Source organism: Microtus pennsylvanicus, chromosome 1 (assembly GCF_037038515.1).
Source record: "Microtus pennsylvanicus isolate mMicPen1 chromosome 1, mMicPen1.hap1, whole genome shotgun sequence".
Taxonomy (NCBI): Eukaryota; Metazoa; Chordata; class Mammalia; order Rodentia; family Cricetidae; genus Microtus; species Microtus pennsylvanicus.
In genome coordinates this window covers 16533000-16605088 of record NC_134579.1, presented here as the reverse complement: position 1 = coordinate 16605088, position 72089 = coordinate 16533000, and positions in this window count along the sequence as shown.

The following is a 72089-nucleotide window of genomic DNA, read 5'->3' as shown; positions in this document are numbered from 1 at the left end:
AAGTAACCTTGGGAAGAAGGGCTTTACTTGGCTTAAACATTGCAGTCTAATCCTAAGAGAAGCAAGTAAAAACCTGGAGGCAGGAACAGAAGCAGAAACTATGGGAGAAGATGTTCACTGTGTTCTTCCTCTGGATAGATCAGCTATCTTTCTTAAACAGACCAGGGCAATCTGCATAGGTAATGTACCGACCACTCTGGATTGAACCCGCCTACATTAATTAGCCTTCATGAAAATGGTCCACGGTCATGACACAAGCCATTCTAATGGCAGCAGTTCTTCAGCTGAAATTCCTTCTATTCAGGTTTGTCTGTGTCAAATTGACAATCAGTAACTATGACAGCCGTCAGCTCCATTCGAGTCAACTAAGGCTGCATATTGGAGGTGCCCGAAATCTGGAGTGTATTAGTTAAAGTCTTTACAGGAATAGAACTGATAGAGTATATACTATATCTGTATATATAATATAAATAGCACATAATTAGTAGAGAGCTATTGTTGTAGATAGATATTGTTGTGCCACAGTGTGTGTGTGTGTGTAATATATGTGTGTATGTGTGCATGTTTGTATGCATTTATTAAAATGGCTTACATACTATGGTCCAACTAGTCCAACAATAGCTGTCTACCAATGGAAAGTATAAGAACCCAGTATTGAGACTGGATATATTAGCTAATCCTCAGTATACACCAGAATCCTGAAGAAATAGGCTCTAATGTCAATGAAGAAATGGACTCACCAAGAGGGAGGGCAAACAGGCAAAGAGCAAGAACTTCTTTCTTTCATGCCCTTAACAGAGGCTGTCACCAGAAAGTGTGGCAGATTTAAGGTGGAGCATCTTACCACAAACCATCTGGATTTAGAGTGAGTCTTCCCACTTCCAGTGATGTAATTAAGGAAAATGTCTCACAGGTGTACTCAGCATTTTGGATTTTAGATAGCTCCATATGTAGTCAAGTTGACAATCAATACTAGCCTTCACTTGGAGCTTCTATATATTTGCAGGTACTTTCCAGTGATTGCAAAAAAGTATACTAAGAATCTGTAAGTAAGAAAGTGCTCCACCATTTCCAGGTCAACTTTTCCCAAAGACATCTGTGGGCAGTGCCACCTCTGAGCAGGTGGTCCTGAGTTGTATGAGAAAGCTGGCTGAGCACCAGTAGGTGAAGCAAGCCAGTAAGCAGCATCAATCTCCTCTGCTCCTGCTTGGGTTCCTGACCTGAAAGTTATCAAAGATGAGCTGTGATCAGGAAGTATAAGCAAAATAAACCCTTCAATTCCCAAATTGGTTTTGGTCATGGTGTTTTGTTTCAGCAACAACACTTTAACATGTAAAAGAAGAGGACTTACTCTACACATGAATATTATTTGCAGAGAATAAAAACTGTGTTTGGAGCAAGAATATACTTTATAGCCCCAAGGAGGTGCCGCGCCATCTGTGCTCTATGCGCTAGAACCCAGTTCGCGAGCTTCGGGCAAGGGGCTGGAGGTTGAGAATACACACGAAGAGACAGACCGACACACGGACCTTCAAACACTGATATCAAAATCTCCTCTTTAATAGCATCTTGGAGGCTTAAATACCCTGCAGTCAATGGCCAACAGGTGAAAATCCCATCCTCTGATCCTCTAGGCAAAGCACAGCCTTTAGTCACTTCAATTAGAAGATTCTAGACAGGGAAGAGCAGCTGAAGGCCAGGACTTAATTGGTCCCAACAAGGAGCGACTAGGTAAGCTGGCTACACAGTTGCAGGGGAACATATACTGCTTATGTATCCAGTGCTCATGACCAAATGTATGTCTGCAGTGTCTTTGAACTGTCCTGGTCTGAAAGCTTTGTGATTCAGAGATGAACAGCTGTTTTTCCAGGCTGTGTGATAGTTAATCTTATGTCAATTTGACCAGAACACAAATGTCCAACTAGCTAGTAGCATGTATTATGCCACACATTATATAAAAGTGAGAGTATAATTAATCATTTTATTTACAGAAACTGAAACCCAAGTCTAAAACTTCCAACAAAATTCAGTATATTAGAGAGAAAGGAAAAATATAAGTAAAGCTACAAGAATTCTCTATTATTTGCCTTTACCCTAGGTTATTTGAATCAAAATGGAAAACTGAGTATTCTTTGTGTTTTTTTACTATGTAAGTCATCTCAGATTCTTAAATATTATTTTGACATATGCTACAATAATCTCTACTTTTTAAATGAGGAAAATGAAGTTCCAAAACCTGTAAATTGTGACTTAAATATGATTAAATTTATTTTAAATACATTTTAAGCACTATTTAATGTATACAGAATGATTAGAGGCACATAGCCAATAACAAAATGTCGTTACAATTAAAAATTACCATACCCATTAATGCAAATAGTTATACCTTAATTAAAAATATTGTAGAGATAGAGATTTGGCTCCACTTTCTAATCTTGTAAAGGACTCAGGTTCAGTTCCTAACATTCCACAACTATATGTAACTCTAACTCTGGGTTGTCTAACACTGTCTTCTGGACTCATCACCTGCATGGATATAGTGCACATATAGATAAATAGTCACAAGCTTACACCAACATAAATTTGAAAAAATGGAAACGGAACAGCTAAAAACCACTTACTTACTTAAAATGTCTCACAGAAGCTGCAGGTGAAATTACTTTTCCAGGAAGATGTGGCTACAGTAATAAGATTTACTGTACTAGTGAATGAGTTTCAGTCTTTATGTATCTACATTTTACATATCTGACCCATAATTTATATATTTCTAAGCTATCTCAATTTAGGTATATATTCCATATGGTATAGAATCAAGGACCCCTGAATCATGTAGTTTCTTCAACTGAAGTTGGTGTTGCCTGCTGCGTTTTCTGTCTTTGTGCTAAGTCCTATCCGGAATGAAACCCGCTGTGACTTGTGAGTTTCGGAGTCAGTCTGAGTATAAGACCAATAAATCTGAACTATTTCTCCAGTGATCTGCCAAATACCATTTGAGACTCACTTGTAACTAAAAGTAAAAAGAATCTACAGTTAATCCCATAAAAACAAACTCAAGGCAGAAATTGAATGCTCTTGTGCTAAGAAACTCTCCTCAAGTGGCCTTGAACTGAAAATTTTATTATTCCAAATAAATCAAACATCTGCAAGTAGTGTTGGCTCCTAGTGAAATCCCTTTTGGGTTCCTCCTAGGTCTCTAAATTCTCTTTGATGTGCTAACTGACTTTGTCATGGACAAAACCAGCAGAATATATCCTAGTATACTGTCTTCTCATAAAAAGACACCCAGACAGAAGTCACTATTTATGTTATACAAAAATCAAAGGTCATATTGTTCGTTCTAAAAATGAAATTTAGATCATGTCTCACCAACCACTCACATAACTATAAGTGTGCTACATTTTTGTGATTTAGGCTTCTACCACCAAACATTATTGCCTGCAAGATGTAATAATAGTCTCTGTTAATTTACTTCTAAGTTGGGGATTAGTATACACATAGTATATGTTCTGATTTGAATGGGAATGTGGTGTGGGAAGTCCTTCCATATATGTGTTGCTTTTATTGGTTGATGAATAAAGAAGCTGCTCTCAGCCAGCGGCTTTAATTTACATTTAAATGGCTTTGCTATAGAGATTTGTATTGGTATGGCTTGGTTTATTGATGCAAACTTAAGGCCAATTTTATTATATGTATATTTGTGCTCTTGATTAAGACATCATGTTTGTGCAGCTCTTTTAAAAATGTAATGTATAATTAAGAAATATAGGTTAATAGAGAGTCATCCATAATTGTCAAGCTTGTAGTCATGTTAGTTAGGTTTTCTAAATATATAGAGATATATTTCAGTTAGATAGGTATTCTTCAAATCTTTCAGAGATCTTCAGAATATGGCATTTAAAAGGTTTTTAATAACTTAGGACTTTCGTGACCTGAGATACATCTGCTCCTGGCAGCACCACTCTACTTCAAGGGGAAGATGGGTATCGAAGAGGCTCTTTATCAAACTTGTTAGCCATTTGGATAAGAAACTGTTCTTGCCTGAACTGTCAGACTAAACTTGCAAAAACCACAGAAAAATGACTGCTGAAGCTGCCTAAAGAAGAAAAGACACTTCTTACCTTATGGTTCCTGCTTAATGAAAGAGTCTGCCAGACATTCTGCAGGACACTGAAGAAAATAACTGACAATATGCCAATATAGATGGAACTGTCTTTGAAATTCCCTGTTTCATGGAAAATTCTGCTAGATAATGTGGGCCTGTAGCCTAAAGATGGATGCTCCAACGATACAGAAGAACTTCAGGTGACTGTGCAGGCAAAAAGATGTCTCTATCAATTCTAGAGTTTTGGAAGTTGCTTACAGTGTACTTCCTGTTAACTTCTGTAATATTATACCTTCTGGAGTCTTTGATGGATATGAAGAATAGATAGTTATAATTATAGTTTTTCTTAGTTGTGATAAAAGATAAAGTAGATATAAATGTTGTAACTGTAATTCTTGCTTGATACCTGTCTTGTTATATGCAATTTTACTATGATAAGGTTAAAACCTTCCTTTTTATTTAACCAGAAAAAGAAAAATGGTGTGGGAAGTCTTTCTGTATATGTGTTGTTTTATTGGTTAATGAATAAAGAAGCTGCTCTCATCCAATAGCTTAACAGTACATAGCCAGGCTGGGATATATATATATATATATATATATATATATATATATATATATATATAGAGAGAGAGAGAGAGAGAGAGAGAGAGAGAGAATAGGTAAAGGCATGGACGCCATGTAGCCACCAGAGGGGAAAGAAGTGAACTGTCAGCTGGAACCTTGTCGGTAGGTCACAAGCCTCATAGTAAAATATAAAATAATGTAAATGGGTTAATTCTAGATGTAAGAGCTATCTAGCAATATGCTTAAGCCACTGGCTAATCATTGTTTTAATTAATATAGTTTGTGAGTGATTATTTCGGGAGTCTGGATAACTGGGAAAATGAACAAGTGGCCTCTTACAACAGAAATGATACACATAGGCTCATATATTTGAATACTTGGTCCCAACTGATTAAATATTTTTAGGAGGTTTAGGAGTTGTGGCCTTGTTGGAGGTGGTGTGTTAATGGGGGTGGTCACTTAGGTTTCAAAAAACTCTCATAATTTTCAATGTCTGTCTGTCTACCTCTACTTACAAATCAAGTTGTAAGCTCTCAGCTGTCCCTTGCCTTTACTCCCCTATAATTGATTCTAATCATCTGAAATTCTAACCCCCAAATTAATTGCCTTTTATGATGTTTTATCATAATAATAGAAAACTAAATGAAACCATATATAGAAGCAATTTATTTTACTATCAAATTAAGAAAAATTAACACAGTGCAGAGTTAGAAAGAAAACTGATAGACCTTTTTCTCAGTGGCTGAAAAGAGAAAATAAATTAGATTAACATCAAAAAAGTTTTCTCTCATTTTAGACATGGACTTTTAGAAACCACCTTTGAGGCAAAGGCTAATCCACCGAGAAGCTTCTAAATTAGGGAGAAAAGAGTAGAAAATACTTTGTTTCTTTTTACAAGTGAAAATCAAATGTCACTAATTACATAAGGAGGACTGAGTGAGGAGAGGTAAGCATTACATCATATGAAATTTCCTTTTTGGTAAAATAAATCAAAGGACTAAAAAGATTCTTCACCACTCCTCACGAATGTGCCAATCAGCATCCATTTCTGTAAGACAGGCATAGTGTTAACAGTATGGATATAGAGAAAGAAGCCAGGGTCACTATGCTCTGCCCACTCCCTACAGAATGAGAATGTACCATGATAGAAGCTCCCTGGAAGTGCACATCCCCTGCTATTTCCTCCCCCAAAACAGACTTACACGATTTAAAATAAAGCTCTAACTTTCAAGTACAAAGAAAATGATAAAAGGACTAAAAGCATTGTAATGAGGGTTATAAAACCTTGTAGGCCAGTATATAATTGGAATAACCAGAAGAGAAAGAATGATAAGAGTCTTCTTGGAGAGAAGCCATAGTAGGAAAACCAATTCAAGTCATAAAACTTCAGGAAAGCCCAACAGTCAAAAGCAATAACTATGTTCAGACACAGAGAGTAGGGCATTTGGCCATCAGACACAAGATGGAAAGGCTAGTAGAAAAGTTGAAACAAGTATTAGGATAGTAGATGCCCTTGCTGAAGTTATATACTATTGTGTTATAAGCTACAGGATTTCTAGAGAAACTGAGTCACACAGAGAGAAACATCTGAAAGCAAAGATATGAAGCTCAACTGTACAGAAAGAATTTTTAAGTTACATATGGGCATAGATTATATGCTAGAATTTTAATTTAAAAAATTATAATCCCTATAATTAAATAAAGTAGATTATAGAATAAACGGAAATAAGGTAAGTCTACATGATAAATCAGAACAATACCTCTAAACTTCAATACTCATACAACTACCTCAGAAAGGAGATAATTGGGAGATGTACAAAATCATAAAATTGTGATGGTCCTCTGTTGAAGAGATGCCTAAGGAGATAAAAGCCATTCCTGCTCTTTCTACATGGTTCTATTCTGAACATGCACATGGCAGCTCACAATCGTTTTTATCTCTGGTTCCAGGGTTTGTAAAGCCTTCTGGACTCCATGGGCACTGCATGCATAGTGCACATGCGTATGTTCAGGCAAAACGCATTAAATAAAATAAATAAATGATATTTAATGAAATGGTGACCTTACCTTCCTACCCTGCCCTTACTGCAAGAAGTCAATGCACCTTGACAAGGAAGCTTCCATAAGCTACCTGGCAAACTTGGAGTTGTTGAGGAGGTTGCTTAAGGACTGATAAATATCTTAGCAACTGCCTACATTTATTAATGTTATTTCCACTTCTATTCGTTTTTACATAAAAGAACTGAATGGAATGATATAAAAATCAAACATGATTTAGAACAAATACTGTTTTGACATGGTTTTAGAATGTGTCTCCAGCTGGCCTGAAGCTTACTATGTAAACCAGGCTGGCTTCCAACTCATAGAGATCATTCTTTCTCTTCCCATGACTGCTGTTGTTTAAGGTATGCACTGCTATACCTGGTGACTAATCTAAAAATTTTAGTTTGTAAATTCATGATTATTATACATTTAATATGCCACAGTGCATAATTTTTAATGTAGGAAAATATAATAATCCAAGTGAATATTTTATAATACATTTGCATAAATCTGATGTTTATTCATGAATTTAAAAATTCAAGAAAATTGTTATAATATTCCATGTTAAAGACTGTTTACCCTAAAATAGGTTGAATGGAAATTCCCACAAAGGATCATATATTTTGAATACTTGGTCCCCAGTTGTTTAAGAAGGTGAAGAGATGTGTTCTTGTTTGATTTTTGCCACTCAGTAGTGAACTTTGAGGTTTCAAAGCCCACATAATTCCCAGTTAACTTTTGGCCTCTTGGTTGTAGGTCAGGATTTAAGTTCTCAGCTACTAATCCAGAACCTTCCTATTGACTGCTAGGCTCCTGTCATGATGGTCACGAACTCAGTCTCTAAAACTGTCAGCCAGAATAAAGTCATTCCTTCTATTTTGCATTGTTCATGGTATCTATTCACAGCAATAAAAAAGGAACTAAATAACAACTGCTAAGGTATCTGTAGGCTATTATGTATCCACCAAAATATGATATATCATAAAATTTAAATACTTGTATAAGATTAAGTTCATAAATAAGTCAAGATTAAAATATACATGTATAATTGTTGAAAAATTAAGAGGCCAAAATAAAAATAATCCATTACAATAGCAAATAAATCTATAATCACAATTCAAAAATCTCAATGGGGGATATTTATATATACAGAGAGAAAGAAAAGAAAGAGAGAGAGAGAGAGCATAAAGTTGCACAGGTGAGATAGTGGGAAACATGATCAAAATATATTATTTGAAGTCAGAGTTGTGGTACACACCTTTAACCCCAGCACACAGGAAGCAGAGTCAATCAAATATCTGAGTTCTAGGCCATTCTGGTCTACAGAGCAAGTTACAGGACTACATAGAGAAACCTTGTGTCAAATAACAAAACAAAACAAGCAAAAACAAAAACAAAATGTATGGAGACTTATTCTTATTTATGAATGCCCAACATTAGCTTGGCTTTTTTCTAGCCAACTTTTCTAACTTAAATTATCCCATTTCTCCTCTAACTACATGTTGCCTCTGGGCTTTTTAACTTTCTTTATTCTATATATTTTCCTTACTTCTTACTCTGTGGCTGGCTGTGTAGATGGATGGCCCCTGGCACCCTCTTCTCCTTTCTTTCTTTGATCCTCTTTGCTTTGCAGCCCAGCCTATCCATTTCCTGCCTAGCTATTGACCATTCATCTCTTTTTTTTAGACCAATCAAGTGTTTTAGGCAGGCAAAGTAACACAATCTCACAGAGTTAAGTAAATAAAATATAAAAGAATGCAACATATCCTTGCATCATTAAATAAATATTTTACAACATAAACACATGTCACCCATCTTAAACTAATATTCCACAACATGACGCCTCCCTCCCCAAAATTTTGCTACCATGTTTTCTCCAAAATAGTGGGGTATCTGCTTAAACTGTGAGTCAAAATGGGCTCCTTATCTTTATAGCTCTTTTTTTAAAAATCATAGCAACAAGAATAGTAACAAATTCCTGACCCATGCACTGTATGCAGAGGCCTGCTCATTTTTTTCCCCTGGCTTCCCAACCTGAAATAGTCACACAGAAACTATATTAATTACAACACTCCTTGGTCAATCACTTAGGATTGTTGCTAGGTAGCTCTTATATCTTAAATTAATTCATTTCCATTATATTATATTTTGCCAGCAAGTTTCCCAGGCATCTGTCTCCTTTGGCAGCTACATGGCATCACTCTGCCTTCTTTCCTCTCCTATCTGCTTGGATAGAGCAGGAATTTATACCTTACTCTATTGTGTACTGCCATAGGCCAAAGCAGTTTTATTCATTAACCAATAAAAGCAACACATATACAGAAGGACTTCCCACACCATTTCTCCTTTTCTGCCCAAATAAAAAGTAAGATGTTAACTTTAACATAGCAAGATTACACACAAGAAAACAGTTATCAAGCAAGAATTATAGTTATAATATTTAATCTATTTACATTTGGAAATTAAGGAAAATACTTTATCATCTATCCTATATTTATGAGTATAAAGTTTTACATATAATTTATCTTTTATCATAATTAAAAAACTAAAACTATAATTAAGGCACCAGAAAGATATAATATTACCTAAGTTAACAGTAAGTGCACTGTAAGCAACTTCCAAAACTCTAGAATTGACAGAGACATCTCGCTGGCCAGAAAGAAACCCAAAGGTCTTCTATAATATTGGGGTATCCATCTTTAGGCTACAGACCCATAGTATTCAGCAGACTTTTCTACAAAACAGGAAATTTGTGGTGGTGATTTTGAGGGGATTTTGGCCATGAGGTGGCTTGGCAATCTGCCCAACAGACATGGAATATAATTCTACATGGTCACCAAGTGATGGTAAAGATATTGGACACTTAAAAGAAATATCACACTGGCTCAGAACTGAGAGACAGACAGCTATTTATTTAGTTGGAAAATGTACAAAGCCAGGATTCTCTGCATGAACGTTGGATGGAGATAAGATCCAAAACAGTCTGAACTAACCAAGCAGGAACCAGGGGGACCACAGAAGGGGCTGGACATGCTTCTGCATCTGGGTAAATAGTCTATGAGGCCACACCCCAGTAGGCAGGTAGTTACTAGCTGTAAACCTTTGCCACACTCCAGTAGATGAGTATTTACTATCTGTAAACCTTCCTGCAGCAAGAGAGTTCCACCTATATTGACGATTTGTCAGTCACTTTCTTTAGTGTCTTACAGAATGACTGGCAGGCTCTTCCATGAAGCAGGAACCATGAAGGACTGTCTCCCCTTTAGGAAAGTTCAGCAGTCACTTTTCTGCAGGTCCTGTATGTCCAGCTTATGCAGCATACCATCACATAGCCTAGGCAAGAGCAGTTTCTTGCCCTAATGGCTAGCAAACTCCATAAGGAACCTCTTTGATGCCTAGCATCCTCTTGAAATAGATTGATGCTTCGAGGAGCAGATGTGTCTCATTATCATGAAAAGTCCTAAGTTCTTAAAACATTGTAAATGCCATATTCTGTAAGTCTTTGAAAGATTTGAAGAAAACCTATCCATCTGAAATATGTCTGTATATCTAGAAAATAAAACTAACATGACTATAAGCTTGGATATTATAGATGATTATCTATTAACCTGTATTTCTTAATTATATATTACATTTTAAAATGAGCTAAACAAACACAATACTTTAATCAAAACCTGTTGTGTGGGCCACTTTTCGCCACCCGGCTCCCGGCCATTGGCTAGCTTTACCCAAAATAATTAACCAGAAACTATATTTTTTAAAATACGGTCTGGCTCATTTGTTGTAATATGGAGCAGCGGCGGGTCTACGTCCCCAAAACCCCAGCCGCCTGCCCGGCTAGCTTATACCCCAAAATAATTACATACAAACTGTATTCATTTAAACACTGCTTTGGCTTTTAGCTCTAGCCCTTACTGGCTAATTCTGATATCCCAATCAACCCATCTCTAAAAATCTGTGAGCACCGGTCTTACCGGGAAGATTCTAGCCTAAGTCCATCCTGGGTCGGAGCTTCATTGCGTGTGTCTGCCTGGGAGCGGGGCTTGGCGTCTCTCTTGCGTCTGCTCCGGAGAGGAGAGCTGTCGAGTCTGACCTCACTTTCTCTTCCTCCCGGCATTCTGTTCTGTTTACTCCACCCACCTAAGGGTGGGCCTATCCAATGGGCCTAGCAGTTTCTTTATTGCTTAGCCAATGAAATCAACAGATTGATATATGACACTCCCACATCACTCATTATCTGTAGCCTCTTATTGGCTACCTCTAACATCTTGATTAACCCATTTTTTAAATGTGTGTAGCACCATGAGGTGGTGGCTTACTGGGAAGGATCTTAACCTCTGTCCATTTTTTTCTTTTTTTTTTTTTTTGATTTTTCAAGACAGGGTTTCTCTATGGCTTTGGAGCCTGTCCTGAAACTAGCTCTGTAGACCAGGCTGGTCTCAAACTCATAGAGATCCGCCTGCCTCTGCCTCCCAAGTGCTGGGATTAAAGGTGTGCGCCACCATCGCCCAGCTAACCTCTGTCCATTTTGGAGAGGAGAGCTATAGCATCTGTCTCATTGTCTTCTTCCTCCCAGAATTCAGTTCTGTCTACTTCACCCACCTAAGGGGAATGCAGCCCGCCGCTCCTCCCAACAAAAACCAAATATATACATATAACAAAATTGACCTCATATTTTTATCTATAAACCAAGATTCATAACAATGCAAAGTATTCTTCCCTATATCATATCCCCCTTTAAATGTAAACAAACATTTATAAACAGTATTTGGGAATTTGGGCATAGGTTTCTCTAAACTGCTTTTTATACAAGTTTTAATATTTATTTTATTATCTTTACTCCTTTAATCTATGACTGCTTCTACTCTTTTATAGTATAACTTTTCCTATCTCTATCTCTCTGTCAAGGCTATATACATTTATCCAACACTGTGACTCGTTTAGAGGTCTTTTTCATCTGAATATGCCTTTATTGGATATCTGTAATTATTTTCTGACCAGGAGAGCTTCAAAATGGCAAACATGTGATTCAGGCAGCCCTGGATGTGGGCTCCCCCTCTCTCAGACTTTCAATATGGTGGAAGTAACTTACCACAAGCTCTGGGACTGCTGTGTGGGTACTGTACTCACCACCTCAACTCTGGTAAGCAGTTGGCCCATGCTGCCACCAAGTAACTTGCACATGCTTCCCACAAACCCCATTCAAGTGCTTGGACTCCTGAAAATGCCAGAGCTGTTTGTGCAACTAGTATGAACCAGGAAGTCTTCTTAAAGAAGCTGCAAAGATTTGCTGCCAATGCTGAGTCAGGAATGCTGATGTCTCTTAAAGGAGCTGTGGTAGCCCTGCTCCCTGCCAGCAAACAGAGCCCATCTGGAAAAAAATATGGCTACCAAAACCTACCCCGAACTCTGTTCTTTTGTGTCTATAATTCCTTTTCTCTAGGTTTTACGTGAATACAGTTGCCCATGTTGGCACCAAATAATATGTTTCTATCATATGTGTTTAGAAACTTTGCAAGTTTCAGAAACTGGTGTGGGACAGTGGTCTGTATCCTGTCAATTATATTTTAAATAAATGCTGATTGGCCAGTAGCCAAGCAGGAAGTATAGGCGAGACAACCAGACAGGAAGTAGAGGCAGGTTAATGAGAACAGGAGAATTCTGGGAAGGAAGAAGCCTATTTCTCTGCAGTCCTGGCCCAGCTACAGAACAAGCAAGATGTGACTGCTCCACTGTAAAAAGTACTGAGCCATGTGGCTAAAATAGACAAGAATAAAGGGCTAATAGAAGTTGTAAGAGTTAATAAAAATCCTGAGCTAATGGGCCAATAAGTTTATAACTAATGTAGACCTCTGTGTGATTTTTCTTTGGGGGGGGGGGCTTAATGATTGCAGGAACTGGGCAGGACAGAAACTCCAACAACAAAAACATAGACAGTCACAAACAAAATGGATTGTCATTAAACCTATTCCAAATGCATACAGCATATGATCATGTAAAGCACAAAGGATACAGAAAAGCTTCCTTCAAATACAATAGCATTTAATATTAACATATTGTGCATCAGTTTAAAAGGGCAGGCAGTATCTTTTGAACTATCCAAGAAAAAAAATCATTAAAAAACAAGAAACTAGAAAGGAGCCCATGAGGAGGGGGAAGGCTTTATAAGAAGAAGAGAGAACTTAAAGATCTGAGATGTGAAAATGGAAGCAGATAATGAGGTTGAGAAGGCACAACAGGGACTATATAAAAATATTTATATTTTTATATTTTAAACATATAAAACCAATGTCAAAAAAGTTTAGAAAAAGTTTACAAAACAAATAAAATTTCATTAAAACCATTGTTTTGTAAATCAGCTCACTATTTGAGCATGGAAAGTCATAAGCCTATCACAAGATATATATCATTTTGACAAATAAGCATTAAAATATTTTACTCCATGCATCTCTAATGTAAATTGCAAACTCTGATATTATTGCTTACTCTGGTAGCACCGCTAAATTAAAAGATGCTACTAGAATAAGTAATTATAACAGGTTTAACTTTTCATTTGATATGCCATAAGAATTCACGGCCTTTTTTTAAACAATTCTCTTTCTGGAAATTTAGTCTAAGGAAATACATTCAGCCAAAAGATAGACTACAATGGATCTATTTAATGAAAGACCATCGAACCAGTGATATGGACATGGTGAGTGCTGCAGTTACTTTTATCCTGCTGGGATAAAATTCCAAAGCAAATCATAAAGGAAAAGCATTATTTTGGCTTACCATTTCTGCAGGATGAGGGGGCACTCTGGCAGGCAGACATGGTAGCACCAGCCATGACAGAAGCAGGAAGCTGGAAGCTCACATTTTCCACAGAAATTTGGAAGCAGAGAAACAGCAGACTGAAAGTGCGGCTAGGTGATATACTCTCAAATTCCACCCCATGTGATCTACTTCCTCAGCAAGGCTGCACAGTTTAACCTTCCCACACAGCTCCACCAACCAAGAATGAACATTCCTCATTTAAAACACCACACTGATGTCATTTTTATAATAATCATGATGACCACAGCAACCAGAGGATAACTTTGACATATTGAGGGGGAAAAAAGGTCATGCATAATTTTAGTAGTTTGATAAATAAGTTTTTAAAGTATACATTTGGAAAAAATATGAGTGGAAAAAGCATATGCTAAGATCTAAGCTACTTTTCATTTTTATTCAAAATTGTATTGCTTGCCAAAAATATGGATTTCTGGGCCAACATCCTGTGGAGTTGTTTAACACTGTTGGATTCTTTAATGGTTAGAGCAGTGCAAATAAAAGAGTTTTAGATCCTTTGCTAATATAAATTATAGAGTTCCACTGTACAGTTTTTACTAGGGATGTTTTAGATTTATTTCTTGACTCCTTGGCCAGTTACCTGCTAGACAAGTGAGCAGTGGAGAAGCTAGTGAACAAGAGAGGCTCTAAGGCTTTGACCCAGCTGCAGTGCCTTGGGACTTGACTCCCCTATCAATCTTTTCAAACACAGACTTGGGGTGGAGGGCTGATTTTTACTTCATATTAAATAATCAGAAGCAACCAGGTTTTTGTTTAGTTACCTGCCATGGAGACTTTGAGACAGTCACTGTAAACTTCCCTTTCTTTGCTATGGTGGAAGAGAAATAGCCTTGCTTGTATAACCGGTTCGCCCCTTTAAGAAGCTAACACTTACTCCACAACATCTCCATCAAAGGCTATCATTGGTGTTTTTGATTTTAGCCATTCTGACAGGTGTAAGATGGTATCTCAAAGTTGTTTTAATTTGCATTTCCCTGATCATCAAGTAGGATGAGCATGACCTTAAGTGTCTTTTGGCCATTTGAATTTCTTCTGTTGAGAATTCTCTGTTCAGTTCAGTGCCCCATTTTTTAATTGGGTTAATTAGCATTTTAAATTCTAGTTTCTTGAGTTCTTTATATATTCTGGAGATCAGACCTTTGTCTGCTGCAGGGTTGGTGAAGATCTTCTCCCAGTCAGTGGGTTGCCTTGAATAAAGCACTTTTATTCAACCGGACTTTCTGAACGTGGCGGACAATGAAGGCTGATGAGAAGCCAAGGACAATGGCACTAGGTTTCGATCCTAATACGTGAACTGGCTTTGTGGGAGCCTAGCCTGTTTGGATGCTCACCTTCCTGGTCCTGGATAGAAGTGGGAGGACCTTGGACTTCCCGCAGGGCAGGGAATCTGAACTGCTCTTCATTCTCCAGAGGGAGGGGGAATGGAGTGGGGGGGGAGGGGGAGAGGGGTAGGAGAGTGTGAGGAGGGGGCAATGTGTGCGAGGAGGGGGAGGGAAATGGGAAACGGGGAGGAGGCGGTAATTTTTTTTTCAACAACTAAAAAAAAAAATAAACAAAAAAAAGAGAAAAAAAGAAGCTAACACTTAAGATAAAAATCTATAGGGAGGAGAATAGAATTACATTGATTAGAGAAAGAGGCGGAGATCCTGATTCAAACCAGCCCCCAAACCTTTCTAGTCTCTGGACTTCCAAGGTTAGAAGACAATGAAGAGTTTACATGAATTATGAAAAATCGTATGCTATGTTATGAATACATATGTAAACTATTATATAATCAACATATGTGTTCGCGCATGATGAATTTGTATTTATGATATATCTGATGGGATAATGATTACTCATAGTGTGAACTTTTTCTCAAAGCATCTGATAACATCCAAACTGTTGATTAATCTTTAGACAGTGATACAATTCTTTCTTTAGTGTAATTGCCCTAGGTAAATAACACTTGTGCTTAACTAAAAATTTCGCATAAGAAACCCTCAATGCCCTCAAAATTTCCTTGGGAAACTCGTGGCTTTTATGGAAGGAAAACAGGTAAATAAGTTTCCTTCACAGTAAAAAAATAAATGACTTATTATATCGAGTCTTCTGCATTTTAGTAAAACTAATTCAAATTATATTTAAATTATTTCTAAATTTAAAGAATATAGTTATATTTTAGATTAAATATCCACTAATAATTTATAAAGACTATCAGAATATCATGTACAACCTAATTTTAATATATATAAACTTTTAACTACAAATAAACTCAAAGTTACTAGTAAAAAAAGTCAGGATACAAAAAATTAAAATTATATAAATGTTTAATAATTACATAGATATTGACGTTATATAGTGATGTTTGGTAGACGTTTTAGGAAAACTTCTTTGCTGTAAATGTCATATGCCTAGGATGGGTGAGGTGTGTTAGCAGGAAAAGGTGTTCTCTCCAAGCCTGACAATGCGTGGTGTATCCCTGGAACCTGCCTCAGCAAAAGAAACTGCTTTAGGTTGCCCTCTGATCTGCACTTGCATACACACATACACACAAACACAAACACACACACATATGTACACACACAATACACTTACATACATACAAAAGCTCATCTTTTTAAGGGGTAAATGCTTTTTTTAGCTGTTTTATTCTTTCCATCTTAATTTTTTAATAGATTTAACGATCTTCTCTCATAGTCATATGCGATATAAATAAAATATAATATAATTACAATATACTTTTTTAATGAAGCATTTTATGTAAAGCTAAACAAAGTAGTAAAAGCCGTAAAACCATGAATAATTGAAATCTAAACTTCTAAAAACCAAATCCACCCTCCAAGATATTTGTTGCTTCTATTTAACACTTTCTATGATGGTAAAGATTCAGCATCTGGTAACATATTCAGAGCTTGCTCACTGCTCCAGTGGCACAGGCTTCCACGGGAGGTGTGACTAATCTGTACGTTCATCTCGATACCCATCCAGTCAGTCTGCCACTTCATTCTAACACCCGGTAGGCACTGAGTAACCACAGTCTATCAGGGAAAGCATTGCACGACTGCTTAGTTTATATCTTCTGTCGCCTTACCTTGAAATAATTGGCTATAGTAACACAGTGCCCACTTTAAAACAATCACATTTAGAGTCTGGAGAGATGGCTTTGCAGTTAAGAGTGTCTGCTGCCTTTCTAGATAATCAAGATTCAGTTTCCAATATCCAAACTGAGTGGCTCATAACCTCCTGAATTTCCAGTTCAGGGAATCTGCTTTGGAATAATCCTTCTAGGCAGTGTAAATATGTATTGCTTTCATTGTTAATAAGAAGCTGATTGGACGATAGCTGGCAAGAAGATTGGGCAAGACAGCCTGAGACAGAGTGATGGGATGAAGACAAGCAGAGTCAGAGGAGTCGTCAGCTGAGGCAGGGAGAAGAAGATGAGCATGCTGTACTGAGAAACAGTACCAAACCACATGGTAGAGCATAGATAAAAAATATGGGCTACCTTAACTTATAAGACTAACAAGCCAGAGCTACTGGTTAAACATTTATAATTTATACTAAGTCTCCAAGTCAGTTATTTGGAAGTGGCTGCCAGTTATTTGGGAGAAGGAGGTAGGGACAGGAAATCCCTGCCTCTAAGGATCTCACAACCTCTTTTGGACTTTGAGAGCATCTACACACAAAAGCATACAAGGAGATGCACACATATACATATAAATAAAAATAAATTTTAAAAATATAGGACAATGAGAATGATTTTAAGTTGTCATAAACTCCGCTGTTTGTTCTTCTTATCACATTCACACAAATATATGGAAACATATGATTTTCATGAAATTAGTCCCTATAAAGATCAAATATGTTATTATTTTAGAGATACACTTTTGAGTTCTATGATCAATGAGACTGTAAAACAAGTTCACTCTTGAATTTCACACCTTCAGCTAATTATTAATCACCTTCACACAAAACACCTCAAACTTCATTACCAACAGTTAAAATCTGGCTTCCTTGTGCATATTTTGCACCAAAAGTGAACAAATCCAAAAACTATTTCCAAAAATAATATGTTCAACACAATGCATTTATAAATACAGACCATAAATATTGTATATTGTGCTATTATTTTGTGAATCAGTATTAATCTTATCTTGTTGTAATAGGGCCGGCGGGCCACTTCCTGCCACCCGGCTAGCTTTACCCGAAATAATTACACGGAAACTGTATTCTTTTAAACACTGCCTGGCCCATTATTTTCAGCCTCTTAACCCATTTCTAATAATCTATGTAGCACCACGAGGTGCGCTTACCAGGAAAGATCTTAACCTGTGGCTGTGTTGGGAGTGAGAATCATGGCGACTCCTGACTCAGCTTCTTTCTCCCAGCATTCTGTTCTGTTTACTCCGCCTACCTAATGTTATGTCCTATTAAAGGGCCAAGGCAGTCTCTTTATTGAAACAATGAAATTAACACAAGCCAGAAGACTCTCCCCCATCATTATCTAGTAGTCCTTGAAAATTTAAACATCAAAGAGATGAAGTTATAATCATATCTTCTAAATATATTAAATAAAAATTGATATTCTCTCAAAAGTTTAGAAATGTATAGCATTTCAAATATTTTCACAAGTAAAAGTTATTGTGGAGATATTTCATGAACCAATAATGACCACTAATGGGTGATATTTTCCCTTTACTGGTTGAAAATTTTTCTTTGAGTTATTCACCTCGATATCATAGTAACACCCCAATGAAATGTATGTTCCACTTCACTTACTTTTGATTTTACTGAAAGGAAACCTTACCAATCTTAAATATACAATGGTGAGCACAAAGTAGTTACAAATTTATTAAAGGAATTCATTGATTTTTTTCAAGAAATAGAAATATTTGTTTTAGTTTTACTGATTGTTGTATGCTGCCAAAATATATGCCAGGCTTTTCTGGGCATTTTTTTTCTCCAGCATCAGAAGATTGCATAGGGAATAATTTGTTATTTTATTTTATTTATTTTATATAATATTTGCTTTTTTCTTGCAGATTCTAAAATTTTATGTTTATAATATAATCAAATATTGTTATTAAAAAACTTACTCTTCTAATAAATTTCTCAAATAAGAACCTTAAATAATAATTTGCATATTTATAAGCAATAAGTAATAGGCAATGAAAATATTGGGTTTAATTATATTTTTAGAAAGGATGGGCATTTTTGATCAGTTTAGAAAACCATCCTATAGACAGTGACAAATCTTCTAATGAGTTATACTTAATATTGGGGATATGCGAACTTAATACACAATGTTGACTTTAGCATCAAAATTACAGATTATAGTTTGCCGACTTTTAGAATACTTACCATGTTAAGACAAGTTTACATTGTGAAGTGATGCGAGTTAGTATTTTACATGTAAACACTTATCTATAATATGTTCTGGAAATAAAATCATATGAAAGAATTAAGAATAAAACTAAGTCAAATATTTTTAAAGCTTAATGTATCAAATATGTATATTAGAATGTGTTTATTTAGCAGACTTTCATTTTGACATATTTTTCCCTGAATGTCATATTTACTGCACATAGTTCCCATGGTAGTGGACATCAGGTGACTAATGCAATGCCATAAGCTGCTCTTATAGAGGAGATTTTGAAGAGAAAGTCACATCAGAGTGATATCTGTAACTTTGGAGAATAGGAGTTATCAAATTTCTTCTACATGTAGAATGTGAACCATATTACTTGCACCCGCCCTCAGAGTATGAGCAGAACATCTGAGGAGTGCACAGATCTAGTATTCAAAAGGCCAAGTCCTTCTAGCGAATGTTGGCTCATTCCAAAAAACCTTGCTAAATGTTTCAAACAAGTCTAGTAACAGCTAAGCATAGGCATTAAGCTCTAGGCTAAATTAATATTAATCATTATAACATTACATTATCTCAGTAGTCAGCCCTCCCTAATTGAAAATTCTGTTAGTCCCTAGACAAGAAACTGACCTTTATTCTCTAATGGTTAAGTATATTTTAATACATAACATTGATCTTGATCTGCAATTCCAGATAACATTAGTTATTATGGTAAACTAATCCATGTAATTCTAACTTCTCAATAATTGGACATAATTAGTTAAGAACATTATAATCTTGCCAGGTTCCCATGGCAATTTTGGGAAGTAATAATAGGAAAGGACATATTTGCAGAATCATATGTTTGAGTCAATGAAGAGGCTATGCAACACAACCCCTACTTGTCTATATAAATTTCATGAACAGGACTTTGTGATGGATTCATCTAAATTTTGAAATCACATAGAATAATATTTCTTCCTATAGAAGAGTATTATAAAGGTCTGTTTATAGTTTATTTCCATGATTGGATTTTATTTATGGGGGGAAACAAGTTAAGGAAGAGTGACAGAGTGAATAATAAGCCTCTCAGAATTCAGAGATGCACAAAACAAATGAAAAAATTTCCAGGAAATGAAAATAGCCAAGAGCTGGAAGTCTTAAAATATACTTCACGATGGAGATATATAAAATAAAAACAAATAAAAAGAAAACAATTGCTTTCATTTCTTTTTATGTTTTCATTACATTGCCCTAAAACAATTTCCTGTTATTAGATAAGCTTTCATATAAGATCCATGCCTTTTTATAGAATATCTTGGTTGTTTCATATTTTTTAAGTTTTCACATAGTTAACTTTACAAATCATGCTCTTGCATGAAAATAATTTTGGCCAGCTCACTTTCATGCATATTGAAACATAATGAAAGAGTTATGTTTTAAGACTACACTAATTTTACATGTCTTATACAAGTTCTATCAAAAAGATTTGGTTCCTTGTTAATTTTTGACTCTACAGAAAAAATACCCGACCATCTGTTATTAATCAATTATTTAAGGAATAGGAAAAATTTCAAAGTTAGTTTGGTAAGTTTAAAGTCATTCTGTTAAGCAAGTTGCACAGTACTTCTGGTCCAGAGGCAACCTTGAAACAGAGTTTTTTGCTGTATGTGCGCACACACACACACTCAAGAGAAAATAAGTGAGAGAGAAAGAGAAAACCAAAATGTAAGCAACAATCTGATGATGGAAATGTGTGGATATCATAGGAAATGAGTTTGACTGTATAACAACTGGAATCCATCAATGGACTCTCATTAGTGTTGTACGGTGATCTTGCTTTAAAAGCAGTGGGATGGATAGACTAGAGATCAATCCTCCTCAAATAAGTCAAAATCCTGTGCAAAATAAAGAGGCTTCAAACTAGTAACAGAAAGAATGGAGATGAGACCAAGACACTGAACAAAATGATTATTTTCCCTCTGCCTTAGTTCTACTGCTGTGAAAAGACATTTTGACCAGGGTAACTCTTTTAAGAAAGCATTTAATTCACAGTCCAGCTGGCATTGGTGAGCTCCCAATAGATCAGCCCTACTGTCTCCGTGGGTGGGTGCACCCCTTGTGGTCCTGACTTCTTTGCTCATGTTCTCCCTCCTTCTGCTCCTCGTTGGGACATTGGGAGCTCAGTCCAGTGCTCCAGTGTGGGTCTCTGTCTCTATCTCCATCCATCGCCAGATGAAGGTTCTATGGTGATATGCAAGATATTCATCAGTATGGGTATAGGATAGGGTCATTTCAGGTTCCCTATCCTCAGCTGCCCCAGGAACTAACTGGGGACATCGCCCTGGGCACCTGGGAGCCCCTCTAGGTCCAAGTCTCTTGCCAACCCTAAGATGGCTCCCTTAATTAAGATATGTGCTTCCTTGCTCCCCTATCCAACCTTCCTTTATCCCAATCATCCCGTTTCCCCAAGTTCCCCCCATCCTCCCCCTTCTCAGGAAAAGCATGGGATAAAACCGGACTCTCTGAATATGGCGAACAATGAGGGCTGCTGAGAAGCCAAGGACAATGGCACGGGGTTTTGATCCTACTGCATGTTCTGGCTTTGTGGGAGCCTAGCCAGTTTGGATGTTCACCTTCCTAGACCAGGATGGAGGGGGGAGGACTTTGGACTTTCCACAAGGCAGGGAACCCTGACAGTCTTCAGACTGGAGAGGGAGGGGGAGAGGAGTGGGAGGAGGGAAATGGGAGGCTGGGAGGAGGCAGAAATTATTTTTCAATAAAAAAAATAAAAAAGAAAAAAGAAAGCATTTAATTGGGTTTTGCTTACAGTTTCAAAGAGTCCATGATCAACATTGTAAGAAGCAGACAAGCATGGCGGTGAGCAGTAGCTGAAAGCTTTGTATCTTGGATTCTCAGGCTGCAGGCAGAAAGGAAGGCATTGGAGCTGGTGTGAGCTATTGAAACCTCAAAGCCCACCCCCATACCTCTTCCAATGAGGATTCACCCCCCTAATCCTTCCCAAGCAGCTCCAGTAACTGGGGTTCAAGCTTTCAAACATGTGAGTCTGTAAGGACCATTCTTATCCAAGTCATGACACTGGGAGTTAACAGAGACTAGAAATTCTTGTTCACCATTCTGACTTGAGTGGCTCGTTCACTAACATAAGAAACAAACAGAACAACATACAAAATCACGAACAATGAATGAAGAGTTTAATTTGCCAAAAGAAGGTTGCAAATGCTTTTAAATAATAAGCTGGATATCTGCAAAAAGTCAAATATTCCAGTATATTGGAAGCTTGAATTTAATAGAGAAGTTGGGTATGGCAGTCAGATTTTGTGGATGTGGCTGATTACAATCTCAAAGTAAAGAATGAAAATGATTGTACAGTTGTATCACTAATAGCCTAGGTGCTTACAAGAAAAGAATATTAACAGCTGATTTGTGTGTTTTCATTGTTGTTGATATTTTTTCAGTTTTGTATTTGTATGTGTTTCTAAGGAAAGTGAATGAGAATACACATGTTCACACATGTGAGCACATAAGTACAAGTACATATACATATACATGTGTGCACACAGCTATGCAAATGAAGACCAAATGCTGATGTCAGGTATCTTCTACAAAGATTAACTTTACTCTCAATAGCAGGCCCTCTTGTCCCATATTTCCACCTCCTGAGATTACAAATTTCCCTCCTGTGAAGATGGATGCTTAAAAGAAACCCCACACCAGCTCAGAATTGGGTATAATAAAGGGTTATTTGGGGGTAGACACACAGATTACAGTCCTATGTTTAAACAGGGAACAGCAACCAAATCCCGCAGCTGGAAGATAGATGGGACGTGCACTTTACATTGGCATATATAGTATAAGAGGCTGTGCCCAAGCGGGCGAGTAACTTAAAGACTACTGGCTGTAGAAATTCTTACAGCACCTCCCCCTTTTGTTTAAATAAGAGAGTTCTAAGCCAAATACAAAATTATATAAAATAAGAACAATATCAGGTATAAAAATTAGAATATAACCAGCATAAACAATATTAAGCAAGAAACATGTGATAAATGTTTCAATAGTTATCCTATCCTAAGGAGTTTAAATCTTGTCTAATAAAAATCTTGGCCAAGCCATGATAGGAAAGTAACTAAAACTATCTAGTGTTCAACCCATTAAAGACCCAAGAAGGGAAATAATATTGCTTGAGTAAACAAAAAGTGCAATCAAGCAATTTGCAAAATGTACAACAAATGATAGTGACAACTGGCTACCTAGGCAATCACCCAAAGTCTCTTTTGCAATGTTGGAGCAACCAACTTTAGCTGAGGCCTAGAGTAACTGAAAGATCATTTCAAGGGCAGAAAAATTTTCAAAACCATCTTACCCTCTAATGGCAAGATTTGACAGTCTTTTTTCTTGTATCCTGCTTGTCCTGTCTGAACATGGTGCATTTTGTCAGTGGTTGATGACTGGGCTGTTCCTTGCCCAAAGGCCAGTTTTGCTAAGAAGACAACAAGCTCCAAATGGATGGACTATCTTCAGTGTTCCACATTCTCTCGGGAATAGATCAGTGCTGCCAGGAACATCATGCCTCACATCAACAGAACCCTAAGTTATTTAAATGCCACATTCTACAGCTATTTGAAGTGTTTGAAGATTACCTTTCTATGCAGAATACATCCTCTATGCATCTAAAGAACCTGATTAGTCTAACTTTAAGTATGACAAACATGAATATAACTTAAAGATTAAATCTTCATATTAGAAAATTAAATAATCTTAAAGCAACTGTGAAACAAATGTGGACAATGACCTCAAAATGTAAACAATGTATAAGTATCTTGATCAGAGATAGAAATGTATATTGCAATATAATAAATATATCCTAAAATTGTATCAATATAAAAAATGTCTTAAACAGAGGTAGAAGCATGCATGCAAACAATATGACAAAATAACATTGCCTAGGTATACAAATATTGTAGACAAAAATAGGAACATATTCAATATAATTAAAGTTTGTATCAATATATAAGAATCTATACCAATGTATCTATACCAATGTAAGTTGCCTATAAATAATAGTTCACAAGTATTCACTCCATTATCCACTACTATTATCAGTGTGAGTAAGCTCACACTAATCTATTATCCCATCCAATTTCCTTTTTTAAAAGAGATCCCTAAGCTTAGATAATTTTCCTCCCAACCCTCAACCTATACCAATTATAAACAGCCCCCAAATGATAACTCTAACACTGAGGATAAACTTTGTTGGGAGAAAAGACGTTGTCTTCTAGAATTACTTCAAGCTGTCATGGGGATGATGTTCCTTCTGTGGGATCCAGTGAAAGTCAAATGATGGGTAAGTTCCAAGATTATTGTCTGGTATAATTGAAAATATTCTCTGAGTATTTGGTAAGGTTTTTCTGAGTTTCCTATTTGTAGTTCTGGCCAGAACGTTGTAAATAATAGTGTACCATTTTAGCTAACCAAGTTGGAACCATCTTGGCAGCTGGTACCCAAAACAGGTCTTATAGTAGTGCTATCAGCATCATGACATCATATCAACCAGGTGGAGATGTTGTTGTGGGGCCCCATCTTCTTCCTAAAAACATCAAAGATTACTGCAGGAAAATTCATTGTTCATTATGGAAAACTGAACATTATTTATACAGAAATATATTCAATGAACTGTACGATACAGAAATATAAGTATGAAGAAAAGTACATTTTTCTAAACTCTTTCTTTCTGTCCCATACCAGAAAGCTCTTGACATGAGACAGAAACTCTGAAATTTTCTTTTTTTTTTGAACTAAAAACACTGGAAATTTATTTTTTAAATGTAAAATCATTCATTAGAGCCAGGAATGTAGAGCTTCATTCCCCACAGTAATTACCCAAATGAACAATGTAATTCTCCACAAATAAATAAAAATATGCAAATCTAAAAAGGTAATATGTTTGATAACAGTCTCATGAACTCATTCAAATAAAAAATCTAAACTGAGAAAAGAGCATCCTGTTCTTGAAAACCATCACTGCCAAACAAGGAAAACTTTTTTTTTAATTGTGTTTTTCAAATCACAAAGATTGCAGCAATGCTAGTAGTTAGAAGCAGTCATTAATTTTCTGCTAGTATCATTCCTCAATTTATAATTAACACTGAAGTTATAACTACATATTCGGAATAGAAAAAAAGTCCAATAGTGCAGTTGGCTTGAACTAGTAAAACCATGACAGGTAATTTATATTTCTAGGATGGTGAGGATATTATGTATACAAACATTCATATAATAAGTAAAACTTACCATACAATTCTCCTTAGGAAGCCAAATTAACAATAATCAAAAATCATGGTATATTGTTAGTAGTATTGGAATATTACTGCAGAACAATGATTTCAGTGATTAAATCACAGTTCCATGTACATTTGACTATAGCTTTACTACATAGAAGACTCTGCCAGTAAAGAAGGGAAGGAGATTAACCTTAGTAAAAAGTGATGAACTTAGTTGTTTTGGGTGTTCGAAAGAAATTATACCCATGATTAAAGATGTCATGAATTTACATATATAAATGACCCACTCTTCCCTTCTATGGCATATTATGATAAAAGTAAAACAACTATTTTTTTTCCAGATTTTTTTTTAAAATGAGTTACATAACAAAGTAACTATTGAACCATGAACAAATCTAACAATAGTTAGTATTTCTTTTGGGTCAGTACATATGCAAGGTAGCAGAGCATCATAGGTATATCTGTTCTTTTCTCTTTTTTCTTTTTTTTTAATTTATTTATTAAAGATTTCTGTCTCTTCCCTGCCACCGCCTCCCATTTCCCTCCCCCTCCCCCAATTAAGTCCCCCCCCCCCCGCCCGAAAAGCAATCAGGGTTCCCTGTCCTGTGGGAAGTCCAAGGAACCCCCACCTTTTCATTTACTCTAAGACAATTTGTTGCTAGGTAAAAATGTGGTGCATAGATTAATAAAAGATACTCTTCTTTAAGCCACAAATATGTGTGGGGCCAGTGATATCTAACACCACTGACTTCAAAATGTTTGAACACACATACGAGGATGAATGACCTTTAGCCAACATGTTGATGGAAATGTTAGGCTCTTCTTTACACAGTCAATAGACATGTCTTGCCGGGCGATGGTGGCGCACGCCTTTAATCCCAGCACTCAGGAGGCAGAGGCAGGCGGATCTCTGTGAGTTCGAGACCAGCCTGGTCTACAGAGCTAGTTCCAGGACAGGCTCCAAAGCCACAAAGAAATCCTGTCTCGAAAAAAACAAGCAAAAAAAAATAGACATGTCTTACAAGTGTCTGGACATTCCTTAGCATACTCAAATTTTCCCATGAAGTAATAATTATGTTTATACAACAAACACATATGAGTACCTACATAAAAAGATAATAAACCAAACCCCAGAAGGATAAATTCCTCAATTTTGAAATTTTCTTTTAACAACATTCTTAGATTCAGAGAAGGACGGAGCCTTGTCCAACTCCAAAGCCACCTTTGATTTTTAAATGAATTCTGTTTAGTATTCAGAGATGCTTACCCTTAGATGACATATCCTCACAAGGGATAATTCTCTTTGCTAGATGATCCTATCTGGATACTTATCTTTTCCTCAATATCCCTTCCCCCATCCATGCTGGGATTTTAACTCACTTAATCTCATGCAGTTCTTGTGCCAGTAACCATAAATGCTGTGCATTCATGTATGCAGTCACATCATGTTCAGAAGACACGATTCAGCTTGCTTAGACATAAGAATGATATTCAGTTTAAGAATTATATTCTTGGCAAACGAACCCCAGAGATGAAACATTCATGAACATCTTCAAGCAAGGATGATTATTTCCAAGAAAGAAACAAACATATGAGTAACAGCATAAAGAACCTTGGACACATGTCCAGAAGTGATAGAAAAGATAAGTGTCCATCCTGAAGATGAAAGTTTGAGAGCCTCCAGATCAGGAAAGTAGTTATATTTAAGGTTTATTATATTTAAAGGCTTGATAAAGGTTTCACATTGAATACAGGATATGGAAGCATGAGAAATAACCACAAAACTTCCCTGATGTATGGTTAAAATAAAATAGCTTGGTAAAAAAAATAATCTGTAAGCATTTTATGCATCAGTAAAAGAGGAAATTCAATTAAAAATTAAAACCTCCTAACAAAAATATCTCTCCAGATTCCATCAATGCTACAGTTAATATAACAATTCCATATAACTAACCAAACATTATCTGTATAAATATCATTATAACACACATTTTATTGCACTCATGACAAAAGAGTAAAAATGTGTTACAAACCTTAAGCTAACCAAAAAAGCAAAATATCCTCAGTTTTACTATGCCAATTTTAATGTTTTAAATCCCATGTTGCTATATGTCACTATAAAAATATTTTAAAAGCTAAAGAAAAATAACCACATAAACAGTAAGCATTACAATGGAAATAACTAAAAGTTTCTGTCTATAATGCTTTTATTAGGAAGGGCAATAAGAATATTTCACAAAGGATTCTAATTGTATTGTATTATAGTCATTGAACAGAAGTATTTTATTCTTCCTCCAAGTTACTTAACCAACAGTGTGTGCCAACATATCACGGCATGGGGGACAGATGAAACCAGTTTTATTTAGATTTGAGTTCCATGCTGTATCATCAGGAACTGATAAAGCAAACATAACAAACAGCAAATGTGAGCCTTGGCCACCCATGAGGATTTTGTCCTATGAAAAGCAAATGTTCAAGTAACAAAATTAATATTAATATCTTCTGCAAACGTCAGAAGAACTACTTTTAGTTGAGCTGAATAATCAGAGGGTCTCCATAAGTGACGCTCCATTTAGTTCACATAATAAAAGGAACCTGGAAGTCTCTTATATTTAATCATGTTGATCTTATACTCAAAACTAAGTTTGCAGTCATATGGGCAAAGTTCCTTGTAGAGAAAATGAGATTTGTTAAATGGCAATCATGGTCTTTTCCAAAAGAAAATGGAATGGCATAGGAGATGACTACCATTGCTGAAAAAGTCCTCTATGGCACTTAGTGTTCCAGAGCTTTATGTCCTATTGGAAATTTAATCACAAAGATCACAATGAATAATAAGAAGCCAGGAAATGAATTCCCTTCATGGACCCTGGCAGGGCAAGTGTGTGCATTATTTCCAGGCCTCTATAACTGAAGACGTAAGGATGAAAATTTAAAAACTTTACAAGTTCAAAATGAATGCTAAAAGTTTATTTCACAGCTGCTTCAATGGACTGGTTTTGTGAATTTCTATATTCTAACCTCACTTTCTAAATTGTTTTAAATTTACACTATTTATTTATGGGGTGAATGTATGTGGGGTGTAAGTGTGCATGCTCATAGCACACATGAGAAGGCCAAAGGACAACTTGGAGGAATCTGTTTCTTCTTCCACCGTGTGGGTTCAGGAGTTTAAACTCAAGCTGGCAGGCTTAGTAGAAAATCCCTTTACCAACAGACCACTTTTATCTCTATAATCAAACTCGTCCAAATATCTACCTGTCTGTTTCTTTGTGTTTGTCTTTCTAGTGCTGTGATCTACCTAACGGTTTTATTTGCATCTCATTCTGCACTAAGACCAACGACAGCATTCACTACTGCCAGGCAGACAGAACATGGTAAGCTTTTGGTTTGGGTTTTAGTTGTTACAGTAATTATCCTTCCAAGGAACTTTGGGCCAACATGATTAAAATCACATGTTCACTTACTGATAGTTAACTGATATTTTACCCACTCAATATTAGCATGCATTCCTAGACACATCTTTTAAAATGATAGAATTATTGAAATACTTGTCATCTCTTATTTTGCCTCAGAGAATTTTTTCAACATATTGTTATCATCCAAATTTTGATGTCTTCTCCACCCCAAATTCACATGTGACCAGTGGATGATATAAAGGTTGCAGTCTTGGGGCTTGGGAAACGGATTAATTGTTAATAGTGTTTGCTAGTTTTCCATAAGGCATAAATTTTGTCCTAGTATCCAGGCCAGGCAGTTCATAACCACATGTAACTCCAGCTGCACAGCATCCAACATTCTCTTCTGGCCTCTGTGGGCACTGAATTAATGTGAACATGCACACATGTATAAACACATACACGCACGCACACATGCACGTGGGCACACATATGAAAATAAATATAAAGGGATAAAGGTGTTTCTATATGTGTGCTGCCATATGTTTGCACTTACTAACATATATCATGAGATTCTCATAACCAATAAATACATGAATACATCATTTTTAAAGACTTCTCACTGTTTCATTCTTGACCTACTGCATGATTTTTAAATTAGAAAATTATGAGGTTTCCAATTTCTGCCTATTGGAAACAATATTATAATGAGTCTATGTCACCATCTGGGAAAACACATCTTGGTCACGAACCTCATCATGAATTTGGGGAAAATGTTCAGAAATGAAATTGCTGAGTCGATGAGTAAGCACATATTTAAATGTGAAGTATTTTGTTAGCAACTGATTTCCAAACAAGAGCAGAAAGGATGTTCTCTTTGTCCCATCTCACATTTATTTTTTGTAGAGTCAACAAACATTGGCTATATGCTTGTCATGTCTTGGGCAATGGGTGCTAGGTAATGAGAAACAGGAGCATAACATAGTTCCTCCCAGCTTCTTCCAGCAGTTTAGAAACAGAATATGTAGGTAATTTAAATGCAAGAAAGAATTAGTTTTAATAGCATGCTCAGGGATGATTAAAGAAAAATTATGCTTCTAAGCATATATTAAAGTATCTACTTTTACATATCTGCTCATATTTGACTAGTCTTACTGCTACACTCTAATGGGAAAATATTTCTAAATCTTGGGAGAACTGAAGTAACTTCTTTAGATGTGACTTCTGTGACCAAGGACAAGTAAGTGTTAAGAGTCAATTTCTCAATATATAAAAATAAGGACAAAGTGAATTTTCAGATTGCCGTGGAGAACTGCCTTAATTTAGCATGTGTAAAAAGCATTTCCCAATCAGATACATTTTCTCCAGGGCTCTGCTTTAAACCCCTCAGTATCCTTCAGGGACATCTGATCATAGGGAAAGCTAGCAATGGGGACATCTTTTCCTCCATGGAGGAAACTGAAACATCTATAAGATGTTTACTTTACCGATTCTTTTTCAGAGATTCTTTAGTTAATTTTTATCAAAACTCCACTCCATTTTGTCTCGATATATCATGACATTTCACTTTAATAATAATAATAATCATGTATTTCACTTTAAATATCTGAAGAAGTTATAGTAAACTGAGTTCCTAAAATAACGATAGGTACATTTTTAAAATTTTTCCAGCAAAAGTAGACAATTAACACACATGCCATTATTTAAGGACAGAAAGAGCAGACTCCATTTAATGGAGTAAAGTAAGCTCTGCTTCAGAGTGTTGAGGTAAATAAACAGTTTTAATGACTTTAATTTTAGCACTTCTTGCTCACATAAATATATAAAAAGTCACAAGTGATGTACTCTGATCCTCTCAAGTAATTCATTAAAACTAAGCACTTTTTCAATTAATTGTTCCGGAGCCAGCTTATAGTCCCATCACAGCTGGTACTTAGTATTTTTATTTAACTTTGATAGTGTTCCTAAATCTTAAGTATGTCACATTTGCCCATTTCTGTTAAACAGGAAAATTTGGTGGAGAGAAACACAGAAGCAGTCTTGATGTGCATTCACGCCTTCAGCGGAATAATCAGCTGAAAGACTCTTTAGAGTTTAGAACACACATAAGACATCTCTTGAAGCAAAGCTGTCTCGGCCGTGTTTAAAGCATCAATGTCATCCTCATTAGAAACTCAAAGATGCAAAGAAAGCATCCGCTCTGACCTGCTGAAGTAGCAGTGATGCAACATGGACCAAACTGGCTCTTCTGACCAGCTCCTGTCTTCCCTCATAATCATTTGTACACCAATGTAGAACTTGTTCCCCAATGTATTTCTCTAATGGTTCACCTAATTAATACTATAGCATAGAAATCATCTAAATCATGTTAAACTAGGTCTATCTAAATGAAATAATATCCAGAGGATTTGTGAAGTGCCATGTAAAGGAAAGATGCATTTTATCTCACTAGAAAATAAATAACACAAAGGACTTATAGTTCATGTAATTTAAAAGTGGAAAGCAATACAATTTTAAGATATTGTCACAATCAGTATTTCCATCTATATTGACTTTTTATAGCTATTTAAAAATTCATATTTCCAAAGAGCAATACAAACTCACTCCTAAAACTGATTGCTACTGACTTTTCTTCTTCCCAAGTGCACTTTAAAAAACCTCTTTAACCGGGACAGAGCCATGTTACCCAATTGTGGTAAACATTCTGTCCTGGATAGGAAACATGAGTCTTGCAAACAATTCACCAGTAAGCTCACTATTTCATGGGCTTTACTGGGACCCGGGGGTCTTTTCTGTGTCCTGTAACCCAACAGTAACTTCCCTGTCAGATCCATTTTCAGTCCTGTGGGACATACAATTAGCTCTCTCATTGACTGGCTTCTGGAGGGAGTTACTTCATATTCATGGACAGGTTCAGGGGAAAACAGGGGGAGAGGTGTGTGTGTGTGTGTGTGAGAGAGAGAGAGAGAGAGAGACAGAGAGACAGAGAGACAGAGAGACAGAGACAGAGAGAGAGGGAGAGAGACAGAGACACACACAGAGAATATTAAAAGTGCTGCAACAAAAATGAGCTACAATTAAAAAAGAAAAAAATATAAATTTAGCAAATTGAATCGAAAGGCCAGAGACAATAGTCTTTAACTCTCCATTCACAGTCCATCCAGTATTGTGTACAAATTTTTATATACACACTTGAAGAATGAACACATTTTTACAAACAACACGTTTAGAAAGGATAATTAATGAAACCAAAATTCCATGTATATACCTAAGAAATAAATCAATCTGATTTTTATCTATCCAATTTGGGTTCCTATAAAGCAAAGTTTTATTTTTCTAGTTCCCACTCTCTATTTCTAGTAATTCCATTTACCTTTTGTTTAGAATGTCATTCTTCATTAGACATTGCACCAATAACTAACAGGAAAAATATTCTAGGACAGTCCTATTTTTTGCAAATGCTCTTGACTCTTTACCACACAGTAAACCTGTGTGTAATTTACACTGTGTATTTACGTCCTTAAAAACTTCAACATAGTGAATCCTTCATTTCCCTGGTGTACACGCTATTGTTTGTTCAAATTCTTATAAAATATTTAACAAATTACTCTTATGTCCTTGGGTAAAAATAAATTAATCTGGAAAATGAGCTCAATCTAATTAAATCAGGTGCCATGTTGCTCTATGTCTCCGTAATTAACAGAAGGAAAACAGTACCCTCTGCTAAAAAACAAAATACACCTGGGATTAGTTTTTTTAGGAGGTGGTGGTTTACACTAAAGGGGGAGATGTGTCGAGAATCAAATATTTCTCCCCTGTGTTTATGGAACTATTGTTGGGGGCATATGACATTGTTCTAAAGGAATTAAAATTTCTCAAACAGGAAAGAGGTTTCTGGGCCATTGAATGAGATTGCTCAGTGAGTAAAGGCAATTACTGCCAAGTCTTATGTCCTGAATTTGATCCCCAGGACCCACATTGTGGAAGAAGAAAATCCACACCTCAACATGCCCTCTGACCACACACAGGCTGTGACACCACTTACACACACACACACACACACACACACACACACACACACACAGAAACCCTTCCCTATCTTAGACATATAGCTATACTTTCTTTCCTTTTCTTCTATACAGTGTATTTCATTGTTGGCCTGGACTGTTCTAGGACATATTGTCAAAATAAAACTGTTGTAAACTCAATTTTAAAAGCATTTAACTGAAAATCTGAATAGCTCCTTTTCTTAAAAAAAAAAAAAAATTCCCACAAAGCCAGAACATGAAGTAGGATCAAGACCCAGTGCCATTGTCCTTGGCTTCTCAGCAGCCCTCATTGTCCACCATATTCAGAGAGTCCGGTTTTATCCCATGCTTTTTCAGTCACAGTCCAGCTGGCCTTGGTGAGCTCCCAATAGATCAGCCCCACTGTCTCAGTGGGTGGGTGCACCCCTCGTGGTCCTGACTTCTTTGCTATTGTTCTCCCTCCTTCTGCTCCTCATTGGGACCTTGGGAGCTCAGTCCGGTGCTCCAATGTGGTTCTCTGTCTCTATCTCCATCCATCGCCAGATGAAGGTTCTATGGTGATATGCAAGATATTCATCAGTATCATGTTCTGGCTTTGTGGGAGCCTAGCCAGTTTGGAGCTTCACCTTCCTAAACCAGGATGGAGGGGGGAGGACTTTGGACTTTTCACAGGGAAGGGAACCCTGACTGCTCTTCAGACTGGAGAGGGAGGGGGAGAGGAGTGGAGGGAGGGGGAGGGGAGGGGGAGGAGGGGAGGGAAATGGGAGGCTGGGAGGAGGCGGAAATTTTTTTTCTTCAATAAAAAAAAATAAAAATAAAAAATAATAATAAAAAGATTTTGTCTTTTGCATAATACACATCTGATTTGAACAAAGTTTTTCTCTCTCTCTCTCTCAGGTGCTTTTGGACCTGGTCTGAGAGAGACTTCATCTGCTCTAGCATGTCTTACAGCCAGTGGTTACCTGCCCACTTATTCTATATATGTCGATATAGGGCATGCGTCCAGCCTCTTTTCCGGCCTCTCTTTTTCAGTTGCGGAATTCGGTTTCTGATCTCTGTTCAAGCAGAGGATTCTGATTTGTAAGTCTACCCCTAAATAAATAACCATCTATATATCAGTTCTGAGCTAGTGTGGGATTTCTTTTAAGCATCCTTCCACATTCATCTTGTGATTCTGCCACCTCACATCTCACACAGTACATCATTTGTCAGGGCAAAGCCGGAGAGAACTCAGAAAACCCACAGCTCCTCTTTGGAGAAGCACTCACCTTCACAGTGCATTCTTACTCGGTGTCTCTGACATGCCTGGGACATTTTAAACAGAGGTGGAAAAGTGCCTGGTGGCAAAGACCAACAGTCTCTACCGCCTTTGTCTTTCTTTCACTAAATATTTCATTTACATTTTCCGACATAAAAGACACACTCAGGGAGAAAACCTTTGGTTGTCTTTCTGAGTCTGTCTCATTTTGCTCAGCATGATTTCTGGTTGCAGTGATTTTTCTACATATTTTGTTTTTCTTAATGGTTACTAAGATTCCTTCGGGTTTATGTATCATGTTTTCTTCATCTGCATATCTTTTGACAGGGAATCACTTCCCTTTCCACCACATTGCCTGATGACTTGTTTTGCACATTTGACTTACATACTTTTATCCCCCTTGATTATCAGGGGTTGATCTTAACCCTGCTCCATATAATCTTAAAGGCCAAGAGTGGTGGAATAGGAAGAGCGAATGGGTGCTAGGCTTTGTAGCCTATCTGGATATTATTGGTCATCAGAGACTGTATGTACACACAGGAAACACCTAGACACTGTGGAAATCCACTCACCCAGACTCTCTGCCTTACTGAGAGTGGTAAGATCTAGAAAAAGGCAGGTGCCAGACTTTGTAACCATAGCTGAAAACAGCAGTTGGAGTCAGAGGATCAGTTGGATTGCCTCAGAGGGAAAGTAGGATTTGGGGATCACTGTGGACACTGACGATGGTGCAATTCACCGTATAGCATAATTCTCTTCAATAAAGTCAAAGTAAAAAGAAAAAGAAAAAAAATCACACTCAGGAGCTTCATAGAGAAACAACCTGGAGTGCAGTCAGCTGTGGAACTCAGTGTCCAGGTGAAAAGCCTTGAGTCCAAGTAAGCTTGGAGCATCTCTTTGTCCAGAGACCTGTAAATTTAAAGGCTAAGTTCCCTATCCATGCAAATGGTTCAGAAGCGCTCAGCAAACTGAATTCCCAGGCTTTGCTCCCTCTTAGAGAGGAGAAGAAAGTGCTGCACGTATACCCCAGCCAGTGAGAATGCTGCCATTTTCCACAGCACAGAGTGAAAGCATCAGTGAGAGGCCGCTCCTTCCCTTGGATGAAAGAAGCCTTTCTGTTCACTTCCTACTTGGGTTGTATTTGGAAATGCATTTCTTCTAGACTGCAGAGCTTTTCCAGCTCTTGCTCACTTAAGTATGTGTGAACCAACACCATTTTCAACTCCATTCAGTCAAAGGCCTATTCAGTCTAGGCTGTGGTTTCTTTGGCAGAACATTGCTCTCAGATACTTGGGAGGCTTCTTCTCTATTTGTTTCCAGTCAGTCCTAGGACAGTAACCACACCCACAGTAGCAAATGCCCAGTTTGCAAAGCTCCCAGAACTCATCAGTGTCTCAACCCCATGCCTCCTTTTCAACTCAATTTGAGGGTGACTATCTTGAAGTCTGTCTGTCATAACAAGTGGGAAGATCCCACTTTAAAATGTCTCTACACTGAGAACGTTAACCAGTTGAAGAACTATAATCAACTGAAAGTTTTTAATTTAATAGTTATTAGTCATAGCCTTGGGAAAATCCCTTTCTCTCTTATTTAGGTTCTAAAAACATTGGGTTTTTACACATGCAAATTTCTAGATCCACTTATTTTTTTTTTCTAATCTGTTTGTGAACCAGATGACTATTTCCTATATCTACTTTTGTTTTATAATGACTTGTAAAATGGTTAGTAATAGTTACCATTACTTTGTTTTCCATTACTTAAAGTTTTCACTTATTTTACATCCAGTCCCCACTCCCCCCTGCCTCTCCTCTACTCCTCCTCCATTCATTTCTCCTCTGTTTACATTGAGAAGGGGATGGGTGTCAACAAAGCATGCCATATCAAGTTGAGGTAAGATAAACCTCCTCCCTCTGTATTAAGGTTGGCCAAGGCAACCCAGTATGAGAAACAGGTTCCCAAAAGCCAGCTTAAGCATTAGGAACAGGCCCTGATCCCACTGCTAGGAGTCCCACAAATAGACCAAGTTACACAACTGTCACTATTATGTAGAGGGCCTAGGTCAGTCCCATGTAGACTCCCTAACTGACAGTCCAGAGTCTGTGACCTCTTATGAGCCTAGGTTAGTTGTTTCCGTGGGTTTCCTTGTGGTAACCTTGAACTCCACCCCCAGGGCTTCTACAATCCTTCCTCCCTCTTCTCAACAGGATTCCCAGAGCTCCATCCAGTGCTTGACTGTGGAACTCTGCATTTGTTTCCATCAGTTACTGTATGAAGTGTCTCTGAAGACAATTATGGTAGTCACCAATCTGATTACAGGAAATGGCCAATCCAGGCACCCTCTCCACTATTGCTATGAGTCTTGTGGATTCCTGGGAGTTTCCCTGGCACCAGGTTGGGAGAATCACTGCTTTCTTAAACAACTGTCGTACTTCTATCTCTTACCCAAGAGCTAAAATTTACCAAGGCCTCTACTCTGCTTTTCAAGATCTGATTGTAATGTTCTTACCAGACATTTTGCTATAACATGCCTTTTCTTTGTCATCTTCAGAATCAATTTCCTCAGTGCCTGTATACTGCCTTCCAGGCACATACGAGTCATTATATTTGAATCTTGTATCTAAAATTCATTTCTATGTAAGAATAGATGAAGTTATAGATGATAGCAAATTTCACTAAATTTCAGTGACTTATGACAGCATAAATCAACTTCTTGTTCACTTGATAACCTGACAAAGGTCTCTTCCATAAAGTGATTCAAGGAAATCAAGTCATTAATCATCTTACTGTCGTTAATCTACCATCTCAACCTGTAGCCTGTGGGGTGGAAAGATCAAGTGGAACTTACATTTATACTTAAATCTCTTAGATTTGAACTCTTTAAAATAAATAAGTTTATTTATTTTACATCCTGCCAATCCCCCCCTTCCTATCCCCATGATCCCTCCCCTACCCCATCTGTTCCTACCCCCTAATCTATTACCCCTCCATTTCTGTTTAGGAAAGGGCAGGTTTCCCATGAATGTCAACAAAACACGGCATTTCAAATTGCAGCAAGACTAAGCACCGCCCCATGTATTAAGGCTGGGCAAGGTGACCCAGTAAGAGGAGTAGGGTCCCAAAAGCTAATAGGAGTCAGAGGCAGCCCCTGTTTCCACTGTTTCCACAAGAGAACCAAGCTACACAAGACTAGATGGAAGTTTTGAATGATACTTCTCATGGCCTTAGTCCAAAATTATAAGCCAGGCCCTATCTTATGAGGCTGAAAAATCCTTTCTATGTGTCCAGGAAAAAAACTAATTGTCACATGAGTAGATGATTTCTATTTTCTTATATTTACAATATTTGGATAAGCATAAAGAAATAAATAATCTACTGTGAGTTTCTTTAATCACAACAATGGTATATATATATATATATACATATATATATATCAAATTATTAAATTGTATTATAAGCATAATAATGAAGAAGTTGATTGATTTTTTTATTTATGAATACAATTAGCAATCGCTAGTATAAAAATGGTATATTATAATCCAATTGATTTATAATGTTTTTGGAAAAAGCCTTATTTCAATAATAATGAAAAATTAATAATTTTAGATAATCACAACAACAGAACAGCAATAAGACATCAGCAGCAGGGTATAGCAAAAACAAGGTATAAACAATGGAGATGAACAAAAGAGAAACAAAGAGTAGAGCTACAAGGGTAATAAACATTGTGTTGAGAATAGGAATCACCAAGGTATCAAACAATCTCGTCCCACAATCATGGTGATAAGAATGATGAAACCCTTTTACATTAATGAACACTGAGTATGTCTTTCTGGCACCCTAGATTCCAATAAATTACATGGGTTTGGATTAGTCTTCTCTTAGAGATGAAAATTATCAGGACCTGGTAGGAAGATAAGTTGTACAAATTTTTTTGAGAATAAATATTTCAGTTAATTCAGAGTAATTTTCTGGAAGACTATAACAGGAACAATCAAATAAAACCAGATCTAAGATATAATAAAAATATAATTCTTACCTACAAGTAACTCCTTCAAACTGATAGTCATAATTTAAACTAGCAATCTGTTATAGAGATAGTACCGTTGAGTTTGTAAAAAATCAGACAGTAAACACTTTAGGCTTTGTGGGCTTTTAAGTCTGTAACATCAACATGACCCTACTGATGTAACAATGACTTAAATAAACAAATAATACTCATTATTACCACAGAATACATATATGGAATGGACTTGAGTATTTCTCAATAAAATTTTACCTAAAAGACTAGGTCACAAGTTGAATTGTAGCTTCATAGTAAAACTTGAATTTTTTTCTAATATATGGAAAGCAAAGTTCTATAATAGAAATTTTTAATCAGGAAATCGGTATTTGGGTTGCTCTATAGTAGTCTATACACTTAACAAATCATAGGCCCTAAGTTGAATCCCTCATGTCAAAAAAAAGGGGAGACAAGAACTCATAAATGAAGCTTTCTTTCAAAATTCCATATTGAAATTTAATAGTTTGCATGACAATTAAAATAAATCAATTAACTAATTAAAATAAAAATAAAAAAGTTCTCTGATTATAGAAGCCTTCGTGACAGAAGCAGGAGAGAAGGCTAGAGCATGATCTAGAAGCTAAAGGTCTTGGAGTCACTATTCAGGTACATTTGTAGATTCCCCACTATACTAAGGCACCTTATTTTCTTAGCAATAAATTTTATTCATGGTGTTCTTTAAAAAAACAACAAAAGTTTGTCAATAATTTACAATAATAATGGCTATCTGTAATTAAAGCTATGTAAAAGAACTGAAATTCATTTATTCTAGAGATACTTTGAACACATTGATACATGGTGAGAAGAAGGTATACTATATTGGCATAAACTGCTTAATAATACAATTATAATTAATAATTTTTACCAAGTATATATAATAGAGTGTTAATAAAGATCCAAAAAATGTATATCAATAAAAATAACTCAGTTAAAAATGGGTTACAGATCTAAATAGAATTATGAAAAGAGGAAACTCAAGTGGCCAATGAATATTTAACATCCTTTGTCATTTGGGAAATGAAAATCAAATCTACTTTGAGATTTCATCTTATAACCATCATAATGGCTGAAATCAATAAAACAAATTATGGCTCATGCTCATGAGGGTATAGAGTAAAGGGGACAGTCATCCATTGCTGGTGGGTACACAAACTTGTAATGCCACTATGGAATTCCCATCTTGTTGGGAATCAACCTACCCACAAGATCCAGCTATACCACTTTTGGACATATATCCAAAGGATGCTTCATTCTACCACAGAAACAACTGCTCAAATATGTTCATTGCTGCTCTATTCACATTAGCTAGAAATCAGAAACAACCGAGATGTTTCTCAACAGATGAATGAATAAAGAAAATGTGGCCCATTTACACAACGGAATATTGTATAACAACAAATATAATTAGAGAGTTTTAAAGACCATGAAAGCTTTTTTAGTTCCTTGGTAAAGGTATAATAGTATCTAAAATTTGCATATATTTTACTGGTAATTTAAAACCTAATACAAAATCAAATCAGAATCCATATAGCTAGAGAATTTACTACATTCATCCTGCCTCATTAGACATGTCTATAAAACAGAGTGCTACATTTGCTCTAGTTTGCAATGTTTAAACATACTGGACTGAAATACGTTTGCCCAACAAAGAGCTTGTTTTTTTAAGTCATGAAAAATCTTCCTGACTAACAACCAGCAGAATAAAACCTCTCTTCTTCAGTGAGAAAGCAAACAGGGAGGCCATAAGGTCTCTGCAAAGATGCAACACTGTTCTCCAGCTACAAGCCCTGGCTCCAGGCAAGTTGGAAAGTCTTGAAGAGGAATAAACCAGTAATAAGGACACCATACTTACACTGACCTTTGAGCAATTCCAGATGTACACATGGAGCTTTTTCCACAGCTCATCAGAAGGGGATGCCTTAAGAAGTGCCAAGTCTGTGCAGTCTTGCATGGGGCTACCAGTTCATGAACACAGAAACAGAGAGAGACTGAGCAAAAATGAAAACAACACAAAAAAAAACAGATCCTTGAAATAAAAATGTAGCCAAAGATTAATACTCTTCCACGCAGTTTTACCAGTCCCATAAGTAGGGAGGAAACACAGTCATTTGGTATTTTTTGCATATGTTTATTAGCAGCTAGATTGAGCCATGCACTTATTTCTGTCTGCCATTACATTATTATTTATTCAGAGTAATTTAATTCACAAACAAAACCAACGTAGTAGAATCTGTTATTCACATTTTATATTTTTTAATCTAAAAATGAAATAAAGATACTTACGCAGGATGACGAAGATCATCTACTGAGAACAGAAGTAAAAATTAGCTAAAAGAGACAATGAATATACTCTTTTTAGCTGACCGTCACAATCACTCAGCTCTGCTGCTGTGTAGGGGAAATGTACCTATGAGTAATGTTTAAACATAGGACATGGATACCTTGTTAAACCAAAGGGTATGGGAATATATTAAATCAAGATTCAAATTCAACTCTATGCCTCCAAAAAATATGGCACCATAAAATTACAGTAAGAGAAAGCAAAACAAAAGTATTTCTCTTTAGAACTCGTTCATTCTGAAATTCTTTTCATTTTCTGTTTAGTTTTATCCTGAAGAAATAAATGGATTAGACAATGTAAATTTTTATTATTACTTGATGATCAAAAAATTAGGGTGCCCAGATAATATAAATAAAGCAGGTCATATTCCTAAGGGAATGTTGTTGTTTCTCAGAATGGATGTATGGACCTGAGATTTGGACAGTTGTCAGCCTTCTAAAATAGAAAGGGTAGGAAAGGCAGAATGACTTTAAATTCTTTTATTGGCACAGAAACATTAGATATAACAAATCCTATCTCTATTTTTTTCTTTACTTTGTTTTTTTTTTTTGCTGTTGCTTTTTTTTTTTAAATTTTTTTTCTGATTGTTTGCTTCCTTGACTGTTGTTCTGAAACAGGGTCTCTAAGCCCAGTAGCCTGAAACTTTTTCTGTAGCCAAAGACGACCGTGAACTTCTCATATTCCTGCCTCCATCTCCTAAGTTAGACTTACTGACATGCACCAACACACAGATCTTACAGTTTTTTCTTAATTTCAAATTTATTGTCAAATACCAAATTGCCTCACAAGTATAATACTCTCAGACAAGATAGTTACTCCCATGTTAAGTTGTCTGAAAATAAGTGTTAGAAATCATTATTTTAATTTCATTTTGTTTTTTCTTTCATTTTTGAAAAAACAATATTGGGACATGCCAACATGATACTGACTGAATGAACAAATGGCACAGAAGATCCCCAAATATTTGAGACTAAATAGGAATGTCTTTCTGTGCAGGGTGATGCTAGCCAGGTCACATGCAGGATCACTGGGGTTGCTTTGAGAACTACTAAAACATCAATGTCCTTGTGAATGTAAGTCATCATAATCATTAAGATAATCTTCTGAAACTTGGGCTCTGACTTTAAAAAGATAAAGTATCTTTTAGACTCATTTTTTTCTTTTCCTTCAAAGATTAATAATACTTTTCACCAGAAAGATGGAAAATGCACAAAGTTTGGAATCTTTGCTGTCCTATCCTTGTGATTATCAGTTAATTTTCCAGGACCTATAAATTCATTTCTTACTGTTAGTAATTACCAACATAAAGTGTGGTTTCTAAATATTCATTCTGCTGGATTCCTAAATAGTTGACTTGAAAATTTTCAGGAACTGACAACCAAACAACTCTCAAAGATACAGAAGACAAGGTCACCAGCTGTCTGTAGTGAGTAGTTTTGATACAAATTAACTAACATTAGAAATCCACAAGTGGATTTCTAAGAACTATGGCAAAAGTACAGCCATGGGCAGTGTTATTTTTGCAAGAGTTGCAGCCTGTCTCTGAGGAAGGGCGGCACTCTCCCAGTCTCCGTGTCAGCTGGAACATGTGGCTTGTGAAAAGCGAGACCTGACACATGTCTGGGAAGAAAATTCAAGAGTCACAATGGTGCTTGCCAGACACTGTTTTCCTCCTGTCATGATATCAAAATCTTCCAGATGCAGGCTGTATGATCAACCTGAGTCCCTGAGGGAAGACAGCATGGCTCAGAACCGACAGCAATCTATGTCACCTTGTCACTTGAGTGAGAAAGATAATGCCGTTGCTATGCCTCACTGATAGTTTAGGTGACTTGGAGCAGGAAAACACGGGCTATCCCAGTGAGTTAATAAAATGTGGAAGTGTGATTACACTCTGACTTTGACACTTCACTTAGAATAATTAATGCAAAATATCTAATTTGCTCAAAATATTAAAAATCATTATGTTTCTGATATACTAATTTACTTGGTTTAAGCAGAATATAAGACCAACCTTTATTTGCAGTAACTGTAAAGATGTTGCATGGAACTGAAACCCAACACAGATATCTTTGTGCGGGGACTATGGGAGTTCATCGTTAAAGAACAGCATGACAAAGACTGTCCAACACTGTTTAGAAACTAAGTACAGATTTAAAAAATCTCTATACAGGTACTTGCTATCCTATCTTAATTATTTTCATTTTCTATTTTGTTTTTGTTTTGTTGATTTGTTTCCAAGACAGGGTTTCTCTATGTTATAATTTTAACTGTCCTGGAACTCTCTTTGTATACCGGGCTGGCCTCAAACTCACAGAGATCCGCGTGCCTCTGACTTCCGATTGCTGGAATTAAAGGTGTGCACCACCACTGCCCAACCTTCATTTTTCTACTTTTAAACTCACAACTTTGAAATTATGTTCAATGGGAAAAAATGGTTTAGCAAACCTCAACAAATTTACAAAATTCAAAGGTAAATAATACTATTAATATTCATCTTATTAGAAGCTAGGTTCTTATGAGGGGCCTTTGCTTGCTAAGTTAAGAAATAAATTGTGTCAGCATTTTAAGTGACAAAACCTCTAACAGGGAGTAGTGCATTTTAGTTATAACTGGGATACTCTGAGATTTCATGAAATTACTCACCCTGGGTGAAAGACATCCTCTTCTCTCCTGCCAGTCTTCTAATTTTGTGAGTTTAACTACATAGATACCAAATAATTTCATTTAAGACCCAAGATTAACATCCAATGATTAAACTTTCTATTTCTACTCTATTGTGTTTTTATGGAAGATGGACTATTATTTCATTATGCTCAAATGATAATCAATCCTTTGTTTTTGGCCTTAAAATATTATTTTTGTACCTTGAATATGTCATCAACATACATGACCCTTTTTTGAGATATTAATTAATTACATTTCTTCCTTCCCTTTCCTTTCTCCTTCCCCCTACACTGCTCACCACTCTCCTTTAAATTCATGACCACTTTTTCCCCTGATTGTTATTGTGTGCATATCCATTTAGTCCATATAATGCTCATACCTGTGTGTATGTTTCTCTATACTGCTCCTAAATGATGGAGGTGGGTCTTGTATTTATCTGTTGCTTTCATTGGTTAATTAATAAAGAAAACTGCTTGCCTTGATAGGACAGAAAATTAGGTAGGCGGAGTAAACAGAACAGAATGCTGGGAGAAAGAAGCCGAGTCAGGAGTCGCCATGATTCTCCCACTCCAGAAGCAGTGTTTAAAAAAATACAGTTTCCATGTAATTATTTTGGGTAAAGCTAGTCATGCAGAGCCGGGTGATGCCTGCCACTCATCACTACACCTAAAGAATACAAAATGATTTCTTGTTTTGAATTTCTCAATTTATAATCTCTTATTGTTCTGTGTTTATTCTACCTAATGTTATGACACCAATTGGAACTTATTGGAACTCCTAGACATACTTACTTACTTACTTTACATTCATGCTTGTTGTCCCTTCTTTTTTCATCTTGGGTGTTCTCTGTTATATCAAGATTTCCACTTAGAAATGTTCTTTATTGTTCTCTGGACAAATCTTTCTCCTTTTCTCTCAAATATTCAGTGATATGAAATTCCAGATTAGCAATTCTTTTCCTTCATTATTTGAAGAGAACACACAAGGGTCTCTGGCTCCCGGCTAGAGAAAACCCTTACATCCTTATTCAGTGTAGCCTCTCTGATGGGCCAGCTTAATGGATTTATAGTAATTCTGCCAAAAACTACCCAAAAAACTAATTTTGAAACGTTTTCTTTAATAGCAGCTTAAAGAGTTTTTCATAGTTTTGTATTTCACCTCTGATTCAAATTCCTACATCTTGCTTATTTTCTCTGTATCTAATTTTAGTTTATAACCTCTATAAATCATGTATTATTGATATCAACTATACATGCAATAATATTATGTTATTAATGTTATTATATTATTAAATTATTAATTAATGCCAATAATAAACCACCCTCTAAAAGTTTTAATTTATATTCAAATTTAAAAAACAGTTTAAATCATCCACAGTTATATTAAATGAAGAAGAAGCATGTTAATGTACCACCATGTAATATTTTACACAACCATAGCATTGTGAATATATATTAGTGGTAGTTTTTGCACAACGATTTCCAAACTCTTACAGTGCATACTTTCGTGGTAAAAACATTCAATGTATCATGCTTATATTCAAATATAGACAAGACCCAATAGCAACTTTAATGTTAAGAAGTAAAGTATTATTATTCTTAAATAAAATTAAATGAATTGTATTCATGCAATATTGCATACATTCTAAAGTTTATGTCCCATCAGTAGATCGGTGGACATTAAAATCTCTTCCTGCATGTGTATTCTGGACAAGTGTTGATCATACTCTTTACCATATACTCAGCTTTGTCAACTGGACAATGCACAGATATTTCAGTTGCTACATAATTCAAACTAATAAGAGTAAAAATAAACTACCTGCACACAGCTTCCAGTGACTAAGTACAGTGCCTTTCTGTTATCGTTCTGCCCAACCAGTGTACAAATACAGCATCAAATGAAATGTTATCACTAGTCTTCTCATCAATTCATTAAAATATTTTTTTAATTTTTCTTTTTATATTTTCTTATTTAAAAATATTTTTTTCATTGTACATCCCAAACAAGTTACCCTTTCTTCTCCTTCTCCTACCTCCCCACCTTCCCCCATCCTGCTCCCCATTAACTCCTTATAGGGGGCAAGGCCTTCCTTGGAGAGTTAACAAGGTCTGGCATACCAAGATGAGGCAGGCCAGGTCCTTCTCCCCTGCATCAAGGCTGAGCAAGGTATCCCATCATAGGGATGGGCTCCAAAAAGCCAGCTCATGCACACAGGATAAGTCCCGGTACCAGTACTAGGGGCCCCACAAACACTTACTATCACCCACATTCAGAGGGCCTAGTTTGGTCCCTTGCAGACTCCCCAGATGTAGGTCCAGAGTCCATGAGTTCCCACGAGCTCAGGTCAGCTGTCTCTGTAGTTTTCCCCATTATGATTCTGACCCCCTTTGCTCATACAATCCCTTATCCCTCTCTTCGACTGAACTCCAGGAACTAAGCCTGGTATTGGCTGTGGACCTTTGTATCTACTTCCATCAGGTACCAGATAAAGATTCTATGATAACAATTAGGGAATTAACCAATCTGATTACAGGAGTAAGACAGTTCAGGCTCCCTCTCCACTACTGCTTAGCTGGGGTCATCCTTGTGGATTCCTGGGAATTTTCCTATACCAGGTTTCTTCTCATCCCCATAATGGTTCCCTCCATCAAGATATCTCTTTAATTGCTCTCCCTCTCTGTCCTCCTTCCAAATTGACAGTCACATTCCTTCATGTTCTAATCCTCCATTTCCCCCACATCCAGTTTACCCAGGAGATCTCATCTATTTCCTCTTCCTAGGACAATCCCTGTATCCCTCTTACAGTCCTCCTTGAAAGGATAAAACCAAAAACACTGACGACAGCTTATGTTGGAAAGGACGTGGCATAAAGGAACTCCTCTACTGTTGGTGGGAGTGCAAACTTGTACAGCCATTCTGGCAATAAGTATAGCAGTTTCTCAGAAAATTGGGAATCTACCTCAAGACCCAGTAATACCACTTTTAGTCATATACCCAAAGAATGCTCAATCATAACACAAGGGCACTTGTTCAACTGTGTTCATAACAGCATTAATCATTATAGCCAGATCCTGTAAACAACCTAGATTCCCCTCAGCCAAAGAATGGTTAAGAAAATGTGGTACATTTACATATGGGGTATTACTCTGCTGGAAAGAAAAAAAAACATTATGAAATTTGTAGGCAAATGGATGGAACTAAAAAAAAAAAAAGTCATCCTGAGTGAAAGAACCTAGAGCCAGAAAGACATAAAGTAAAGGATAACTGCTGTAGGAAGTCCTACAAGCCAGTAGTTACCCGCCCACTGGGGCATGGCCTCTTATACTATTTATGCCGATGTAGAGCATGCGTCTGCTCTCTTTTTCTGGCTACAGGATTTGGTTTCTGATCACTGTTCAGAGGATTATGATTTATGAGTCTACTCCTAAATAAATAACCATCTATTTCTCAATTCTGAGCTAGTGTGGGATTTCTTTTAAGCGTCCTTCCAAAGATAAGCAGATTTTAATCCATATTTCTTTTTTTAAAAAAAATTAAGATAACTGTTTGCATCTTTGTGCTGTGTGTGCTCTGTGTGTGTGTGTGTGTGTGTGTGTGTGTGTGTGTGTGTGTGTCATGGCGTATAGAAGTGAATGCTGGCGTTTACGAAAGCCTGAAGAGTGTGTCACAGGCAGTTGTAAGCTGCTGATTATGTGTGCTGGAAAGTGAGCCCATGTCAATGGAAGTTCATGGACTCCTTTTCACTGCTGAGCCATCTCTCCCATCCCAGTATTTTACTTCTTAACTCTGAGAGCCAAGTCCCAACTCATTTCTTCTCTTTGTGTTATCCCAAGTCCTGTATGCACACTAAAAATAGTTCATAAGAATGTGAAGTTATTAAACATGCTAGTGATAACTTATTGATCAATTTGAGTCCAGAACTTGCAAGTCTATCCAATTTTGGATAGGCATCTTCAATGATGGATGGGTTTATTCCAGGTATACAAATATATCTTGGTTTTCTGAAATCAAGAGAGAAAGAGATGAAAGTAACCAAAGAGCATCAGGAGTTGTTATGTGAATGCAATTTAAATGCATCAAATGCATTTTAAAATTTTACCATCCCACTTTACATTTTAATTTGGTGTCACAAGATACCATCTGTAACAGGACAGATTTAACAAGTCCTGTATTTCAGGACTATTATTATTAGAGGCTCATAATACATGTTTATTTCAAATGCAACAACCTAATAACCAGGTTTCAACAACTCAAGTAAATTAGCCGTTTTCTTTTTCTTCCTTTTTCTTTCCTTTCTTCCTTTCTTTTTATTTTATTTGTGTGTGTGTGTGTGTGTGTGTGTGTGTGTGTGTGTGTAGGAGTGAGGATAAGCTCATATGTCATTCTTCAAGTGCCATGCAGCTCTTTATTCTTGAGACTGTTCTCTAACCAGCCTGAAACTCACTACGTAGTGTACATAGGATTGCAAGCACAGGGCACAATGCCTGGCTTCCCATGAGTTCTGGAGATCTAGTGCAAGTCCTCATGCTTGTTCAGCAAGCACTTTACACACTCATTTTTATGCAATACAAGGTCTTTTTCTCTTTTATCACCTAGGATTATGCATACCTATATCTTAGAGAAAGAAACAGTTATTTGTCTGAGTGTACACTTAATTGAAACAAAAAACAATGCTCTTTTGGAATGTAAAATTTAATAATTGCCTAAAATTGAAAACCTTTAGATTATATAAAATTCACGTATTTATTAACTTTTGACAGCATACATGACAACTTATTTGACACGTATTGGTCCCTAGAAACTTCTGTCTGGGTGATAAATTGAGGGTTTATGATTACAACTCATTTGGGAATATGAATGTCAGATAACAGTTGCAATAACTGCCATTAACCAGGCTCAGATGCTTTGGTTAGGAAAACACTATTCCCTTTACCCTAATGCAGTAGGCAGTCCCTGAAACATCTCAGTTGGTCTTAGTTTCCAAGATCCATAAATAGAGATTCTTGAGACCTTTCAAAGTCTAATAGTCTAGATTTATGGGATGATTCTTATGGTAAAAAATCTCAAGAAAATGGGAAATAAGTTTTCTCAACCAAAAATTGTGTACCTACAGCACAATAATGGGATAAGCTTATTCAGTAATTGGACATGCTCCAGAACTTTGGATCATTTTTGGCATTAGGCATTCTAAGTTGCTGGAAAGGAAAGATGCATAGGTATAGATTAGATGTAGATATAGGTAGAAGTGTATAATTTTCTATATTATTGCACTTAATTCAGTTTACTATTCCCTAAGTAGTTATTTGTATAAATATTAGAAATGCATTCTATCCTTATTCAGAGAGTGAATTCTCTGTTAGTTCTTGATTGTCCTCTAAACTGATATCATAAATAATTAAATAATTATTTGGAATGTAGAGGCTTTACCTCTAATTCACATAATACTCTGAATTAGAATATATATAAAATCCCTTCCCATGTGAACTTGCACAGCAATTAGCAGGAAGAAAGGTAAACAAAAGAAGAATGAATCTTTTCATCTCAAATCAAGAGCAAGCAATGTTCTCATTTCATCAATAACAAAAGCACATCTGTCATTTTCATGCTAATTATTTATTAGTTTTAAATTGGTCCATGAAATAGTGCTAAGGATATTTTTCATGAGGGAAACAGCCTTTAAAATAAATCTTGTATGTAAAATTATATGGATTGGCAGGTTAAGGACAGCTCCCAGAGGAGAAGGCTGACTCGGCTCATAGGTATGAATATTTTTAAAAACTCTACCCTCATTTCACCTTCTTACTGAATGCTAGATTGTTCCATGAACTGAATTCATTCCAATCTGAACATACTTAATATGAATAAACATTTTAGCAAATGTTAACAAGGCCAAATTCAACTAACATAAAATTTTTTAAAACAAATAATCATCATAAGGGAAACAGTTATACACTCTACCTTATAAGCCATGTTTATTCGAACTTTTACAATATACCACTCAAAATAACTCTATATAATTTTATCAAGTCCTTGACACTCATTAGTTGAGTGACTTTTAATATTTTACAATGACTTCCAGCAAAAATGTATCACATTTCATATATGTGGAAAATGTTTGACAAAACCATGCCTAGTCTTACTATATGTTATAGAATTATATTTTATGTTATCTTTTATTTCCTTTTTAAACCACTGGTAAAGCTTAAATTAATACTTCTCTGAACTTATTATGGTATTATGATCACAGTTAAAAAAATAGAGGATTTGAAAACTCCAAAAAAAAAGGAAGAAAGAAAGTAAAAGGAGAAAGATGAAAATTGTGTCGGGAAAGAGAAATGAAATCAGCAAATTTTCAACGGGTATTGCCAAAAAATGCAATATCAAATATCAATAACAAAATATAGGAAACAGCAAGGGCTAATCTTTAGAAAGTGAAAGATTCAGAAAATAAGTATTTTCCTCAGGTGTCTGAAATCTGAGAATCTCACGGATATCATTAGAATAGCAATGTTCACTTGATGTATAAAATATATCTAAATTACAAACCAAAGTCAAAGAACATTTGTGATTTCTTTTTAAATTATGTTATATCAACTTTTTGTACAGTGGGGGGAATTTTTAATTACTCACATGTATTTAGGAGTTAGGATACTAACCATTTAATAACACTAAAATTTATAATTTTCAAATTCCTATGTGCTCATCTTGCAATCAGTTCTTAACACTAGCCAACCCTGTGCAAGGAGCACAGGCTTTGAATTTGGAAGACTATGTTCTTTGTGTAAGTCTAGGTTGTACGTCTTCTTTAAGAAAGATAAATGACAAAGTGTGGTAGAAACACTTTATAAATCAGAATGTCCCAGAGCACTGTAGATACTCTCAACCAATTATCTATTCATAATCACATAGAGTTATAAAATCTTTTCCAAAGAAGAGTCCATTTACAAAACAGATTTTTTTCTATTTTCTTCCAAGCCAGTAATCTAAATACAGATTTTTCCTCTTACCTTCCCTATTGCAAAACAGTTCATAGAGAAAACTTTACTTTTTGCATTTTTCGCACTTTCATAAAGTTCCTGTTCCAATCATCAAGGACTCTGTAAACACCCTCTGGAAATCCATTGTCATGAAGATGATGTTTAATGAGATGTTTGGAAATCAAATTCGGTTGTGAAGGGTTGATGTTTTCTACCACTGGACAAAACTGAAGACATGCCTACACCTTCCTATGTTTTTATTATTTCAATTATTATTCACTATGTTCTAGTTAATACATTCCTTGGTTCTCAAGACTAATTCTGGGTTAGCTGTAACTGTGGGATCCTCACTGCCCATGGAATGTGACATCTAGGGGGGCAAGGTGTTTGTTATAGTTTCGAAGAGTAGTCATTCTAGAACCTAGAATACTGTTGGGCACATTGTTGATGTTACAGTGTTGTTTGTTGGGTAAAGTGAAATTTCTCCTTTGCCTGAATTTAGCCCTTCAATCTTTCACTTTTATACCTGTCCCTAATATGTGGATACATTTGGTATCTCTAAGTCTCTTTCAGTCTAGAGTGCCAATTCAGATTTGAAGAAACATGGAGTATAAAGACTCTGTAGGAGATTGTAGCTATAATGAGTTACTTGGGAGCCTTTTTGTATTTTCTACTTTATTCTTCAAGCCTGAAACCCAAGTAGCATTATTTTCCTATGATGTTTTCTTTGGAACAGTGATAAAATACTGTGTCCTGTACTGGACCATTGGGAAATTAGAAGTCTTATTTGAAAAGACAGGAACATATTTTTGTCTGCCTGTATAACTAAGAACAAATACTAAAAACCTTTCGAAAGTTATCTATCACTTGAATTCTGGTCACAATGCCATACTGTATCCTAGGAAATGTAGGACAAATGTGTGCCCAAGAAGAGCTAAAAGGGGAAGTGGTGGTGGTAAATTCACTCTATCATGTCTAGTGGTAATAATCAAGTCCTCTGAGTGAGAGCTCAGACACTTCCGTAAGGATGCTTAAATCCATCTGAAGGATCTAAGCAGTTCTTAAGGCCTGAGTCCCCAACCCTGCCATGATAGCAATAAAATTTCTATTTATTCTTTGAAACTTTCATTTATATATATAGACAATGTATCTTGAACACATAGATTTCACTTTCCCTGCCAAGATCCCCCAAGATCTCCACAATGCAGCTCCCCTCTAACTTCACGTCCTCTTAATCTTGTTACAAAATCCCATATGGGCATGGAAGTGGGGCCATCCAGCGGAGACTGGCAACCTACCAGTGACCACATTTTCAAAGAAAAGTGCCTCTTCACCCCTAGCAATCACCTACTGCCAAGAACTCCTTTGCTAGCAAAAAGTGTTCTTTTGTACATAGTTGTCATTTTCCAGTTCAGATATGGCAGGAAGGGCCAAAGGCAAATCTCATCTATCAACAAGCAATCATAGATGTTAAACTTGACCATATTAAGTAGGAGAAATGTCAGTATTGCCTCTTTGCTAAATTCTTCTCTAATGTTTCATCTTTCAGACTCTGCCTCTAAATTTACTTTAGTTTCCTCCTACAATTCAGTAACCAAGTTCATAAAAGGATGCCTAAAACTGACCCAAATTCTGTCCAACAGCCTTTATGTTAGAGCCAGGATGCTTATCTGAGTAAGATGGTGTTTGTCCTGGACTAGGAGTGGTCATGCAGAGACATGACTGCAAATCCATATGACAGAAAAGTATATGACCCATCCTCCTGCTTGTGAGAGTCCACCACAATGACCCTGCTGGAGTTCACTTCAAGACATAAAGGGAGAAATTTGATCTGGTTCCCAGAAGACATAGAGGTTAGCATTATTCTGGTAGCCTCCTTAACCCATAGTTGCCTTATTGTCCACACTTCATGACCTTGTCATGCCACATGTAAAGCAAACCCTATTAACAGTACAAAAGCTTACCTAGAAGAGCTCCCTACATGGTGTTATATGATCCAACTTCATGGTTCAACAACTAAACACTTTTGAAAAAATTCAATATTTTTTGTGTGAAATGTTTTTTATTTATTTATTTTTTTTTATTGAGAAAAAAAAATTCCGCCTCCTCCCAGCCTCCCACTCCTCCCTCCCTTCCCCTACTCCTCTCCCGATCCCCCCACTCCTCTCTCCCTCCCTCTCCAGTCTGAAGAGTAGTCAGGGTTCCCTGCCCTGTGGAAAGTCCAAAGTCCTCCCCCCTATATCCTGGTCTAGGCTCCCACAAAGCCAGAACATGAAGTAGGAACAAAACCCAGTGCCATTGTCCTTGGCTTCTCAGCAGCCCTCATTGTCCCCCATATTCAGAGAGTCCGGTTTTATCCCATGCTTTTTCAGTCACAGTCCAGCTGGCCTTGGTGAGCTCCAATAGATCAGCCCCACTGTCTTCGTGGGTGGGTGCACCCCTTGTGGTCCTGACTTCTTTGCTCATGTTCTTCCTCCTTCTGTTCCTCATTGGGACTTTGGGAGCTCAGTCCAGTGCTCCAGTGTGGGTCTCTGTCTCTATCTCCATCCATCACCAGATGAAGGTTCTAAACCTTCATCTGACAAAATTCAATATTACCCTATTAAATTTTGATTTCCTTCCAAGTCTCATTAAAAATACAATGATACACTTCACTTCTTTAGGGGAAGGAAAGAAATTGTAAATTACTTTTGTAAAACATCAGTTTGCTGCAAAAAATATATAAATAAGAAGAAAAATAGAGCATCAAAAAATTTTTCTCTGGACACCTTCTAATATCAGCTTAAAATATTTACTTCAAGTAATATGTCTGTCACTAAATCCTTAGGAAGTAAAATTGTTTAGCATTTATCCAAACTAGCTATAATCTAAAATGTACACAATAGAAAAATCCATATCTACACAAAAGATAACAGTTGCCCTGAGGCTGAAGAGAATAGAGAGTAACTGTTGGTGTATGTGCAGTTCTGTTGGCAGTTATGAAAATGTTTGAGATCTAGATAAGGGCATACTTTGTGACCACTGAAGATTAAATTATATAATGTAATGAGAGATTTATAAACTACGTAAAATACTTCAATGAAGCTTCAAAATTTAAAAGAAATCAATCTATGCTATTTATATCAAATATATAATAAAAGTTTATTTCTATAACTGAAGAATTTAATATATTTTTCTGTATGTTAGGGCCTTAAGAAATATCTTACTGGTTTGAATTATTGTATATTTTATAGACCTGATCATAAGTAAAACATCCATGAACCATTACATATTTCTTTTTTTAAAATTTTTTTTATTGATAAAAGAAGAATAAAGAAAAGAAAAAAAAACAAATTTCCACCTTCTCCCAGCCTCCCATTTCCCTCCCCCTCCTCCCACTCTTCTCCCCCTCCTCCCACCCCTCGCCCCTTCCCCCCACTCCTCTCCCCCTCCCTCTCCAGTCCAAAGAGCAGTCAGGGTTCCCTGCCCTGTGGTAAGTCCTAGGTCCTCCCCCCTCCGTCCATATCTAGGAAGGTGAACATCCAAACTGGCTAGGCTCCCACCAAGCCATCAGATTGCATAGGATCAAAACCGCGTGCCATTGTCCTTGGCGTCTCATCAGCCCTCATTGTTCGTCATGTTCAGAGATTCCAGTTTTAGCCCATGCTTTTTTGGTAACAGTCCAGCTGGCCTTGGTGAGCTCCCAGTAGATCAGCTCCACTATCTCAGTGGATGGGTGCACCCCTCGTGGTCCCGACTTCTTTGCTCATGTTCTCCCTCCTTCTGCTCCTCATTGGGACCTTGGGAGCTCAGTCCATTGCTCCAGTGTGGGTCTCTGTCTCTATCTCCATCCATCGCCAGATGAAAGTTCTAGGATGATATGCAAGATATTCGTCAGTATTGTGCTAGGATAGGGTCATTTCCGGTTCCCTATCCTCAGCTGCCCAAGGAACTAACTGGGGACCTCAGCTTGGGCACCTGGGAGCCCCTCTAGGGTCAATTCTCCTGACCACCCTAAAGTGGGTCCCTTAACTAAGAATTGTGGTTCCGTGCTCCCCTATCCAACCTTCCTTTATCCCGATCCTCCTGTTTCCCCAAGTCCCCCCTCCTTCCCTTCTACCTTTTCTCTCCCCATCTCCCCTTACCCCCATCCCACCCCACCCCCAAGATCCCACTTTTCTCCCCGGCAATTTTGTCTACTTCCCTTATCCAAGAGGATAACTATATGTTTTTCCTTGTGTTCACCTTCTTACTTAGCTTCTTTAGGTTCGCCAATTGTAGACTCCGTGACCCCTATTTATGGCTAGAAACCAATTATGAGTGAGTACATCCCATGTTCTTCTTTTTGGGTCTGGGATACCTCACTCAGGATAGTGTTTTCTATTTCCATCCATTTGCATGCAAAATTCGTGAAGTCATTGTTTTTTACTGCAGCATAGTACTCTAGTGTGTATATATTCCATACTTTCTTCAACCATTCTTCCATTGAAGGGCATCTAGGTTGTTTCCAGGTTCTGGCTATTACAAATAATACTGCTATGAACATAGTTGAACAAATGCTTTTGACATGTGATAGAGCATCTCTTGGGTAAATTCCCAAGAGTGGTATTGCTGGGTCCAGGGGTAGGTTGATCCCGAATTTCCTGAGAAACCGAAACACTGACTTCCACAGTGGTTGCACAAGATTGCATTCCCACCAGCAATGGATGAGGGTACCCCTTCCTCCACAGCCTCTCCAGCAAAGGCTATCCTTGGTGTTTTTGACTTTAGCCATTCTGACAGGTGTAAGATGATATCTCAAAGTTGTTTTGATTTGCATTTCCCTGATTGCTAAGGAAATTGAGCACGACCTTAAGTATCTTTTGGCCATTTGAACTTCTTCTGTTGAGAATTCTCTGTTCAGTTCAGTGCCCCATTTTTTAATTGGGTTAATTAGCATTTTAAAGTCTAGTTTCTTGAGTTCTCTATATATTTTGGAGATCAGACCTTTGTCTGTTGCGGGGTTGGTGAAGATCTTCTCCCAGTCAGTAGGTTAACTCAGGAACACGACAAGGCTGTCCACTTTCGCCATACCTCTTCAATATAGTGCTGGAAGTTCTAGCAATAGCAATAAGACAACATAATGGGATCAAGGGGATTCGAATTGGAAAGGAAGAAGTTAAACTTTCGTTATTCGCAGATGATATGATAGTGTACATAAGCGACCCCCAAAACTCCACCAAAGAACTTTTACAGCTGATAAACAGCTTTAGTAATGTGGCAGGATACAAGATCAACTCCAAAAAATCAGTCGCCCTCTTATACACAAAGGATATGGAAGCAGAGAGGGAAATCAGAGAAGCTTCTCCATTCACGATAGCCACAAACAGCATAAAATATCTTGGGGTAAATCTAACCAAGGAAGTGAAAGATCTATTTGACAAGAACTTTAAGGCATTGAAGAAAGAAATTGAAGAGGATACCAAAAAATGGATGGACATCCCTTGCTCTTGGATTGGGAGGATCAACATAGTAAAAATGGCAATTCTACCAAAGGCAATTTATAGATTCAATGCAATCCCCATCAAGATCCCATCAAAATTCTTCACAGATCTGGAGAGGACAATAATCAACTTTATATGGAAAAACAAAAAACCCAGGATAGCCAAAACAATCCTATACAACAAAGGATCTTCTGGAGGCATTACCATCCCTGACTTCAAACTCTATTACAGAGCTGCAGTAATGAAAACAGGGTGGTACTGGCATAAAAACAGAGAAGTCGACCAATGGAATCATATAGAAGACCCGGATTTTATCCCATAAACCTATGAACACCTCATTTTCGATAAAGGAGCTAAAAGTATACAATGGAAGAAAGAAAGCATCTTCAACAAATGGTGCTGGCACAACTGGATGTCAACCTGTAGAAGAATGAAAATAGACCCATATCTATCACCGTGCACAAAACTCAAGTCCAAATGTATTAAAGACCTCAATATCAGCCCGAAAACACTGAACCTGATAGAAGAGAAAGTGGGAAATACCCTACAACAGATGGGCACAGGTGATCGCTTCTTAGGTATAACCCCAGAAGCACAGGCATTAAGGGCAACATTGAATAAATGGGACCTACTAAAACTGTTAAGCTTCTGTAAAGCAAAGGACACTGTCACTAAGACACAAAGGCAACCTACTGACTGGGAGAAGATCTTCACCATTACATATTTCTTTTGAGGAAAAAAATTCATTGGGAAAAATGAGTAAGTCATGAAAACTTCCACAAACATTCTCTAATGAAAAGCAATGAATACCCTGTGCCCCCACCTAGAGAAAGGTCCACAGGGGCCACTGTCCTGCTGTTTTCCTAGAATGAAAAGTCAGATCACATGACTTATTTAATACATCCATTCACATGTCAGAATAAACCCTGGGAGGATTTTGGAAACCCACAAGTCACGCTGAGGAGCAATTCTACCTATCAATAACAAGACAACATCAGAATTAGCTGAATGAAGTGATTGGAATATTGTATGGTCAGTCAGTACACTTTAAGCTCTGAGATTCATTCAAAGACCTAGTTTTTCAGGACCCTACCTAGGTCTTCACTTCTGACATCTTGTTTTTAGGAATAGATTGGGGTTAGGCTCACAACTGAAATCAAATGCTTAATCTGGAGGGTGGTGATACACCCAAGTATGGGAATCAACTTTGTTAGGAATATCTGAAGAAGAGGAAGAAACTAGACTACATGTACCAGATATTTTCCTGGACTATCAGGCCTCTAAATAGATGATATTGGCCATCTGGTAGTGGCACACACCTTCAATCCTAACACTAGGGAGGCAGAGGCAGGCAGATCTCTGTGAGTTCAAGGTCAGCCTGGTCTACAAGAGCTAGTTCCAGGACAGGTTCCAAAGCTACAAAGAAATCCTATCTTGGAAAAAAATGGTGATCTCTGAGCTGGAGAAATAGTACAGTTCATTGAGTGCTTGCCATCCAAGCCTGAGGTCTAAGTTCAACCCCTATAACCCATACATAAATATCAGCCATGATGATATACATGTGTAACTCCAGCATGGGGGAAGGAAAATGTACACATACCACTTCAATGTTGATTTTCTCATCTGTATTTCCATGAATTCAGGTCACATCAATAAATTTGTGAATCAGAATCTACTCAAACTTTCCTCTCAGCTTTATCTTAACTCCCATGATTAAGCCCATTTTAACTATCTAATGAAACTGACTTATTAGTTTCATTTTTGTTTGTTTGTTTGTTTGTTTTTACAAAAGCCAGAAAAATCTGTCACTGGAAACTGCTAAGTAAAATTTTCAACTTTGCAAGAGAGTCAGGCGATTTTGAGCTCAGTGAAGGTGATTTTAGAGCTGCTCACGAGATATTCACAAAAGCTGCGAACGTGAACTTAGCTGAACTAGGTAACTCATAGAAGAAAGCACACTGGCTCCAAGTTAGTGACTAAAGATCAAAAGACTAAGAGGTTTTTAAAAAGCCTATATATATATATATATATATATATATATATATATATATATATATATATATGTGTGTGTGTGTGTGTGTGTGTGTGTGTGTGTGTGTGTGTACATATATATGTATATACATATATCTGATAATATAGATACTAAATATATACTATATATGCAGAATACAATATACTCTCCTGATATAAAAGTCAACTGTGAGATTAAATAATACCTTGTCTCCTGATAAATGTCTCATATTTGTAATTTTTCATCATGGGGAGACTAAATCTTTTGAAAGCTTGCTATCTCTGCTCTTGTGGTTCGCTTACTCCATGGCAGCCTCTGTGGTTGAACATCTGTCGTCTGTGCAAACCCCATGTTCTCGGTTTCCTCAACTAAAACAGTAGGGTAGTTTTCCTTCATCTCAGAAGATGAAATGGGATCAGAAATTCACTCTGCAGCCTCGGAATTGGTAAAGTGGATGCAATCCATCACTGTGAGTCTCACCCCACTCCTCTTCTGCATCGGTCCTTTAACCTAGAGGGCGTAGGTTTGAAAAAAACATCCCATTTAGACCTGAGTTCTCCAATGCTCTCACTTGCAGCACATGATGCATTTGTGAGTTTCTGTGTTGATTCTCATCTCGGGCTGAGTGAGGCACTGATTTGTCAGTAAAGTAAGATGTCATTGGAAGTCATTTCATTGTTGTGACATTTTCAGGAAAATAGTAGCAATGGTTTTACCCTAGGCCCATTACCTACCAAGCCTCAGGTTCTTGGTTCCTTTAGTGGAATCATGTATGAACTCCATTTGGGGAAATAGGTCTAAATCAATCAAACAAGGTGGTGCACATATGGATTCACAGAGACTGTGGCAGCATGCACCATAACTGCTCCGATTTCAGCCCAGACAGGGTCCCACTATGGGGGGAGAAAGTGAACGTGGTGAACAAGAAGCAATTAATAGTTGCTGGAAAAGGAAAATCATTTTTCTTCAATAGAGTGACACTAGGTATATGAACTATACTCCAGCATGGACCCTATGCCCAAGAACGTTTGGCCAAAGAAAAAACAAATTCTATGTTTGTGTGTTTTGTGGTTTTTGAGGGAAGAATGATCTGAGATTGCTTGGAGAGAAAAAACATGATCAAAATATATTGTATGAAAAATATTAAAGAAAAAAGGGAGGTGTTCATTCAAATAAATCAGGCCAATGAAGAGACCACAATGTCAAGGTGAATGGTAAGAAAAAGAAAAATGTATAATTTGAAAACTACTTAATTTGATATTTATTGAAACTTTAGAAAGCAATAAAAGTTCTGTTGTGTTACAGTAGTACCAACCCCAAACAATGTAGCCATTTTTTGCAGAGATAATATACCACAGGGATGTTGAAGTGGTTTATCACAATCAAATAGAAAAAAATTGAGGGTGTTTCTGACATGCATGTGTTAGAACAAGAGGGGGAAAGCACCATAAACTACTTAAAGCTAGGGTGAGAGTGGAGAAGGGACATCATCATCAGGTCATTTGACATCTGGCCAAATCTATGCTGATGGAGGAGTTACTTTCATTGGTTAATAAAGAAACTGCCTTGGCCCATTTGATAGGCCAGCCCTTAGGTGGGTGTAGTAGACTTTTTTTCTTTTTTGGCTTTTTAAGACAGGGTTTCTCTGTGGCTTTGGAGCCTGTCCTGGAACTAGCTCTTGTAGACCAGGATGGCCTTGAACTCACAGAGATCTGCTTGCCTCTACCTCCCAAGTGCTGGGATTTTTTTTTTTGTGTGTGTGAATTAAAATTTAATTTAAATTGAATGAAAATTAAAATTACATACAATGTAATCTATGCATTTTAATTTTTTTATTGAGAAAAGGAAAAAAGTATCCGCTTCCTCCCAGCCTCCCCTTTCCCTCCCCCTCCTCCCACCCCTCTCCCCCTCCCCCAAACTTCTCTCCCCCTCCCTTTCCAGTCCAAAGAAATTGAAGAGGATACCAAGTGCTGGGATACCACCGCCCGGCCTTAAGTATACTTTTTAAAAGTTCCTGGACATTAGTAATAGGGATTAAAATCTTGAAGAGATATCAGACCATCTCGTATCTTCAATTCTGTAAATATAGAAATGAAGACCTAGAAGGTAGGAGACAAACAATGCTTACTGAGCAGTATTTCAGGAGAAGAAGGGAGATTGCAAAATTGGAAATCTAGGATGGCAACATTGAAATCAACCCATGGATTTTTAAGTGTGAAATATTAAAAAAAATACCCCCAACAGAGGGGTTGGCATATCTAAGGTTAATTAATCTCTGTGTGAACGAGTTTGTCTGTAGTGACATTTCACTTGTATTTTAGTAAATAAAGCTTGTCTGAGGATCAGAGAGTAAAAAGGCCTCACTGGTCAGCCTTACAGACCAGGCAGTGGTGACACACACCTTTAATCACAGTAGCTACACTAGTTTGCCATAAAAATTGGGCGGTACATGCCTTTAATTCTAGTGGTGCATGCCTTTAATCCCAGCCCTAGAAAGGATTATAAAACAAGAGGAAACAGCTGTCAGGCACAGTTTCATTCTGAGATTCCTGGAGGCAGGATCTCACTTTCTGGACCTAAGGTTGAGGTAAGAGCCAGTGGCTAGCTATTAGGCTTTTCAGAGCTTCAGGTTTAATCTCAATTTCTCTCTTTGAGTGTTTATTAATCGTGCTTCCTCCTTCTGAAAAAACTGGGACAAAAGAAGTTTCCAGGGCAATTGAAAGATACAAAGATTATTAAAATACTTTAAAAATAGGTTAGTTGCCATTTTAGCTTTAACAAACTAGCAAAGGCTCTTAAATCCCAGATCTTGCTCTTTCTAACAGGATGTGCTATCCAAGTGAGATGTAAGCATACACACACTTTTAAAAGCGTTTAGTGAAAAGTCTCCCTCATCTCAGCATTCTTCTCCAGCAGTGCCCTAATTAGACCTAGATGGCGAACCCACAGGAGGAGGCTCAACATTAAATGCGAGATGCTACAAGAGACCCAAGGCCTGGAATTCATAAAATGTCACATTCTGTGGCTTTGGACTCAAGAGGCAGAGGTTATAAATACACACAAGGATTCTAGAAAAGTCTGTAGTAAGTAAATCTGCTTGTACTGGCTTATCTAAACTTTCTTTACCATTTACTTAATACATGATGGTTGTTAATAACTCATAAGACTGAACACTGCCCAGAGAAAACATCTTTCCTAAAAACCGCATGGAGAAAAGTTGCTAAATAAAGGCAGGAGTGTAGTGAATAATATGGGTAACTTGGAAGTGACCGTTTAGTCCCACCTAAGTGTTAGGGAAATAAAGGGCTAAGCTAAGACAAATGCCTTATTTTATATTTTGTATAATTCACATTCAGGATGTAGAAATTGGAAGAAAAGCTAAGTGAGTGTAGGATGCGATACTACCTTAAGTGAAGGAAGTACTGAAGACTAATGAACTGGTACTGGCTGTCCAACAGTATGATTGCAATGGACACCTTGAATTTGTAATTTTAAATGTCTTGTGTAATTTTCCCCAATAAATTAAACCTCTCAGTTTTATATGCACAAAAATGATTCTATCTCCCTCTTTATATGGGAAACCAAAAAAGGTTTTGTACAATTAAAATACACATTATTAAGAAGAAGCTTTCTTGCTTAATGGACTCCAAGCTATCTGTATTTGTAAAGAGGAACCATCAATGCCTCTTTTAAGTTCTGAAATTGCAGTAACCACATTACGGTTTGTGCTGTAAAAAGAAGCAGTTGTCTACAGGTAGCTAATATTTTACAGGCGGATTACAAACCATCACGTTACACGTATTGACAGAGATAGACTGTAGTTGATTTAAGTTAATCTCAGCATTCTGGTGATCTCAAATCTCTCGAGTGTCACTTTATGGTTTACAATCCAGTTACATCACAATCCCTCAATAGAATTACAGCCTCGTCACTAATCTCTCCCTATCAGGTATCCTGTGAGGAAGGAAGTTGCAAAGCCCCACTGGAAAGCTGCAATGGCATGAATGATTGCATTCAGTCTCCTTCCACAACAATATCTGTAAGTCTGGGAGTGATAAATGGCACCCAAGTTATAAATGAGCAACAGGGTCAGTAGCACCAAGCAGCCAAGAGTTCAAAGAAAAGGCACAGTCCTGAAGGGTTCAAGAAAAGGCCACACACTGCTGGCGTGTATCACTGGAGATAAATCCTCCAAGATGGCTTGTTGCAATTACAAAACAGAATTAGAAAAGGCTGTTATTAAAGAGCCAAGACTTCTGTCCAGGAATTGAAAAAGAGCATTGATAAGCACACACACAATAAAACTTTTCCAGAGTGGAATAAAAAAGTTATGACCTGTCAAAAAATCCTGATGAAAAATATCTTCAAACATTTAAGTGTTTCATTGACACGGAAAGACAAGTGACTTTGTAACATGTTCATTTTCTTGGTTTCCTCTTTTTAATCTCATAAATACACTTATAAGGAGTTTGTTCAGGACCAATCAAGTAGTTTCTCTAGAGCCATTTACACTGCATACTCGTTCTACACAAAATTCCCTTAGGTGAATTAAACACAATTAAAACATGGTCTCTGCACTTATCAATTAAAATATACAACTTCCCTAACATATCTGTTAAAAACCTCATAGAATGTTATAATGAAACTGCCTGAAATCTCAATTGCATGTTACACAGAAAAGGTCATCAAACAAGGAGAACCCCATCCACACTATGTCACTGGTAGTAGGAAAACTTGGATTTAGACAATTGAACCCCTTATGCCTACTTCCTTTTTTTTTTTTATTTTGGCCAGGAAATGTTTTTCTCAGACAAATAGTCACTGTTCACCTTAAATCTTGCTAACTCATTGGATAGAATTACTCATCTCAGGCTCGACTGCTGTATGTGTTTGCACAGGTTTCAATGTCCGTTTTTACTTGACATTTTGCTGGTTCATGAAGTTTTCTTGCATCACATTGACATTTTCTGTTAGAGCCCTGGTGGAAAACTGGGTTAGAATTTATAAAGGGACAGTCATTGCAGTTTCTATTAGTCTTCAGACAGAGAGACCTTACTTACACCAAAAAACCCAACAGAGGCAAGAGTGCACCTTGTTCCTGTTCTATTACTTCAATAGGGCAGTCACTGTCCTATAGTAGCCATAGAGATCACCTAATAACTCTGGAACAGTCATGCAGAAGGATTAAAAATTAACGCACATTTCTCTCTGAATGGTAAAATTAAAAGTGGTTTTAAAGAAAACTGCACATAAAATATACCAATCAAAATTTAACATGTATTTTATATTATTTTTACTATTTTTATTTTATACACTTTAATTAACTAAATTAAATTAATTAATCATGTACCCCCTTTCCTTTCCACCTTCTAGTATTTTTTCTCCCGTGTACCCTCCCTCAAATTCCTTCTATATCTCTCACAGTGAGAGCTTCTTCTTTCCCAATTATTATTGCTAGATATGCATATTCATATGTATAAAAATATGTAACTACAGCCTTTGAGCATTTTTTGTTGACTACATATGTATGGTTTTAGGGATGATTATTTTGCTTTGGATAACTAGATGGGGGAAGGGCTCAGTCCTGTGATCGGCTAACTCTCTCTCTCTCTCTAACAGTTATTAGTTCCCAGTCGTTCTTTGTCTAAGGATAGGACTCTGAGATCTCCCGTCTTCAATGCTAGCGTGTGTTTTGATATTGCTATTGTTCAAATCTTGTTTATACAGACAGTTCTGGGAGAGACATTTTCCCAGCAGACTTCCTGGTATTCTGGCTCCTACAATCTTTCTGATTCCTCTTCTGTGACATTCCCTGAGTCATAGATGTAGGGGCTGTGATGTAGATGTCGCCACTGGGGATTACAACAAATGCAAACAAGGTCACTGGGGAAGACGAACACTCATTCACTGTTGGTGGGAATAAAAGCTGTTGTAAGTACTTTGGAAATCAGTAGGAGAAACACTCAAAAACATAAAAATGTATATTACCATATGACGCAGCTAGTCTCCTGGTACATGATCAAAGGAGTCCATATCCTGCTCTGCAGTCATTTGCTTAGCAGTGCTCATTGTCATCCTACTCACAATGGCCAGGAAATGGAGATGACCTGAAATGATGCATGGATAAGGAAAATGTGATACATATACACAATAGAATAGTGTTCAACTGCAAAGAAAAATAAAATTATGAACTTTTCAGATAGATGGACCTAGAAAAGATAATATCAGGTGAGATATAAATCCAGACCAAGAAGACAATTGTCACATGTTCTTTCTCATCTGTAATTCTTAGTTCTAAATATTCAGATATGAGCATACACCATGGGATAACCATAGAAACCAGGAAATTATAAAGATGCCTGTGGGGAGAGTCAACTGACAGGGAGAAGGGAGGATAAAAAGGCAAATAACACCAAGGTTGTTTAATAAAGTTTTGAGAATTCATATTATTTTATATTTATCTAAAATTATACAGAATGTATATAAGTACACACACACACACATGCACACTCCTTACAGGAAATTTTGCCCCTTGTGCTGACAGTTCTCTAAGAACTGTAGGATAACAAAAATCCTCTCCCAGGTATGAGAAATCTCCCTTGAGTTTTTGGGCAGATTAGTCCAAGAGACTCCCAAAACAATAGAGGCTATGACTGTTGTCCTTCATTCTGTCTCAGAGTTTAAAAGTGAGGCCCTGTACTGAAAATACCACACATGTTTTATGTTTTTATACTTTAGAGATTCAACTTGCCAATGCACGTTCTTATATATGGGGTACACACAAATAATAAAAATAAATTATACTTCACTAAACAGTGATGTTAAACTTTGTAACTGATAATAAAAGAGCACCCAGTTCTTGATGCACAATCCAAGAACTACTTGTCCTTAAACTATTTTTATATGTGGCCATTTTGGGCATGCTTATTTTCCCGGGGCGGGGGGACTTTTAGCATTTGAATTTTAACATAAAGGTTTAAAAATTGATTTTCTTCGCTGTATTTATATCAGTCTCTATATCACATCCCAGGTGACCTTGAGAGCACCTGTCAGTCAGACTGGTGCTGAGACCAGGTCCAAAACTCCTGTAATTCTCTGGCTCTGGAAATGCCCCCAATCTGTTTTCCTACAGTTTTGCTTCAAAGGTGTCTCTTTTCCCACTATACTAAACGTAAAATGCATAATAGAATGCTTTCAATCAAACATACAAGTAAGATATCTAGAAGATGAAAGCGAACTCTGAGGATAATGAAAAGCGCGGGTACCCAATAGCCACGGAAGTGCAAATACATGCGCGACCATGCTTAGTTGTGATCTAGTGGGAGAATAGAGTCAATTTTAAACTGCAGTTCCGCGAGAGCTCCGTGTGCTCTATACTCCAAAGAAACATATCCCAATCAAGGGAAATTTTGTACAACATTTCAAAGGTCCTTTCCTAATGCTAGAATATTCTAGTTATGGTGACTTGAAAAAAATAAAAACAAGTGGCAGGGTAATTTATCTCCTCTTTGGTGAGAACGGTAACAAAATACGGCAAACCTCAAATGCTCTAGCACCTATTGCTGTTGTAATTGTTGGCATCCTTTTGCTGTTTGGACCAGGTCTTCCATGAAGATGTCAACTGTAGACTCAGCCATCATGCCTTTACTCTGTGAAATGCATTTCTCATCCTCATCAGCGCTGTAAGCACCCCTGTGTGCACTCCCAGGCACCTTTCTCTGGGGCTTGCAGTTGGTTGTTCATCACTCCTAGCTCAAGTGTCACAGCAAAGTGTTTCCTTTAGTCCTTGCACACCCAGAAATTATGGTTTCTACACTGTGTGAAGAATCCTAACACTACATAGCTTTAACAAAAGTATCTCTAACTCAATCAAGACTAACATTTCAGTGAGGATGTTAAGGGACAAACCTTGCCTGCAATTGGCTGCAGTTGGAAGTCTTAAACCTACAAGGAATTTTATTGTTGTAATGGTTTTTACCATAATGAAGTTTAATGCATTACCAGGAAAAAGCCGTGCCCTGTAGTTGGGTGCTGCTTATATTTCAAAACACGTTAGCGTGAGGCTACAGCCAGATCTAATAATAAAAATGAACTTACCTAAAGATGCATTGATTTTTATATTAGGTCATGTTGAGAATTTACAAAAAAACATCTAGTGTACGAAACAGAAATCCTCTTGAGAATAGCATTGATTGCAAGAAGGTAATATTAGAAAAGATAGGAACCCTCTTCTCCCAGAATGGTGCACATTCATATAATGGATTTAGCTCACTGAGTAGTCTAGTAAAGGTCATCTTTCAGATAAATGATAAATTTGATGAATTTCAGTAGATTTAATCATCCCTTGAGATTTTATCAAAACAACAATAGAATAAGATATGGATGCGAGAAAAAAATCTATCTTACCCATATAATTTGTTTATTAGAAACAGAGTCAATTTAGTCAAGGTTCTAAAATTGCATTTTTTGTTAGCATATATCTCTGTTCAACAAGATACCTCACAAAATAAATCTGTATTCCTGCAGCTCACACTATAAACATTGCACACCTTAAAATGCAGGAAATTCTTAGACAAAATATATGGTATAAGAAGGGACATAACAGGGAATTAGATGCTTTTTAGAGACCTGACCTAAGAGACAAGCAAATAAAGGGATTATTTTTTTATGCTTACATTATCGTACACTTGAAATTAGTTTCCAATTCTACAGATAAGACACTATGTTTGAGTGTCTACATAAAAAGCAAACCTTAGTGACAGGTTTTATAGGATGTTGTAATGTGTTTACGCTTTTCCTGCATTAGGTTTTATTTTGTTCCTTCATATTTTTGCCCTTAATTTTTAGTTTATATTTAATGGGTTTCATTCTGAAATATCAGAGTACAGCTTTAGCTTCTGTGAAATGCAGTCTTTATTTTTATTTTGAGTTTTTCTTTATCACTAAGGAAGGTTTCATTTTTCCTATATTAAACTAAATTATTAATCCACACCTAATTGTGATACATTTCAAATTAACTGGAAGAAATGGGAGTTTCCCACACATCAAAATAATACAGAAAAACTAGCTTTCATTTTTCACAATTTGATAACTCCACAGCATACAAATTCATTGAATTAATGTGTACCACATAAATATGCAAAATAATATTCATTGATTAATTTTTAATGATTAGTGTTAAGTTGAAGTCACCATTTTAGATATTTCATTTTTAAGTAAAACAAGCTTCCATGTTCTTTCAGTAAGCTTTTAGGCCTAGGTTTTCCACTCGTGGCTTTAGGGTGCCCTCTGTTGTTGCTTAGTGATTGTTAGATCGGTTTTTAATTTTCTGAGTCTCTCAATATTCCAGTTTCCATTCTTCCCTAGATCAAGGAAGGTAAAATGAGTCTATGAACCAAGTATGAGCCTCAAACTTTGTTTTTAATTACATTCAAGCTAAGAATGTATTATAAATTTTTAGATTTTTTTAAATATAAGGAAACAAACAATTGGCAGTAAAATGCAGGAAGGAGATAGTCAATATCATATGTGACCCAACATAATAGATCCCACTCATTTACTATATGGCAGAGAGATATTTCCACATCCTGAATCTTGCAACGTTTTTTGACCATGTTGTCATTGATCATGTTCCCAGAATTCTCTCCTAGTCCAAGCTTTTGACCTGGCATGAAGCTGTTGTTCTGTAGTATGAAGGTTATTGCATTATAGGATCCATGGTCTCCACGCACCTGCATGTCATGGTGGAGGAGCCCCTGCCACTTGTGATGCTCTGAGATGGCCACACTTGGGATTATAGTCTCTATATTTTTGCCAGCATTCAGGAAGAATTCAAATCAGGCTCTGTCCACAAATCTCAGCCTCCTTTGTCTTTTTTCAGGTGAATGATGAAGAGGACTTGGAAAGAAGTTCTCGGTGTAAGCTCTCACACAGCTCTCTCAGGCTAGAGATCTACTCAGTAACGCTTATCAGCTTGTCTTATAGCTCCTAACTTGTCCTGTTCAAACTAATTATTTTGCATATGTTAGTAATTAAGCTAATCAAACAAACACACTTCAGTAAATACATTAGTATGCATTAGAACTGAATTTCTCTCTGTGAAATTGGAGTACTTCTACTAGAGAAATTAATGATGATGTCACTCTCAGATAATTTAACCTTTCCTCTTTTATTACAGTTCATTCTCAAGATAAAGCACCACATGGACCCTCATGAAGATGTCAGAAAGACAGAGAGGCTTATATTAGACACATCTATCCACAGAGGATGCTCAGTTATATTAGTGACCATGTTCACATGATGTCATACATTGTGACTCCATATTTTCAACATTTCAGGCAAACTATTAAGATTTACTCTCAAGAGACCTCACAGAGCTAGAAAATAGCTCAGTCAATAAAGAGTTAAATGCTCAAACATGCAGGACTGAGTTTACTCCTTAGAACATATCTATAATAGCAAGTCCAGTAGGAGATTCTGTGTCAAAATGTAAGGTGGAGAGTAATTGAATAAAAAAAAAAGCACTTTATGTCAACTCCTGACATCCAACCACGTGCACACACACACACACACACACACACACACACACAAACACACATACACACATAAACAGACACTAGTTGTTTTGTTTGAGTTAATGTTTTGAGTGTAGGAACCCTGAGTGGGTGGATTTTGCCATTCTGAGGAGTCAAAGATGTGGAAGATATCCCTATAAGCTGTTGGTAAGTGAGGTCCTGCAGACTTTGAATATATTACAGGCTATTGCCATTGCTCTTGCTTGCTCACCATAACAATAATGTAAGACCTAATTGGTGAAGAGACTACATACTTGGGTTGGCTGACAGTGGGGAAAAAATGGATGTGACCTGGAAATTGCTTCTATGATAGTTAGCTTTTATACTAACCAAAGATGCTAGTGGAGTTGATGGGAGAGTCTTCCCAGAACTGAGCATCTCAGGAGCTACAACAATGGCTTACTAGGCAAAACATACCCACTGGTGCAATATTGGCATGACTGTATATGAGATAACCAGCTGCTATGTTGGTATGGGAGGCCTGTTCCACAGGAGAGAAGTCATGCCAGCACTGTAAATCTGGTCAAGAACTAGTGACTGAAGATGTCACGACCCTATGAAAGAACTGCTACTGTTTTGATTATAGGGTGTTGTGTCAGACTACCTTCTAAATACTTATCTTTATACTCATCAGCTATTGCTGTTCTCAGCCTTCATCACCTTCCACTTGTACTGGACAGGAATTAACACAGGCACTCACAACTGAACAATATATCAAAAATAAACACTTGAAATATTCAGTCCTAAATGGGAGATTTATATCACACAAGCTGCCTCCAACGCTCAGGGCATATTGTAGAAGAGGGGAGAGAGATGAAATCAGAGATCCGGGAGTAAAGACAGAGGCCTATAAACAGTACTTTCTCCACATGAGAGTCGCTGAACTCATGAACTCACTGAAGTTGTGGATACCGATACAAGATCTGTGCAAGATTGGCCCTTTACCATGCCCTGTCCCTTACTGAGAATTTAGTGGGTCCAAAATTTAAAAAAAAAAAGAAAGAATTGAGGTAGGAAGCTTATTTCTTCAGAAGAAGTGCTGAGGGTAATATTACTTACAAATGGCTAAAATTCAGTAAATAAATATATTAAATTGTTAGAGAATAAATAAACCCCATATTGTGCCTCATTTTTAAGACAAAGTTCACTTCTCTAAGCGTATTTCCAACAGTAACAGACTGGTGACAGACCCACATAGTGTTTAAGACATTGTGTATATTGATACAATTTTAGGATATATTTATCATATTACAATATACATTTCTACCTCTGATCAAGATACTTATACATTGTTTACATTTTGAGATCATTGTCCTCATTGTTGCACAGGTGTTTTAAGATTGTTTAATATTCTAATATGAAGTCTTAGTCTTTAAGTTATATAGGTATTAAGATTTATAGGACAATAGTGATCCATGTTTGTCATACTTATAGTTAGACTTATCAGGTTCTTTAGATACATGGATATTGTATTCTGCATAAGTACATAATCTTCAACTGCTTCAAAGAGCTGTAGCATATGGCATTTAAATAACTTAGGGTTCTGTTGAAATGAGACATGATTGCTCCTGGCAGTACTGATCTATTCCCAGAAGAATACTGAGCATCAAAGACAGTCCTTTTGGAGCCTGTTTTCTTCTTGGAAAAACTGGCCTTTGAACAAGGAACTACCCATGCACTGACCACTGACAAAATGCACGATGTCTGGACAGGACAAGCAGGATACAAGAAAAAACACTGTCAAATCTTGCCAAGATGGGGTAAAATGGTTTTGAAAACTTTCCTGCCTCTGAAAATGGTCTGTCAGCTACTCTAGGCCTTAGCCAAAGTTGGTTGCTCCAAGGTGGCAAATGAGGCTTTTGGTGATTGCTCAGGCAGCCAATTGTCCCTATCATCTACTGCACATTTTGGAAGCTACTTGATTGCACTTCCTGCTTACTTATTTCCCTTCTCAGGCCTTTGATGGGGTTGAAGACTAGATAGTTGTAGTTACTTAACTATCATGTCTTGGCCAATTTATTTATTATTATAAGACTTAAACTCATTAGGATAGGATAATTATTAAAATATTTATTACATGTTTCTTAATTGATATTATTTATGCTGGTTGTAATTTCTATACCTGATATTTCTTCATTGCTGTGGGAGCACACTCTGTTCCTTCATCCAATAGCCTTTAAGATACCACCCCATTTGGGTATGGTCTCTTATACTGTAAAAGCAGCAGTAAATGTGTACCTGCTCTCTTGCTTCCGGCTCCTGCTTCCTGCTGCTAGGATCTGTTCCTGTTCACACAGAATAATATTGTTATCTAGGACAGTGATCTGTAAGTTATCCCCTTAAATAAATAACCGTTTTATTATTCATAATTCTGAACTGGTGTGGAATTTTTGTGACTTACGTCATCAGTTCTTATTGTATATAACTTTATATTAGGCTTAGAACATTTTTATTTAAACAAAAGGGGAAGGTGCTGTAGGAATTCCTACCACTAGTAGACTTTAAGTTATTCACCCACTTGGGTGTGGTTTCTTATACTATAAATTCCGTAAAGCATGTGTCTGGCCTCTTTTCCAGCTCTGGGATTCAGGTTCTGTTCCTTATTCCAACAGAAGATTGTGATCTGTGAGTCTATCCCTAAATAAAAACCCTTTATTATACTCAATTCTGCCTTAATGTGGTATTTCGTTGTTGGTGTCCTTTTTCATATATTCTTGTATTATGCGTTTGGGAGACACTGAAATATGCAGAAAATTAAAGGCCAAATTTTCAAAACTAGATATATACCCTAGAGCCACAGATCCAATTAACCTGATACAGTCCAACCATAAGAAATACTATATCAAGTTATGTCATAATCAAACTTTTTTGAATTAGCAATAAAAATGTCTTAAAGCAGAGGGGCAACTAATTATATTATATTCAGAGGGCCAAAGTTAATCTATTTTAGAGTAAATTTAACATAGTAGTCAGTGAGCAAACATCTTTAAAAGCCCAAAGATCAAATGTTCTGTCTAGAAATTCATGCACAGTGAGAATGTCTTTCAAAATTAGAGCCAAAATAAAGACATTCTAGATGTACAAACTAAGTTATATGATTTCTATACATATATATAGTAAACCTTTACGAGTTTTATAGTTTTCAGCTATTTTCTCCTACTCCATAAAGTTATCTTTTAATTTTTTTGTGCAGAAACATTTTAGTTTCAAATATTTCCACTGATGTTTTTATTTTTATTGTCAATTCTATTGGTATCATATCTTAAGAACTTTACACAGAGGTTAGGGATATTAATCCTTGTACTCTCTCTTAAATGAAAACAAACACAGCATTCCTAGACTTTGAACTTAATTCATTTTAGAAAATTGACAATGCATTCATTTATTTCTTCAATTTAGAATGTGGTGGCCTTATCAGAAGACTTTCATAGGTCTAGCTGCCATATTCTAGTTATTCCCCTAGCTATTTCCCTTCAAGCCTTATTCATGTGCACACGAAGTCCCTGGCCCCCTGTTATAAAAAAAAAACTAGTAATTCTTCATTAATTGCTTAATGAATGGTGCTGATCCATCAGTCCATATCATTCTACAATACACTGTAAGCAAAACATGGTTCTGTGAACAAAGGTGTGTACTATGATCACTTACAGTTTACAGAACTCTAACTTTATCCTTTTGAAATCTATTGTCAGTTGCTCATGTGACAACACAGTCTAGTCAATAAAGCAACCTCATTTGATTGGATCCCTGGGAAAAACTAGAAACATAATGAGATGTTTGGTCCTTCATGTATTTTAAAAATTCAATCATTGCTTTTTCTCACTTATTTGTTCTACTGTTCTACCTGCCACACTAATATGACTGTTGCAGTATAAGTTGTCTTTGACAAAACATCAATCATATGTAACCAAAAATGCATAATATTCCAAATCTGTATTGTGATAAAAAGAGTTGATAAAAAGAGTGTTTATGTATGTGAAATATAAAAATGTGTTGGAGGAGGCTGCTTGTTTTTCCTGGCAGCCCAGAAATGAAATAATCACACAGAAACTATATTATTTAAATCACTGCTTGGCCCATTAGCTCTATCTTTTTATTGGCTAACTCTTATATATTAATTTAACCCATTTTTCTTAATC